Source organism: Pleurodeles waltl, chromosome 5 (assembly GCF_031143425.1).
Source record: "Pleurodeles waltl isolate 20211129_DDA chromosome 5, aPleWal1.hap1.20221129, whole genome shotgun sequence".
NCBI classification, from domain to species: domain Eukaryota; kingdom Metazoa; phylum Chordata; class Amphibia; order Caudata; family Salamandridae; genus Pleurodeles; species Pleurodeles waltl.
Genome location: NC_090444.1, coordinates 112,975,696 through 113,047,784, shown reverse-complemented (window position 1 = coordinate 113,047,784; position 72,089 = coordinate 112,975,696). Strand labels below are relative to the sequence as shown.

The 72,089-nt window shown below is 44.8% G+C and overlaps 1 long non-coding RNA gene across 1 annotated transcript; it reads right to left on the bottom strand.

The window, feature by feature from the left end:
• Window positions 1-34,012: 34,012 nt before the first annotated feature.
• LOC138295440 (uncharacterized) lies at window positions 34,013-49,958 on the bottom strand. The gene is made up of 2 exons (XR_011203599.1): window positions 49,860-49,958; window positions 34,013-35,530 (listed from the first exon to the last, which is right to left on the bottom strand). It is a non-coding gene; the product is annotated as an uncharacterized lncRNA (long non-coding RNA).
• Window positions 49,959-72,089: the final 22,131 nt, after the last annotated feature.

Here is a 72,089-nt window from a genome sequence, read left to right as displayed (position 1 = left end):
CCATTTTGATGACTGTTTGATGCTTTTTCTCTATCCCAGAGAGAGGGAGATTTTAGGAATTCTCACCCTAGAGACTTTAACTTTAACTTTACCTCGTCTTGCCCATTCGATAACCTTTGCTCCAGTTTTCCTTGTTGCTGCAAGGAAAACTTGCCTTTAACTTTGCCCCTTTGAAGTCTGCCCCATGCTGATCGAACTGGTACCTGAAGGACGAAGACTTACCTTGAATGCTGATTGTATTTGGTAATTATGAAAGGATAAATGTATGATGCATTGTATTTTCCTTCTTAGGTACCAACTGCTTATTTTGACAGAGCCCAATTTAGAAGTTTTCTAAATTTGTGTTGACTAAATTCATTTTGCATGAAGCCCCACACGCCAATGCTAATCAGAGGTTAGTTGAGGTATTCATTGATGCACCGAGCTGAATTTAAATCTTGTTATGCTGACTGATGTATGCAATTAGTCAAATTCAGTTACTCATATTAGTGATTTGCATTGCTATAACTGAGCGCATTATAATCCAAAACTTGCGTAGATTGCGTTTCTTCCGTCGCTATGGACAGCTAGTAATGTTCGTATATGTGTATCATTTGATTATGAGATTTAATTATATTGTGTTAGCTTTGTTAATATAGGGAAATAAAACTCATTAACTTTTAATAAACAGGTGTGGTTATTCATGACTGAAAGGTCATGGTGTGTGAAATTACTGATTACTACTGATTCTGAATTTGTTGATTGATCACTAATTGAGTATTGGTTATTGATTATAAAGGATTATTAATTATTGATTCGAGGGATCTGACTATTCTTGGATGAGCAGAACTCAACTCGGTCAAAAGGTTCACCAACCTCCAGCGTGTCCAAGTATAAGTAATTTATAAGGACTGGATACGCTATCAGTAGATGGTAGCAGAGATTGATAGTTTCGCCCTTTGCGACCCCATCCGAACAATAGACGGATTCAAGTTAGAATTTTCTTTGATAAAACAAGTTGGAGAGATGATGATGCCCTAAATCCCCAATGACTTTCCCGGAATCTCAGAGCTTGCGAATGGAGGAAATGGAGGTGTGAGAATGTTTTCGGCGTTTCTAGTGACAGTATGAGTGAAGTTAGGGTTTTGCGCTTGCACAGCTTATGCCGCAGATGAATTGTGAAGTTTGCAAGGATTTTAGGGAGTTACGAACTCCAATCAAAATTTTAGAGGAGTGATACTCCAAAGTATGAGAGTAGGGAAGTCGTCGAACTTCATATGTGTGTTGCGCTTTGTGCAGGAAAAATTGTCCACGTGTTTGTTGATGTTGAGACGGGCCCTGCGAGGTCAAGAGACTCCGGAGTATGTTGAAAAGTGTATGAGACACTTGATTGATGTTGTAATTTGTTCGGTTTAATAGGTTGATCGGGCGTGGTCAACGAGTCAGTACGAATGTTGAGGAATAAAAGAAAATTTTCGACTTTGAGATTTGACGAATTCTAAGGTGCACTAGTATAGTTCATTGATCAGTTGAGAGTAAAGTTTGCAGGTCAAATTTTGCTTGCGAAAGTGGGAAACCGAGAAAGATGCAATAACTGCTGAGTCTAGTGAAAAATCCCTAAGGTTTCTGAAGTGATTGTATTACCTTTCCTGTAGTAAACCGACAGATTTGTTTTCTTCTTTTTGATTAGTGCTCGCGATATATTGCAGAAATTAGTTTTGAGTGAAGCTGAATGAAGGAGGACAAGCCGCAAGACTTTGTCAGCCGCAGTGTGTGAGTGTGATGTCACTAGGAGCCGCGCTGGGATAGGTTGGTTGGTAAGAAGGGTCGCGCACGGATTGGACGCAGTCCGTGAAGCGCAATTGGTGGTGAAAGGCAAGCGAAGAGTATTCTAGGAATTAAAGTCACTTATTGATTACATTTTGAGAAAATAAAAGACGGAAAGATGAAATTTTTCAAAGCATTTAAGAGTGCCTTAAGAGGAGATGTATATATTAAAGCAAATGTAGGAGAAGAAACACCGCCTGAGGGTACACCAGCTTACATCGTAATTGAAGAAAAGGGTGTAGCACCAGGTCTTTGGTTAAAACAATGGTGTAAATTAACAGAAAAGCATGGAAGTGTAGCGTTTCCCATCCATGGGACGTTTAACCTAAGAATCTTGGAGAATTTAAGATTTGCGCTCTACGACATGAAAATACCTCCAAGACCAGCACAGTTTGAAGCATTTGAAGCAGTTTGAAGCATTAGCGATTTGGGAACAAGTGGCTAGAAGGCAACTACAAAAGAAATTTGAGACAAGAGTGAGAAAAGTGGAAAAGACACTAGCGGATACTAGATGGGATAGTACTCAAAAGGTTTGGAGATCAGATGTATTGCAGGGAATTAAATTGTTTCCAGCAATTACTGAAGAAGCAGAGATGGAAGGAAAGAAAGCTACCCATAAAACAAACAGGAGTCAGTCCAGAGATAGAGAAAACAATAGCAACTCGAAAAGGTCAGACGAATCAGACGATGAGGAGTTAATTCTGCAATTGCTAAATGACCGTCCACCACCATATGTGGAAAACGAAAATGGCCCAAGCACTAGTACTGCCCCTCCAGAACCAATACAGGGTACTATAGCTCCGAATTTGAGAATATTGCAGAGGCAAAGTAGTCCCGATATGCCTTTTACACCAGAAATCCCACAAGTTCAGAGAATATATCCTGACGTGGCTAAACTGAATTCTGTTAATGATTATCCGCCACAGGTCCTATTATGATGAGCCTAATTTGGAAATGATTTCTAATTTAATGGAGCAGGGAGGACAGAATTACCAAAGACCGACATTGATTCAAACTGAATCAACACAAATTGTGATGCCTCAAAAGCAGATGCAAGAAGTGCCGAAGTACATTCAAACAGCAGAAAAACAGTTAGACATGCCAGCAGTGATGAACCATAATGTGGGAATTAACATGCCACAGAATTTGGGGTACAGACAGAATCCGGACGCAATATCTTTGCCCATCACTGTAGGTCCGCCAGTACCATTATATATACAGGCAAAGCCAAGTGTATGCGATCAAGGTGTAATGACGCAGAATGAGACAGGAAGAAGATACATAGAAAATACCCAAGAAATTACTCCTGTGGGAACACTGTCAAACAGATCTGGGTCTTTATTGGAATTTAGTCCAATTCCAATTTGTGTCCCGTCAACTGTAGTAAGGTCAAGTCCACCACTAATAGTACCGCTAACTTCAAAAACAGAAATGTTACAGAAACCATCAGTAGCAGTAGACGTAGACGCTACATTGATGGGACTGAACGCACAACAGTTAACACAATGGTTGAACAGCCTGAACTCCCCACAGAGTACACCCAGCGGGAAAGGAGAAGAATATTTGAATAAAATAGGATTGGGCATGGAAGCAGATGAACTAGTGGAGGGAACAATGGGTCTGAACAGGTTGGAATCATACACAGAAGAAGAGCTGAGATACATTTGCCCTAGAATTACAAGAGAAGTAAGCAGCATACATAGGAGGTTACAAGAAATTGCAGACAGACACAAAATGGACATAAATAAAACCAAGCATTTGAGCAGAAGTAACAGGTGAAAAACATTTTGAACACATGAGGTCTGCAGAATTAAAACACACCTTAAAGAGATACTGCAAAGCGCGCAGGTTTGGAGATGCTTAGACAAGTGGGAGAGCAGGTGGGTTAAGAAAAAGGATAAGAAGAAAGAAAGTACCCCAGATCGGAATGAGAAAGTACAACAGAATGATGATCTTATAACCATGTTACCAATGAGAGAAACAGCAGGGGGAAAACTTGTTCATGTACCATGGCACAGGTGTGATATTCAATCCTTTATGGATGATTACGCTAAGTTGCGAGAGAAACCGATCGAATGGTATCAACAAACAGATAGATTTGTGAAACTCGCAAAATGTCTTTGGGAAGACCTGAATACTTTATTCGAAATTGTTGTTCCGGCAGATTTGTGGGAAGATTGTAAAAGGGCTGTAGATTGGCCAACAAGTGAACCAGAAAGAGATAGGGACACAGGTGCCCCATCGCCTAGGGTAATGAGCATGCACCATAAAGTGATTGAGTACCTGAAAACAAAGGTTGCGTCGAAAAATGTAGATTGGCAGAAGATTGACAGAACAGCACAGGAAGTTAAGGAGTCGATACATGCATATTATGAAAGATTGTTGAAAGCATTTAAAAATTACAGTGGCACGGAAATGATTGATGCAAAGGACATGCTCCATTTTGTGTTCAGATTTGTGGAAGGACTGAGACCCGAAATTAGCCAGATGATTAAAATGCATTTGATTTGTTGGCAGTCAAAGTCGATCGATAAAGTGTTGAACTATGCAAAATACTACAGTGATGAGATTGAGACAAAGCAGAAAAGGTTGAAAGAAAAAGTGATGGTGATGCAGATCAGAGCAGCTCAGACAGGTTTGCAAGGTTTCCAACAACAGTTGCCGCAGCAGCAACAGCAGGGAAATGCTATGTTTCAGCCACAGATGAGAGGCAGAGGCCGAGGAGGTTTTGTGAATAATGGTCCTGATTTAAATACTGTCGCGATTCCTAATGGTATACAGGCAATGAAGAAAGTGATGCCATGTCACATGTGCAGAATCGTCGGACATTGGAAACGGGAGTGCCCAATGCTGGTGCAGGAAGGTGTAGGTCAGCAAAACAATGATGTCAATACATTACAAAATATGAGAGGACCGAAATTGAGAGGTCCAAATCCAAATTTCCAAAATAATGTAAATCAGATGCAGGGTCTACAACCTATACAACAACAGCAGGTGCAGATGCCCCGTGTACAAATGCCACAAACACAGCCAATGCAACAGCAGTTTCCTATGGTACCTAATCAGCAAATGCAAATACCCTTAGCACCAATGAATCAGCAACAAGTAATGCTTCCTCAACAGGTTACAGGTCAAGGAATGAATCAAAGTAACACAGTACACCAATTCCCGTTACACAGTGAGAATGGAATAAACAATGTATGGGAGAGTGAAAGTTCAGATGAGGAGGGAAATTGTATGCTTGCAGCATCTTTGGAAGTTGATCAAAAGGGACCATATGTGTAAGGAAGAGTTATGGGTCACAGCGTTTCATTCTTGGTTGACACAGGAGCTACACGCTCTACAGTCAGAAGTATCGAAGTACCAAATTTGCCACTTTCAGGGAGAACAGTTCAAGCAGTGGGAATAGCAAATAGGTATTTGACAAACCCAATTACAGATCCCGTGCAAGTCAAGCTTGGTAACTTCCAAGGGTTACATAAATTTGTGGTGTGTGACTCAAGTCCAAAATCCCTATTAGGAAGAGATCTATTATGCAAATTAGGATGTTCGATTATGTGCTCACATAATGGAATTAAAATTCAGATAAACAGTGATGAGGAAGAAGAGGACAGTTTAGAAGAAGACGAAATGGAAACTGTCGATGAAGAGTATCCCCTGATTACTCTTTATCCTATGTTCACTGAAGCAGATATTCCAGCTGATTTACAAGAAACTGTTGAGAAGGAAGTGTGGGATATGACAGGGAAAGATGTAGGATTGATCAAAGGAGTAGAACCAGTGAAAGTGACTGTGAAACCTAATGCAAATTTTCCACAGACTCCCAATACCATATGCCACAAGACACTCTCATGAAAGTCGCCCAACTCATTGACGAATTTGTGAAACAGGGAGTACTAAGTAGTCCATGTAATTCGCCAATTATGGGATTAATAAAACCAAGTGGAAAGGTCCGAATTGTTCAAGATTTGAGAAAAATAAATGACATAATAGTCAAATGTTGTCCCGTAGTACCAAATCCAGCTGTAATAATGTTTCAAATTCCTTGTGATGCAGAGTGGTTCTCAGTCATCGACTTGTCACAAGCATTCTTTTCTGTGCCTCTTCATGAGGACAGCAAATTTCTCTTTTGCTTCAAATTCCTGGACAGAGTCTACAGTTGGTGTCGAATTCCTCAAGGGTTTTCGGAGTCACCATCAATATTCAATCAGATTCTAAAGAAAAATCTGGAATCATTAGAATTACTATTTGAATCAACCTTAGTACAGTATATTGACAATTTACTGATTGCATCCAAAACAGAAAATGACTGTACAGTTGACACTATTGCCCTATTGAACCATTTGGGAAGGAATGGACACAAAGGGCCAGATGTACGAAGCCTTTTGCATGTCACAAACTGCAAAAAACGCAGTTTGCGGCATGCAAAAGGCCGAACCCGATGATCATCCCCAAATTGCGAGTCGGTACTGACTCGCAATTTGGGAATGCGACTCGCAAATAGGAAGGGGTGTTCCCTTCCTATTTGCGACCGCATCGCCATTCAGAGTTGCTTTGTGACCGCGAATGCGGTCGCAAACCAACTCGCAGTTACCACCAGTGTCACACTGGTGGTAACTCATTCGCAAAAGGGAAGGGGTCCCATGGGACCCCTTCCCCTTTGTGAATGCCGAAAAAAATATTTTTTCAGAGCAGGTAGTGGTCCTATGGACCACTGCCTACTCTGAAAAAAACGAAACTAAATGGTTTCTGTTTAGTTTTAATTTTGCAGCTCGTTTTCCTTTAAGGAAAACGGGCTGCAAAATGACAAAAATAACTGCTTTATTGACAAAGCAGTCACAGACATGGAGGTCTGCTGACTACAGCAGGCCACCATCCCTGTGAGTGCAGGGACTCGCTATGGGGTCGCAAACTGCGACCCACCTCATGAATATTGATGAGGTGGGTCTATGCGACCCCATAGCGAGTCGCAGAAGGTGTCTGAGACACCTTTCTGCATCCAATTTTGCGAGTTGCAAATTGCGAGTCGGTCAGACTCGCAATTTGCAAGTCGCAAAATTGGAGTTTACTACATCTGGCCCAAAGTGTCTCCTTCAAAATTGCAATTCTGCCAGAAGAAAGTGAAATATTTGGGTCACCAAATAGAAAGAGGGTCGGCAAGAATCATGAAAGAAAGAATAACGAGTGTACTTCAAATGAGTCCACCCAAAACTAGAAAAGAGGTGAGAACGTTTTTGGGAATGGTGAGCTACTGTCCCCAATGGATTCCCAATTTCTCAACTCTAGCCAAACCTTTACTGAAACTGACCCAGAAAGATGCGCAGGATGAAATAGTGATGAAAAGAGATGAAATGGATGCCTTTATTGAATTGAAGGAATGCATGTGCAGAGCTCCAGCTTTAGGTATGCCTGATTACACAAAGCCATTAACATTGTTTTATCATGAACGTGATGCATGTTCTTTGTCTGTCTTGACTCAAGCCCATGGTGGCGTAAACAGACCATTAGCATATTTTTCAGCTACTTTGGATCCAGTCGCAGCAGCCTTACCAGAATGCTTGCGTGCTGTAGCAGCAGTTGGTATAAGCCTAAATCAGAGTGAAGGAATAGTGATGGGACATCCTTTAACAGTTATGGTCCCTCACTCAGTCTAAATACTTTTGACACGTTCCCGAACACAGCACATGACCAGTGCTAGGCTTCCAAGGTACGAGACAATAATTTTGGGATCACCAAATGTGCAATTGAAAAGGTGCACCACATTGAATCCAGCAACTTTGTTTCCCAGTAAAAATGTTGAAATTGAAAGTGTTGATGATATTGAACACAACTGACTTCAAGTGACTGAATTTTGTACTAAACCAAGACCTGATATCAAAGATACTCGTTTGGAAGAAAATGATCAGATTATTTTTGTTGATGGTTCATGTTTAAGAGATGCACTAGGAATATTGAAAGCAGGATATGCTGTATGTACAATAACTGGTGTTCTGGAAGCATCTTGGCTTCAAGGAGTTTACTGTGCACAGGTGGCGGAACTAGTAACCCTTACTAGAGCTTGTCAACTTTCCGCATTGATGAAAGTCACCATTTACACTGACAGTCAGTACGGATTTGGAATAGTGCATGATTTTGGACAATTGTGGTCACAACAAGGCTTTATGACCTCTTCAGGATCACCAGTGAAAAATGGTGAAAGAATAAGAGAATTGTTACATTCTATCCAGTTACCAGGAGAAGTAGCAGTGGTAAAATGCAGTGCACACTCGAAATCACAAGGCTTCGTTTCTTTGGGAAACGGATATGCAGATCAAGTCGCAAGGTTTTGCGCATTGAACTGTATATTGCTCAGAGACGAATGGAATTTGATAAATGACCCAGACCTTGAACCAAGTGAAGCCTTTGCTCTAAAAGTCGTAGACACAATCGAAGAATTGAAATTCCTACAGAATAATGTTAGTAAGGATGAAAAACTCTCATGGAGCAAATTACAATGCGTAAAAAAAACAGTTGATTTGTGGGTTTCAAGTGAAGGGAAATTAGTTTTGCCAGACAGTCTCTTGTCCCAAATAGCTAGGCTATACCATGGACAAGCACATATTGGAAGAGACGCCATGATTAGATTATTCAAAATTCATTGGTTTCATCCCAAATTCCGCCAAGTTGCTGAAGCAGTTTGCCTTCGTTGCGTCATTTGCCAACAAATTAACGCAGGGAAGGGAACTGGGTAAATTTGAGCCACATTGGAAGAGCAGGTAGGCCATTCAGCAGGATGCAAATGGATTTCATTGCGATGCCTATGCATGCAGGCTTGAAATATGTGTTGGTGATTGTGTGTATTTTTAGTCATTGGATTGAAGCATACCCTACACGCAGAAATGACAGTCTCACAGTCGCAAAACTACTCTTGAGAGAACTAATACCACGTTTCGGATTCCCGATCTCTTTAGAATCAGATAGGGGAAGTCACTTCAATAACAAAGTAATCAAATTACTGTGTGCAGTATTGAACATTGAACAAAAATTGCATTGTAGCTACCGCCCTGAAGGATCCGGACTAGTGAAGCAAATGAATGGCACGCTGAAATCAAGGATGGCGAAAATATGCGCATCCACAAACTTGAAATGGCCTGACACGTTGCCTTTGGTGTTAATGTCAATGAGAAACACACCTGATAGAAAAACTGGACTATCACCACACGAAATTCTCATGGACAGAGCCATGAGACTTCCAGCAGTTCCTGCAAATGCTCTTGTAAATATTACAGATGATATGGTATTGGACTACTGCAAAGGTCTGGCTGATGTGGTCCGCTCTTTTTCTCACCAGGTGGAGGCAACCACCTTGCAACCGATCCAAGGTCCAGGATACACCCTGAAAGCAGGTGACTGGGTTGTGGTTAAGAAGCACGTGAGGAAGTCGTGTCTGGAACCCCGTTGGAAAGGACCTTTCCAAGTGATTCTGACAACTACCACCTCTGTGAAGTGTGCGGGAGTTCCCAACTGGATTCACGCCAGTCCACGAAAAGGGTGACGTGTCCCACAGAAGAGGAAATTGAGGCACTGAAATTACCAACAGCTAACAGGAAAGTACCAGGCACTGAAACAGAACGAAGAGAGCCTGAAAGCAAACAAGAAGAATTAGAGACAGAAGAAATATTCTCTGAGGAAGATGCAATCGATCCTTTTGAGGACAACAGAGAAGAAGCCTGAGGAAGTGACAAAGATCCTGGAGGTGATAAAGATACTATCACAGGTGAAGAAGCAGGAGAGCCTAATAAGAGGAGGGCTTTCCCATAAGCAGACAATACAGGAAAAGAAGGAGAAAACCTGATTGACCTCCTAGGGGAAGGAGACAAGACAGAGCAGAGTGAAATTGTTCAAGTTCTTCCAGAACCGGTTGCAGGTCCATCAGGTGAAAGCAGCGCGAAACAAAGACAAGGCATATCAAAGACTAAAGAGACATTGAACGAAAACAAATGGCCAAAATTGAAGGAGAAAAGAAAAGAAGTGTCTATCTTAATAACAACATCGAATGAAGAAAAAGACACATCCAAAGAACAAGACATAAGCGAAAAGGAATCGAAAGGAGATGCAAAATTGAAAAGGAAAAGAATACTGAGCAGAAGATATTCTGGTCCAGAATGGGCATACACAGCCACTAACGATTGGTCAGACTAATTTCTATCTCTTAGTCTTGAAAACGAAGAAGCAGAACGACACTTTGGTACTTGAAAAGTGAAATTTCATGAACATTACTGAATAAGACATTGATAACCTGATTGACTTTTGAAACCGATTTTGAGACAAAGCTGCTAAACCGATAAGAGACTAAGCTGCTAAAGAAAACCGTGTGTACTTAGACCTCATTCATCCTTCTTTATATATATATCTGCAAATCTGATTTGATAAAGTGTCTTCAACTTTCTGATTCTATATAGATCATGACAGACTACATTACACAAGGGCACAAAATGAAATATTGTAAATACATGTGTATAGGTCTAATAACTGCATGTGTACTAATAATTATGGCAATATTTCTTGGAATGCATGGAGGGAATAAAAGAGGCGCGAATTATGCTTCTACTTTTAAAACTACTACTGAACTAACTCCTTTGAAGAAACTCGAACAAGACGAAAAATATTTGCATGACAAGAAAGAACTCTCCTCTAATGTCTTCTATCGCTTGCTGAATGAGTATGTTGAGACAATGGATGCGAAAGATTGTTATGTATGCACACAAATACCTACCTCAGTAATAGAAGGGGTGACATATCATAGCATGCCTCTTACGTATGGAATAACATGTAGTTTGTTACTAACCAGATTTTATGGCCAAGAGTATATTCAATACTTCTATTCCAATCATGATGTCGTATTTTCATATGTCCCCATAATTGAGTACCTGAATAAAGTAGCAAGAGATTACTATATAAAATTAGTTAGAGGTTTCTTTGAACCATTATCACCTTTTTCCACAGTTCACGCACATAAAGAAAACCTTACATGCTTGCTTTCACCCGTAGAGAAAAGCTTTTTAGATCACACTGAAGATAGAAGAAAAATGGTAAAGGAAAATTTAGAAAAAGAATTACACAAAAGGGCATCTGTAGATAACTATGCTTTTGCCGCAATAAAGACACAAAGGAAACTGGCTTTAGACGCAATACATATAGGGAAGCTTTGTATATATAGACCTAAATCATACTATGACACAATCTTTGTAGGAACGAGTGAATGTAAGCACGTGTTTTTATTCCAGAGTAAATGGACGTTCAATGTTAAATGGCCTAGATCCAGCTACTCCAGGAGTATACTATATTTGTGGACTCAATGCCTATTATCGTCTTCCAAAAGGATGGTATGGGAGATGTTATTTGGGAATAGTATTTCCAAAGATTTATCAACTGGACGACTTAAAGAAATTTCCAAAGCTGCCTGCATTACATCGTATACAGAAAAGGGAGACAGCTTCTGGTGTGGTAGGAGATATATTTGGAGCAATGATTCCTTCTGTAAGAGTTATACTGAATTCAATCAAAATATGAAAGTTGTCTGCTATTGTGGATAACATGCTGACAAAATTCTTAGGAGCCATGATCCTGATTGATGCTGAACTTTGTGCAGAAAGAGCTGTGACTCTTCAAAACAGGCTTGCTTTAGACATTCTTTTAGCAAAGAATGGCGGCATTTGCAAAATGCTTAGTGCACGTCACTGTTGTTCATATATACCAGACAACAGTGGACAAATTAGAAATATGCTTGCAAATTTGACTAACAATAGTACAGATTCGAAAGAATTGAAAGAACCAGGAGTATGGGAAAAAGTTGGAAAAGGATTTGCTTTCGTGGGAAATTGGCTCAGCAACATTTGGAACGGAATATTACTGAAAATAGTAAAAGGGATATTAATGATATTAATTTGCTTAATAGGTATTTGGGGAATATGGAAAGCTATTGAAATATTGAAATCAAGAAACAAGAGGAGAAGAGGAAAGAAAGAACAAAATAAAATTGTAGAAATATACAGGGAAAAATCGAAGGGAACAAAAAGGAAGAGGGAGATGACTGAACTGCAAGATTATTAAACAGAATTTTAATGAAATAAAATTTGTGGTGGAAGATTTGATGTGATGACATAATTAGTCATCAGAGGAGGGATTGATGAAGCAGAAAAAGAAAGACTAATAAACATTCGTATATCATGTAACAAAATCGTATAAGACAATGTGATTTTAGCAAAGAAAAATAATGTATGTAGAAAATGTGCCCACGAAGTAGGTCACCATTATTATAAACAAGCTTAATTAATCATGAAGAATCGACAATGTAGTAATCCATCATAATTGCAAATGTATTCTATGATTTTCTTGTTGAAACTGTTATATGCTTAGCTTAAATATAGCAGAGGCTTTGGCCTAGTTGCCTGGTTTTAAATTTAACTGTGTGGTTTTCACTTGTATAACAAAGACGTGTTTAAACTTTAAAACTGTATTTTTCCAGTAGAGTGACTAATACACTTATCTCAAGGTTTCGTGCTAGGCAAGTTTCATCCCCTTTGAAGCAAGGTCAGTTTCTGCAGGTGCAGACAATAAAGACACTGACACAGAATTAATTTGCAACTTTGTTGCTACTTGTGTTTCAAAACTCCAAGAACACCTTATGCGTAGGTGAACATTAAGAGAAGCACACTATTCATTGGTTAAAGAGAAACCACCCCATGGACCCTCCAATGGAAGACCCTGAAGAATTTGGAACGTTCCTTACTTAAACTCACTGGACAAAGAGAAGTCAGCCATTTTCTTTGATGCCATTTTGAAGCAAGATTCATGAAGCCATTTTGATGACCCTTTGATGCTTTTTCTCTATCCCAGAGAGGGAGAGATTTTAAGAATTCTCAACCTAGAGACTTTAACTTTAACTTTACCTCGTCTTGCCCATTCGATAACTTTTGCTCCAGTTTTTCTTGTTGCTGCAAGGAAAACTTGCCTTTAACTTTGCCCCTTTGAAGTCTGCCCCATGCAGATCGAACTGGTACCTGAAGGACGAAGACTTACCTTGAATGCTGATTGTATTTGGTAATTATGAAAGGATAAATGTATGATGCATTGTATTTTCCTTCTTAGGTACCAACTGCTTATTTTGACAGAGCCCAATTTAGAAGTTTTCTAAATTTGTGTTGACTAAATTCATTTTGCATGAAGCCCCACATGCCAATGCTAATCAGAGGTTAGTTGAGCTATTCATTGATGCACCGAGCTGAATTGAAATCTTGTTATGTTGAACGATGTATGCAATTAGCCAAATTCAATTACTCATATTAGTGATTTGCATTGCTATAACTAATTGCATTATAATCCAAATCTTGCGTAGATTGCGTTTCTTCCGACAGCTAGTAATGTTCGTATATGTGTATCATTTGATTTTGAGACTTACTTATATTGTGTTAGCTTTGTTAATATAGGGAAATAAAACTCATTAACTTTTAATAAACAGGTGTGGTTATTCATGACTGAAAGGTCATGGTGTGTCAAATTACTGATTACTACTGATTCTGAATTTGTTGATTGATCACTAATCGAGTATTGGTTATTGATTATAAAGGATTATTAATTATTGATTTGAGGGATCCGACTATTCTTGGATGAGGAGAACTCAACTCGGTCAAAAGGTTCACCGACCTCCGGCGTGTCCAAGTATAAGTAATTTATAAGGGCTGGACGCGCTATCAGGGCACCTATGTTTTTGGTTTTGGGTGCGGCCTTCATTTAGGGAAACCTACCAAACCCAGACATTTTTTTTTAACTAGACACCCCAAGGAGTCCAGGGAGGTGTGGCTTGCATGGATCCCCCAACATTTTCTTACCCAGACTCCTCTGCAAACCTCAAAATTTGCTTAAAAAAGCATATTTTCCTGACTTTTCTTTGTACGATCACCGCTCCAGCACAAAATTCCTACTCCCCAGGGTTCCCCTCAGTCTCCCAAGTAATATGACACCTCACTTGTGTGGGTCCCCAAAGCAGTCAGCCTAAAGATGTATAAAAGAAGAATATGTGCTTATCAACTCGCTGTGCAATCCCCATAATCTCTACAAGTTTGTGGCCTTTTTCTGTTGCAGGCACCTGGCCCACCCACACAAGTGAGGTATCATTTTTATCGGGAGACTTGGGGGAACACTGGGTAGAAGGAAATTTGTGGCTCCTCTCAGATTCCAGAGTTTTCTGTCACCGAAATGTGGTTTTTTAACCAAATTTTGAGGTTTGTAAAGGATTCTGGGTACCAGAACCTGGTGAGAGCCCCACAGGTCACCCCATCTTGGATTTCCCTAGGTCTCTAGTTTTCAGAAATGCACAGGTTTGGTAGGTTTCCATAGGTGCCGGCTGAGCTGGAGGCCAAAATCTACAGGTAGGCACTTTGCAAAAAACACCTGATTTCTGTAGAAAAATGTGATGTGTCCCCACGTTGTGTTTTGGGGCATTTCTTGTCGCTGGCGCAAGGCCTACCCACACAAGTGAGGTATCATTGTTATCAGGAGACTTGGGGGAACGCTGGGTGGAAGGAAATTTGTGGCTCCTCTCAGATTCCAGAACTTTCTGTCACCGAAATGTGAGGAAAACGTGTTTTTTTTAGCCACATTTTGAAGTTTGCAAAGGATTCTGGGTAACAGAACCTGGTGAGAGCCCCACAAGTCACCCCATCTTGGATTTCCCTAGGTCTCTAGTTTTCAGAAATGCACAGGTTTGGTAGGTTTCCCTATGTGCCGGCTGACCTAGAGGCCAAAATCTACAGGTAGGCACTTTGCAAAAAACACCTCTGATTTCTGTAGAAAAATGTGATGTGTCCACGTTGTGTTTTGGGGCATTTCCTGTCGTGGACGCTAGGCCTACCCACACAAGTGAGATATCATTTTTATCAGGAAACTTGGGGGAACACTGGGTGGAAGGAAATGTGTGGCTCCTCTCAGATTCCAGAACCTTCTCTCACCGAAATGTTAGGAAAACATGTTTTTTTAAGCCAAATTTTGAGGTTTGCAAAGGATTCTGGGTAGCAGAACCTGGTGAGAGCCCCACAAGTCACCCCATCTTGGATTCCCCTAGGTCTCTAGTTTTCAAAAATGCACAGGTTTGGTAGGTTTCCCTAGGTACCGGCTGAGCTAGAGGCCAAAACCTACAGGTAGGCACTTTGCAAAAAACACCTCTGTTTTCTGTAGAAAAATGTGATGTGTCCACGTTGTGTTTTGGGGCATTTCCAGTCACAGGCGCGAAGCCTACCCACACAAGTGAGGTACCATTTTTATCGGGAGACTTGGGGGAACATAGAATATCAAAACAAGTGTTATTGCCCCTTGTCTTTCTCTACATTTTTTTCCTTCCAAATATAAGAGAGTGTCTAAAAAAGACGTCTATTTGAGAAATGCCCTGTAATTCACATGCTAGTATTCGCACCCCAGAATTCAGAGATGTGCAAATAACCACTGCTTCTCAACACCTTATCTTGTGCCCATTTTGGAAATACAAAGGTTATCTTGATAGCTATTTTTCACTCTTTATATTTTAGCAAATGAATTGCTGTATACCCTATATAGATTGAAAACCCACTGCAGGGTGCAGCTCATTTATTGGCTCTGGGTACCTAAGGTTCTTGATGAACCTACAAGCCCTATATATCCCCGCAACCAGAAGAGTCCAGCAGATGTAACGGTATATTGCTTTAAAAAATCTGACATTGCAGGAAAAAGTTACAGAGTAAAACGTAGAGAAAAATTGCAGTTTTTTTCACCTCAATCTCAATATTTTGTTATTTCAGTTGTTATTTTCTGTAGAAAACCCTTGTAGGAGCTACACAAATTACCCCTTGCTGAATTCAGAATTTTGTCTACTTTTCAGAAATGTTTAGGTTTCTGGGATCCAGCATTGGTTTCACGCCCATTTCTGTCACTGACTGGAAGGAGGCTGAAAGCACAAAAAAATCGTAAAAATGGGGTATGTCCCAGTAAAATGCCAAAATTGTGTTGAAAAATTGGGTTGTCTGATTCAAGTCTGCCTGTTCATGAAAGCTGGGAAGATGGTGATTTTAGCACCGTAAACCCTTTGTTGATGCCATTTTTAGGGAAAAAAACACAAGCCTTCTTCTGCAGCCCCTTTTTCCCATTTCTTTGAAAAAAACGAAATTTTCACTGTATTTTGGCAAATTTCTTGGTCTCCTTCAGGGGAACCCACAAAGTCTGGGTACCTCTAGAATGTTGGAAAGAAGGACGCAAATTTTGCGTGGGTAGCTTATGTGAACAAAAAGTTATGAGGGCCTAAGCGAGAACTGTTCCAAATAGGCAAAAAAAAAGGCCTGGCACAGGAGGGGGAAAAGGCCTGGCAGTGAAGGGGTTAAATCCCACCATCATGCAAGGCTATCAGACGTTGGATCGAGTGACGTACCTGTAGAACCTGGAAGTACATTGGATGTGGTAACCCATAACAAAGACTATTGTTTCCAGAGACAGAATTCTCACTTCACAGGACACAAACAGTGGCCTCCCTCACTCGACCTTCCCTCATTGTCTCCACTGCCACACTTCTGTGACGATTACCACCCCATCTCTGCAGACCAGCCAACTCACAGAGTGCCACTGTGAGCTGGAAACCCCTGCATTCGGTAGGTTCCAGCTCATGTGTAAAGATGCTCTAAAGCAGAAATTGACAGGATCTTCAAATCCCCCAAGCATGGAAAGCAGCCCTTCATGCAAGCTCCTGCTGGTAAGGGTAGCTGTGGCTAGCATCTAGGCAGAGTGCTAAGGTGCTAGTTTAAACTAGCTACGATCACAAGCAACCTTGGGAACTGCAAGATCAGCCTCCAGTAAACCCCTACTTCTACCTATTCCCATCTCCAGTGTGCTGGAAAGAGGCAATTGGTTTGTTTTTTGGCTGGTGGGGCGTATGTCAGTACTTTAAGGGCACCTCCTTTCGCAGGTCCCATTCGAGATCCTAAGACTTCTTTGTGCTGTCCCTAATAAGTGCCACTGTTTCTCCCTATCCAGGGCACAGATGCCCATTTTAGGGGGCTCTGTTCCTCCTGCCCTTACTAAATGACCTCGTCTGCTGCAGTTTTACGGGTTGCTGCTGAGGACAGACTTAGCATTATTTTCTTTTCAGCTCTAGAGACTGTGAAAGTCAGCATCCAAGAAGTCCAGATAAGAGTTGTCGTGAGGGGTTGTTCCTTTGTTTCTGGGCACCTGCCATTTTATTTTGGCCTTTGGCTGTGAGTTGTTTTATCTCTCTCCTTATAGCTCATTATCTACTCCTTAGGTCACTTGTGGCATATCCTAAAATCTGTTCCTGATGGCACCAGGAGGATTCCTTTGCAGTCTTTTTGCTCTGGTGTCCTCTCTCTGTGCTCCAGTTTCCTTGCCTCTACTCTACTTTAGTGTTCCCTGGAACACTGTTGGACTGCATATGGAACAATCTGTAGCTGTGCTCACAAGCACCTCCGAGTGGCGTTGGGCAGCTCTATGTTGTCTCCATACCACCCCGGGACGGAAAGAGCAGAGCCACATATAAGCGCCACTCCTGCATGCTGATGTCAGTTTCTTATCATTTCCCCTTCGCCTCTTTCAGGGGCGGAGCACGAACAACTGTTGGTTACAGTGTGCAGAGAACTATTTTGGGGTATTTTTAGATGTTAAATAGACCACTACACATATTAGGGAGGTGGGAGGTCAGTGAGGAATCTGTGGTTAAAGTTTGGAGTATCCACCAGAAAGAGTATTACCGAAGGTAAGTAACTTGTTCTGATGAATACTTCTCACCACAGATTCCTCACCTGAGAACAGGTCCCAAAGCAGTACCTCGAAGGTGGAGGGTCTGTGGAGTAGGCTCAGATCATAAAGTCTTAAGAATGAAGCTAGCAAGGTGTCCTTGGCAGACTTTGTATGCAGAGATTCCCAAGGTCCAGCTTGACAGATATGAAGGACAGTCACTCCTCCTGCCAATGTGGCGGTGGCAACCTCAGCTCTGTTGGAATAGACTCTCAGATTTTCCAGGGGCTGCTTCTTGGCCTGCACATCGCAGATCAAAATGCAGGGTACTATCCAACTCAACAAGGTCCTGTTCTGCGAAACATTCCCTTTCTTTCCTCGCGAACCCCACAAAATATTGATCGTCCACTGTATCCTTGGTATAAGCTATGTAAAAACGTAACGCTCATTACGATGCAACCAATGGAGCTTCTCCTCTTTTGAGGGGCAAAGGGGAGCAAAACATGCTGGGAGAGTGATTGATTGCCCAATACAGAAGAGTCATGACTTGTTAGGGTGGCAGCACCAATTTGTCTGGAAAAATAAGGTGTAGGACCATTGCACCATCAGTACCTGCAGCTTACTTACATGTCAGGCGGATGGAATCACAATGAGAAAGGCAGTTTTCTATGTAAGGAGACAAAACGAGCAGCTATGCGTATGCTTCAGGAATGTCAGGACCAAGGTAAGGGTGCACTGTGCCATCACAAACTGCTTGTGAGAGAAGAGATGTGTCAAACCTTTAAGAAATCTCATCAACGGTTGATTTGAACCAGGACAGTTGGTCTGGCAGACACAGGATTACTAAAAGGGCTGACAAGGCCCTGCTAGACATCTGACAGGTTTTCCTGCAAGGGGTTAGTGCTCCAGGCTCCACTGCAGGTTACAAATTTGTCCCAGTGTCCAGCATAAGTGGATTCGGTGGAATGGCATCTGGCAGCAAGGATGACATCCACCACTTCAGGCAACAAACTGAATGCAGTGACTTGCTGCCACTAAATCTACAATGCGTGAAGTAGTGATTTGTGCAGCTATAGGTGGAGGGCTCAAGCCCAGGAGTTCCAGTACCACATTCTCCTGGCCCAATTCAGGGCCACTAGGATCACTTGAGCACAGTTGTTCTTGATAATCTTCAGAACTCTGGTTAGGAAAGGTAGTGGCAGAAAAACATACAGAAGTCTCTTGTTCTATTCCAGCTGGAAAGTGTCTCCTAATGACTCTTGTTGTGAAAACTGCAAGATGCAAAATTGTAACACTGTTAGAGCTAGTCAGCATCTCCCCCCCACTTGTGGAAGATGCCCTGCGCCACCTGGGATGTAGACACCACTTGTGATGTGCCGGATGACATCTACTCAGTTAGTTTTCTCTGGCATTCAAGAACCCTTAACACCACCCCCCTCAAGTAGTTGGTGGCCAAAAAGATGCCCTGGCGCTCCAACCACCCCCAGAGATACAATGCCACCTGGCACAGGACCCATGGCACTACTCTGCCCTGCTTCATGCAGTATCACATGGTAGTGGTAATGTCTGTGAGAAATTGTGGCATCCTCCCCTTGATAGACACTAGGAGGCATTTAGTCCAGATTAATGTCCTGTGCGCCAGTAGATTGATGTGTAGCTGCCCTTGCTAGAGACCAGTGTCCTGTGTTCATCACCTCCCACATGTGACTCTCCACCCCTGTGACTCTCTTTTCGTACCCCCCACAGTTGACCTCCTTCCCCTCCACCTCCTCCCATCACCACTGTCAGCTCTTGGTTGGGGAGGCCGAGTGGCCTGCTGGCCGAAAAATTGCAGTCAGCCACCACTGCAGATCTTGAGCTGAGACCTGGATGGTGTCAGAAAGGCGATCTTAATGCTGAGCCCACTGGGACTTTAGTTTCAATGCAGGGATTGCATCTGCCATCTGGCATAGCTGACATAAAGGATGTATGAGGTTAAGAGCCCAAGAAGCCTCAGAGCCCCTTCACCTTACTTTAAAATTGATCCTGAAACATCAAGATCATAGCCCAAATGTCCCGGAATCATTGTTGAAGAGGAAAAACCCTGAACTCCATGCTGAGGATTACCCCAATAAGTGGAAGAGTCTGTGAAGGAAATAGGTGGGACTTCAGCTTGTTTATGGTGAAACCCAACGATGTCAAACGTTCTGCTGTTGTCTGGAGGTGGCGTGACCTTGTCGTGAGGACCCTTTTAGCACTCTGGTTCGGCACCCACGTCTTGGCTTAGTTTCACACCTTGTGCCTTACTTACATTTATACAATTTTGTATTAATGTTTTAGCAAAACCGCTTTAAGCAATAGCTTTTACATATTTTATCAGCTGTTCATTCTAGGAAGGCAAGGATCACACTGTACATTTAATCAGCCTTTACACCACGTATAATCTGTACTTTGTCCAAACCTGCTACATTCAATACATGATATTCTAACTTGTATTGCCAGTTGAGGAGCCAGCTTTTATCTCTGAGACACAGCATTACATCAAAACTGTGTTCCCTATTAGGCATAGGTTATTATATAAACTACACACTGACCCAAGGAGGGTAGAGGGCATTCCGGTCATGATCATCCTGGGATGCGTACCACACAAGAAAGAACCTTGCTGGTGCTGACTTCTCAGCCTCCCAAGAGGATTGCCACCTACATAACTGGCAGAAGCCTGCCATTCTATTCACTTATGAGGCCAGGGCTAATCTCTTAGATCAGGCCAGACAGAGGGTTACAACCACTATGCTCTCAGATGTAGACATCAGGTTAAGTAAGAACTTCTAAAACATCTAGAACCGCACACCATGCTGGGGTTATTTATCCTCTTCACTTTGATCATGAGGTTGGTTACCTTGCTTTGTTTCATGTGCCTAATTATCGCAGCACATGTTTTTTATACCAGAACGTGATTGCTTCAATAAATGCTTTTAAAATCTATTTTGCATTTGTGTCTCGCTTTGTCATGCATAACTGAATGAAAGGGGTATGATCTGAATCCACAACTTCTCTGAGGAATCAGAGTGTCAGGTTCATTTTGCCACAAATCACCTTTCTCTCAAAAAGGTTTGGGTGGAGCACTGCGACGTAGCCAGGAGTTTGGCTGATAGCCACTAACAGTGTGGGTTGCATTCATTCTCCCTCACTCGGCAGTGCTGACATCCTAAACATAAAGTCCTATTACCAAAGTAGGAACTGCACAACATGGTGCCACCAACGTATCACGGGGGTCGGTACTTATTTAATGAATCTCCTGAGTAGTTCTTTTTTGTGTGCCTAAGGTGCCCTATTTACCTTTATATGCAGACATCTGTGGTGTTAGGGAAATATCCTCCTCAGCAATATTGGGAATCTATATATTTGTCTGAAGGTTGTTCAAACTTGAACTCTTAAAAGGATACCCCACCACTTGGTGGTTTCTTCTCTGGATTCAAATATAAAATGGCACAACCAGCTGTGATTCCAGTAAACTGTAGACATGCGGTCACAAAACATTTACTTGCTAATGGGCTACCCATTGAGGGTGGAGATGTTTCAATTGTGGTAGAGGCACACAACACGTATAAAACCAACATTCTATTCATGAGTCAGTTTTCCTGCAGTCTATTCTAATATAAATACAATTCAAACATACATGGTGGCTAATGCACCAGCACAATACAGAGCATACATTTATTTAGAAATTCCATTATCATACCAAGAACACCAAAACTGGTTTCAAGGCGCCCTGCCACGCAAAGCACACACATTCGATTAGGTCTCCTCAGCAACAAAGGACCAACATGGTCAGTATTAGCTACATATATACCATATCCAAATGTACAAAATCTGCCTCTTATATAATAACTTAGTAAGCCTATACAGACATTTTATTCAACTTGTAATGTGAACACTGAATAAGGCCCCAGCAAGAGCTGCTCCAGCCAGTTAACAATTGGCTACACATGGGATAAACCCAGTAACTTTTAATGCAATCATGGGTACAATTTCCACCAAACAAGACAAAAATCCGTTCTGGATTGCACACAAAAATAAATTAGCTGGAAGCAATGTTTCGCCATACAGGGACACATGATTAACACAAAATTCTCACAATATGCTTGCCATTTGGAATGGTTCCCTCAATAGATGACTGTGCCACTTTGGGTACAGTATTTGCTGCAATATATACCATAATGCGTGATACACCATCTCTTCTGATTCCCTTGGAGGTGTTGAAATAAATGAACAAGAGGCTGCCCTTCCCTGGACTTGGGGATGAAATTAATGGGCAACATCGCCATTGGGTCCTCAATTATTTTAGGCAATATTGAAGGGGAAGCACCACTGTTGGTGGTACCCCAAGGGCTCGCACAAATTCCTTTAGAAGATCAGTAAAGCAAGCCACCAAAAATAATCACTGAGGATTTTACTAGTACAGGTCGGGATAATTTGGGGGCCAGACCAAATAAGCCACAGCTTAAGGATAATTCCCAAAAGGATAGTACCAAGCAAGTGCAGGAGTCTTCTAAAACGCGCCGGGACAAACCACAATTTAAGAAACTAAAAATAAAACCCAGAGGAGAATCTCTACAGTCGGAGACCTTAGAGAAATGCTACAATTTACATAATCGTGATAATTTGAAGCCCCCTGACAGGTGTCAGTATACTAATACGTGCCCTTCTCATTCCTTTCAGGACTCATCCGAACCGCATAACAACCTCTAAAGAGAGGCAGCGACAACAGCAATTACTTTTGTGAACACAGTGGGGCCACTAGTGGGGATCAAAGGCAACATAGCAAACTGAAAAGGCTCCTGACCATACCTTGAACCGCATCCTGCAAGTTCAAGGACCCCACGCAGTCTCCTGGTTCCAGAGCAGATTGCAGCATTCCTACTTTTTCCTTCTGCAGGAAGGCGTTCAGGGGTTGGAGATCTAAGATAGGCCAGAGTTCCTAGTCTTTTTTTTCAGGACGAGGAAATATTGGAAATAAGAACCTCCTTCTTTCTCCGAATCTGGTACCCTCTCAATGGCACCCTTTGAGAGCAACAGGTGTAGTTCTTGTAGCAGGATAGACAGATGCTCTGCTAAAATCCACCCTAGTGTGGAAGGAACATTGGGTGGGAAGGAAAGGAAAAATAGTGCCTAGCCTGTTTTGAACATGCAGCGAGACCCATTTGTCAGCTGCGATTATCACCAACCATTGTGGAAGTGCTAGATTCCACCTCCCACTCATTGGGCATGCACCGCTGAGAGCTGTTGTAGTAGTGGAAGGCGTTACCTTGCCGGCTGACCTGTTGCCTGCTATGCAGTAGTCTTTTTCTCGCATCACAGATGCTCTAAAGGCTTAAATTGTGGTCTCAAATGTGTGTACAAACCGCTCACCTTTACTTGTGCTGCTCCTGATCTTAAGATGTCAAAGGCTAGGCTCGTCCAGGATATCACTGACATTTTCATTAGATAAGTACAATTCACGGGTTGCTGCAATTCTTAAACAAGTTCCCGAATGCAAAACAAAGCAATTTACCAATGGTTGAGGTGTGGATGGAAACAGCAATCAAAATGGTTGATTGGAGGATTTAGCATTCCGGCAGGACTAAGAAAATTCAGAATCTGGCGGGACCACCAAGCACACAGTTGGCTGGGAAACACAGTGTGTGATTGTTGCTGCTTCTTGAACTATTAATGCCAGCCCTGTAATCCTCCCCCACCAAAACCGCATTGCAGGCAGCCAACATACAGAGCTTTTAAAGAACTTTCTCCGCTCTCCCTATGGAGTTTGGAGCCCCAATTTGTGGATAACTGGGAGGCAGGACAAAACACCAAGTGATACAAAAATATATGTGCCAATTTTTAAAGACGTTCAGCTTAACAACCTAATAAAACGTGTTTGTGCGGTCATAGAACTTTGGACAGTGAGCTACTAAATTTCCAAACCCTTGTGGCAAACTACCATCTTCACCCCGGTCAACTCCTTACTTATAACCACCTTAAATAATCATTAAATGCCCTATTTCATGTCTGCCACCTAGCACTAACCCTACAAGAGGTGTGCCAGAAGCTCTACACCATAGGAACTGGTGACAAACTGATAGAATGGGTGTACAGACCTTTCCTGCAAAATGGAAACCACTCCAATCTCAAACATATATGGCTGTCAAATTTACAAAAACTGGTAAGAATTAACACAATTTATTTCACAGTCTGTCAGCAGAAGAAAAGTTTTCTTCTACAATGTAGACTGAAAATGTATTTTATGTCACATCAAATTAGACAACATGTAAATACAATCAAGATTTGTCTAAACATTGAGCTGGTTTCTGTCCCATCAGATCTGAATCAGCAAACACCCAGTTCAAACCCCTGTGCTGCTGCAGCCCAAAATATGTGGACATGCAGAGTGGGTCACACATTAGAACAGTCTCCACTGTCCTGGGGAAGACTGCTGGTTAGAGGATGACAGTACTTTTGTTTGTAGGCAACTATGCCTATCCTACAACAAGTCGCAACTGTTGTCCCAACCTTACCGGCTCACTACCAGCACCTCACCGGAAACACAATAGTAAAAGGTGATTTGTGGCAGCCTTTAAGCTTGACTCGAGATAAGACATCTCAGGGAGTGTCGTGGTTAAACAGAGATTACCCCTTTCTCACAGATATATCATGTCTCATACAAACACAGGCAATGACAAAGATGCAGTAAAGTTTCAATAGTTTTTATTCAACACAACTGCAATTTGTGATATGTTGCATGGGCTGCAATTATTAGGATAATGAATAATGCAAGAAACAGAATTGTGAAGACGAGAGTTAATATTACAAAGACCCCCACCATCTTGCAATGCATGTAAAAGACATACGAGATGTAATATGCCCTAATACCCTAATGTGATAGGCCTAACCTCCTACCTAAAGGAGAGCTGGGTTTGCTAAACCTAATCTGCCAATGCCATGTCCATGCGAGGAGCCCCCAACCCTCGTTACCTTGGAATGAGGTCTCTATCTCAGACTCCGCAGGGACACGAAGACTGGATCAGCGGCAAGACGACGTGCAGCATCGATATCAGCGATGGTGGCGATGCCCTCTGGTCGGAATCCCTCTGAATATCTGTCCAAAGTGCGATGTATTTATACAGATCTACCAGGTCCCCTGACGTAGGTGTGTTCCCAAACAATAGATAACAGACTTGCTTTGGACGGCAATTATTATAAACAATCCCTCGAAAGTATAGAGAGGGAAAATCCCTAAGTGTGAACACCTACTGTTTCTTTGTCTTTGTTGCTTGATCTTAACGCCTTAGCGCGGTGGCACTGATAATGCAAAGCATAACAAGCGGCCTAACTATCCACAAGGCAGCCATCTTAGATAAATTAAATAATTAAAGGAGCTAAGACAGAGTAAGCTAAGTAGGTTAAAAGTCACTAGGTGACGGGACCACGGGTCTGCAAGCCAAAAGGCTAAGCTAACTCCTGTATTCCCATTAAAACAAACTAGGATTCACTACACCACTGGCGCTGGTACATGGAGTATACAATCAAACTATATGGCAGGAGCTGGTAGTGCTTGGCAAATTGTGAGCTTTTCTACTCTTAAAAAAATATAAAGTAGCGTTTAGAGAACAATTTAGCACAATGGAATCTCTTTTGCATATGACAGATAGGAAAACGCAACTCAATGTTACCATCACCACCTAAAGTTACCACTAGAGTATGACAATCATATTGGAGTTCGAAAAGTCGTCAGGTAGTGCAGATCATGAGGTGAGCAGGTGTCTATGAAGAAGTTTTAGTTGTAGACGAGGTCAGTATGGTATCCACTCCTATGTGTGGATTTGAGATACAAACAACTAGAGACAAACGTGTTAAGATACCAAATTGAATCGGTGAGCAGAGAAATGGCATAACACTTCCAACAGCGCCTTCCTTTTAGCACCAATTTCCCCTTGTTGTAGTAATATATATATGTGTCCAAAGTTCAACAGTGCAACTAATTCATAAGTATTATCATTTGTAGTCATGTGACTCCATTAATCAGCAAAAGCACATTTACACTTAAAGCTTCGTGATCACTTGATCGAATCATAGTCAGCCATAATAATTTTTGACACCTTCTGTGATGATGCTGAGACTTACAAAAAAGCAAAATCGTTTTTTATTATTATGAATACAATGGAGATGCTACTGGAAAACATCCGTTCTGAATCAATGGGTACCACTAATGAAATAACGTTAAAGATACCGGTGGAGGTTTGCATCCCAGCCTGAGCATACTTTTGCAGGTTTTTTCTATATTCAGACACATTCCCAGAAGTGTGCCTGGAAAGCTGAGCCAGGTGCCAGTTTCTAGGTTTCTTCTGGGAATGTCATATCATGAAGGCTTCTGTTCCTCTTGTCTTAGGTTCTCCTTACTGAATAACCCCCAGTGGCAATGGGCCTTCTGTGCAAATGCACATTTTTTTCTGTGCAACATATTTCCTTGTGGAGAAAGCCTTTCAGCCAAACCACAAGCAGGGCAGGGGTGATCTGTTCCTCTTCTCATCCTTGAAGAGGAGTTACTCCAGGCCTTGGCTGGAATAAATCTCCATCCATTCTTGGGGTGGAAAGAGGTTGGTCTTGAGACTGTGAATTCTCACAAATGTACATATATATGTACATATATGAGGGTGTCCCCAAACGTTCATGGCAAACCATGCCTTGAAATGCCCACTTCCGAGCCCTCGAGAGGAATTTAGTACTGTGGATCGCCAGCACTTGTGGCAAATAAATGCTCACTAGTAAAAGCATTTGCATCTGGTAGGGATGCCCGTGTGCATCCATGACAGGCTTTCAAATGTCGTTTCGGCTTGAAACTTACATTGGCAACTGTCTTATCCAGGTGGCTGGTTCACCTGTGCGGTATAAGTCAATAAGGACGCTCAATGAAGGACCACACGCAAATTATAAATACAATTTAGCTTTACTAGAATTGCAGGTAAAATGTAAGCATTTAGCACATTAATAATAGTAGAATAAGAATAGCAATGAAAAAGCATCTATTTATATATATATATATATATATATATACATATATATATATATATATATATAGGCAACAAATTAATTGACAGATATGTCTTGATTAACTGTACACTAAAATGCATTGCACTACAATATTCAGGAATACGTCAGGTAAGCTTTGATGTACTGCACACCAAAATGCATGTTTCAATTACTGCAGCAGGCTCTCACTATGATGTTCAGGAGACATTATATAAACAAACTAAATACTTCTGATAAGCTTTGATTTACTGCACACCCAAATGCATGTTTCAGTTATTGTAGCAGTTCACACTAATAGGTTTAGAAAGCAGAATAAAAAAACGAGTTCAATACTTCAGGTTATAAACACAGTGCAGGCATAAATAATCAGTCATAATAATAGAGCAGAGAAACAAAGGTGTTTTATCCCTGTGTGGAAACTTAACTTAATCCACGACATGCTGGGGAGCCCTCTACCGCCTGCTTGGACCTCTCTCCCCCTCAAGCACCACGAGCAAACAGGGAGGCAGCGCTGGGCCATGGCAGCTTCCACAATTCCATCTGCAAGCTTCCTAATCCCTCACACACAGTTCAGTGCTTAAGTAACTCGAAGCTTGGATTCTATCTCATTCTGGCATTTTCTAGCTAATGTTATCAGTACTTGTCTGCTCTGCTCTGCTACAGCCTTTGTTTACATTCCATCTTCTCCCTGTACTCGTTCTCAAGGTTGAGACGGAGTCTTCTACACAAACAAGTGTGAAAATAATATCATGAACTTTTCCACGATGTCTGGGAGGGGGTTTCAACAGGCATCACGCTCATCTACACTGCTCAAGCTAATTAACCCTTCGCGTTACAATGTCTTCCGCAACTTTCCCTACTGCTACACTGAACACTCCACCCCTTAGATGAGCGTGATGCATGTTGAAACGGATATCATTTGCTTTGACATTCCGCTAGCTAGGTTGCTACTAATACTGGTCAACGTTATTCTAAGCGCTTGCATCTTTAGTATGAAAACTGCTTTGTGCATGCATATAGTCTACATAGTATAGTCATTAGCGTAACACAAACAATCAATAACCAAATTAGCTGTTGTAACACTATAGTTATCGTCTTTATACCTCCTAGTACCCAGCCTAAGAAGATGTCATACCAATGATGCTCAGTTATTTGCTGGATGCATGAAGCAGTGTGCATAAGCTGTTTAGTGTTTATGGTCATCAGTATGGCTGTATCCTTTGTGTATTTAGCTGACAAATCAAGTTTAGCAAAGGTAACTTGTGCGTAGTGCCTGATTGCTTCTTATCTGGATAGCTTAACAACAAGCAAGATGTTCCACTCTAACTGCGCACGCATTTGCGTCTGTAATGTGGTTATGGTGAACTTGGTCAGTACAAGATGTGAGTGCTTATGTCAATAATGCTGGTAAACTCTCTGTTCCTACCTGATATAAGTCTGTGCCATTAATAGTATAACCATTCACATTCTCCTGGTATTGGGTGAAGGCATGGGTCTAGCGCCCGTCCAGTGTGGGTACATACCCACCCCTTAGACCAATCTGCACATCTAGTGGGATCTACTGTGTGATTTGTTTGATCAATCCATTTTTGTTAGTGTGAGGTATCCACCATCCTTCACCTAATACTACAGGGAGCAATATAAAGGGGCACCATATTTCAGGGGGAAGATTACTTCTAGCTATATCAAAATGAGCATAATACATCTCTCCCTCACAATGGAATTGTATAGGCTTTATCCCATATCTCCTCAGGCAAATGCAATTGTTGTCTCCAATATTCACCTTGAAGCTGTCCCCATTCCGCTTTGAAGTCTACATACTGTTGATTAACAATACTTTGCCATAGCATGCACTGAATTCCTTTGGACATTGTTTGGGTGCTTTGAAAGCTTTTTCCAAATTGTTCATAAGTGAAATTATGCCATTGCCAATCACAATACAACCCACGCAGGACTTTCCATACTTCTTGTGAGTGTGTAGGCCCCCATTGAGAAATTACTTTTATGGCTTCTTTTGTACTATATCCTGTAGAAGATAGCTTATTCCCAATAGCTTCAACATCAAAAGAATTCAGGGCCCCTACCCCGATTCTGGTGGCCCCAGCTATCAAGGACCCTAGATCTCTTCTATTGCGTAACTTTAGCAAGGGCCATAACTGTGATGTCCATGGTGCACATAATAGATCATACTTTGAGACATTCCCCTAAACAAAATGTATCTGTAACACAATACGATTAATTATGCTTGCATGCAGAACTTGCTTACATCCTATTCTATATCGCATTATAGAAACGTTGCTTAAGTTGTTAACCATGCGTCTTTCGGTTATGTAAAACATGAAGGCTGGTATTCTATTGTTCAATGTAGCAACCACCATGTGTCCTGGTATCACAATATTTACATATCCTGTTTAGCATATAATTCAAGGCCTGTATTGTTGCTGGTGTCCTCTGCAACTCATTTAGTCCGTTGGCATGTCGGATTTGCTGTCCAGTTACCTTCCAGGTCACAGCTTTGGCAGCCATCCACTTGCCTCCAGGTACCCCCACGTTGCAAAGTAAAATATTTCCCTGGTCATCAATTATGTTAGCTGCTTGAGGTGCACAAATGACAGGACGGACTTTATTCGGTCGGATTCATACACTTTTCCCGGTTATAATCATGAATCACGTCATCGATGCAGATGTCATCATTTACGACCGTGGGGTAAGTCTCACTGCAAGTACAAATACAGGTACATTTGAGTTCTTTAAAAGTATAATATACGTACTCCCCACCCCTTGACTCAATAGCTCTCCTGCCTCTAGCTTTTTATTCCTGCATGGTTCACCCATACTTTTCTTCCTGTGCTTCCAAATCCTCCCTCACCTCTCTGTGTGTTATCGGGGGGCAGATCTTTCTTCAATGTGGGGGTATATACGCTTGTTCACAAATCAATTGGGCAAGTCTGTCATGTGCTTGATACGATACAGTAGCATCTCCTTGGTTCAATATTACTACTTTAACCTCTCCTCTAAAATCTGGGTCTATGACTCCCCCTAGCACCGACACTCCATTGATGGCTAGACTGGATCGAGGGGCAATTCTACCATATGTTCCAGATGGTACTCTCACTCCTATTCCTAGGGGAATAGTCCTCACCTGTCCTACGGGTATTTCTCCATCCTCTGGCGCAAACAGGTCTAGTCCTATACTGCCAGAAGTAGCCTGTAAAGGTAATCGAGCTCGAGGGTCTGTTTTCCAATCATTGTGTGGGTGATTTCTTTAGCATGCCCTGTCATCCGAATGAAAGGAGTCTGCTGCCTGACTGGTCTATTGTTAAATTCAAACAAGGCTTTGTCTAAATTACTACTCCATCCTTTTAGAGTTTGATGTGCTGATAACTTTTTTAGCTGCTCTTTCAACAGTCCGTTATATCTCTCAATCATGCCTGCAGCCTGTGGATAATAACTAAGGTGCACAATCCACTGAATTCCTTGTTCCTGCGCCCAGCCCTGCACTGTTTTCCCTAAAAAGTGTGTGCCCCTATCTGTTTGGATCTCATCATGTGCCCCATAATGTTTTATCAGGTAGTTTAGCCTTCGCAAAGTGGACTTTTGGTCTGCACACTTACAGGGCATACCGAACATAAGGCCAGAGTAGGTGTCCACCATGGTCAATACGTAGCTTTTTCCTCCTTCCTTTGGTAGTGGCCTGATATAGTCCAATTGCCACACTGTAGTAGCTGCAGTTCTTCTTCTGATATGGCCGCTAGGCTTATTTTGCAAGGGCATTTGTCTAATCCGGTTGCATGTGGAGCACTCCTTTACTGCTTTTTGCACTTGTTCTTTAGTGGCTGGAATTTGTCGTAGCTGTGCCCATGCATAAATGCCATTCTCTCCTGGATGTCCGGATGTTGCATGGGCCCCGTTTGCTAAAGCGGCTTCAGCTTCCTCCTTGATGACCACCGTTCGCGTTTTGACCATCTGATCTACGGTGTTGTCGAATAGAGATGCAAGTGAGGTGTCCAATGGGAAATGGCCATCCACCTGTCCCACATAGATTTTACATTTGTGCCCTTTCTCCCACATCTTTTTCCATAGCTGTTCACCTCCCGGAATGGGGGTGCCTTTAATTTTCCATCCATCCTTGCGCCAAGTCGGGCCCAGCTTGCTAGTCCTTGGTAAGTGGCCCGACTGTCAGTGTACACAAATGTTTTCTCTCTGATGGGGGCTTTGTTCGATCACTGCTGCTACCCCCTGCAGTTCTGCAAGCTGACTTGATCCATTATTTCCTCCTCGCAGCAACAGCGCTTCTGTAGCAGGCTGGAATGTGACTGTTTGCCATTGTCTCTTTCCTTGATGGTACCGGGCGGTGCCATCTGTAAACCATGCATTTTGCTGTTCTTCTTCTGTGAGCTGTTCAAAAGGTGGGGCTGTTTTAAATGGTGAGGACTCCATCTCAGATGGCTCTGGTGAGGGGACCATTGCTTGTAAGTCCACTGCCCCCAGCATATCTTCTTGTAACTTCGATACTCCTGCTGGCCCCGGTTTTGCCCTCTGCTGCAGATACCATTTCCACTTCACGATGGCAAACTCCTGCACTCTGCCTACTTTATTGCCAACCCCTCCTTCTCTTGTCCAACCTAGTAAGGGGACCCATGTTTTTAAAGTGACCGGCCGATCATCAGTTATGCGTTCTATTTTTACTAAGGCCCAATCTTGTGGCACCCTCATTTTTTCTGCCTCTGCCATAGGCTCCATATTACTACATCATCTACATCATCCTGTACTATCATTTCCAGCTCAAACGGGTCTCCTTCTGTGATGGGACCTAACGTAAAAGAATTCTGTAATGCATCTTCTGCTCCAGTGTCCCACAACCTCACCAACCATTTAAACAAAGGCTCTGCAGGCATCTGCCTTAACATACGGGTTCTCTGTAACAACTCACTCTGCGTATAATCTCCTACCAAACAAGAATTCTGTATTTGCCCGCCATTCGCTCCCTTTTCACCTTCAATTTCACCTACACGTCCTTCTCCACTTTCAACTCCACCTAGTTCTGTTACACGTACTTCCACCTCATCCTCCCAAGTATGTGGATTCCAATTTTTCTTTGTGTACCAATGCCCTCACTTGCACAGTTAAGGGTATTTTAGGCTTCTACCTACTCTTCTGTTTGCATATCAGTGCCCTCACTTGCACAGTTGAGGGCATTTTAGGCTTCTGCCTACTCTTCTGTCTGCGTATCAGTGCCCTCACTTGCACAGTTAAGGGCATTTTAGGCTTCTGCCTACTCTTCTGTCTTGCTACTCATACTGCTAATGTGGTGCACCTTGCCTCATAAGTAACTGCCTTTCCTGCAAGGCTGCAACCTCATCCCGCAGTTTTATTATCTCTGCATTGTGTGTTAAAGTTTTCCTGTATTCCGTACGGAGCGCAGACAGGTAAAGCCATCTCACTTGCCCTGCTGCTTTCAGCTCCAGCTTTGCCCCTCTTAGCTTTACACTCTCAACCGCATCTTCCACTAATAGAGGAGTCACTTTCTCATCTAACCACCGGCGCTGCCCACCGGTTCAGGAGTCCTGCCACACCAGAGAACGGGTCAGTTGCTAACCACCACGAATTGATCTGGCTTCTGCCCCATGCTGCCTTCCGCTCTCTGCCTCACTTTTCTTACGTCCCCAAAGAGGCATTATTGACTTATGCCCCACTCCTGGTACCAAATGTCTTATCCAGGTGGCTGGTTCACCTGTGCGGTATAAGTCAATAAGGACGCTCAATGAAGGACCACACGCAAATTATAAATACAATTTAGCTTTACTAGAATTGCAGGTAAAATGTAAGCATTTAGCACATTAATAATAGTAGAATAAGAATAGCAATGAAAAAGCATCTATTTATATATATATATATATATATATATATATATATATATATATATAGGCAACAAATTAATTGACAGATATGTCTTGATTAACTGTACACTAAAATGCATTGCACTACAATATTCAGGAATACGTCAGGTAAGCTTTGATGTACTGCACACCAAAATGCATGTTTCAATTACTGCAGCAGGCTCTCACTATGATGTTCAGGAGACATTATATAAACAAACTAAATACTTCTGATAAGCTTTGATTTACTGCACACCCAAATGCATGTTTCAGTTATTGCAGCAGTTCACACTAATAGGTTTAGAAAGCAGAATAAAAAAACGAGTTCAATACTTCAGGTTATAAACACAGTGCAGGCATAAATAATCAGTCATAATAATAGAGCAGAGAAACAAAGGTGTTTTATCCCTGTGTGGAAACTTAACTTAATCCACGACATGCTGGGGAGCCCTCTACCGCCTGCTTGGACCTCTCTCCCCCTCAAGCACCACGAGCAAACAGGGAGGCAGCGCTGGGCCATGGCAGCTTCCACAATTCCATCTGCGAGCTTCCTAATCCCTCACACACAGTTCAGTGCTTAAGTAACTCGAAGCTTGGATTCTATCTCATTCTGGCATTTTCTAGCTAATGTTATCAGTACTTGTCTGCTCTGCTCTGCTCTGCTACAGCCTTTGTTTACATTCCATCTTCTCCCTGTACTCTCGTTCTTAAGGTTGAGTCGGAGTCTTCTACACAAACAAGTGTGAAAATAATATCATGAACTTTTCCACGATGTCTGGGAGGGGGTTTCAACAGGCATCACGCTCATCTACACTGCTCAAGCTAATTAACCCTTCGCGTTACAATGTCTTCCGCAACTTTCCCTACTGCTACACTGAACAGCAACTGGAATGACCTTTGTGACTAGAGTACAATGAGCTTCACTTAGACGTGCGCACCACTGGTAAACTGATTCCTCTGTCAAGGGCTGAGGAAGCAACTCAGGTTTTGAAACTCGAGCTGACAGTGTTTTTGCTGATTTACAACAGGCTAGTCAAAAGCCAACAGGAATCACACACTTTGAAATATGAAGAAGTACGAAATACTCGTGGATTATTGGAAATGTAAATCTTTGGTTAAACACAGGTAACATACACAAAATGAGACAACTTTAAAGCATGCCCTTTTATGTAATGATTAAACAAGTGAGAAGAGGTAAGCTAATGGAAAACTGCAACTGAAAATTGAATTGCATGTTATGAGCATGTCTGTATATGGAAAAAGTCATACATGTTTATATGATCCACAAAAGTCAGTACACTTTAGCCTCTGGTCTGGAAAGGGAATTGGCTCCCAGTTTCCAAAAAGTCAAGTCCTTCTGAGATGGCATGTGATGGTACAATCCTTGGCCAAAGGAACCATAATTTATATGGTTGGTTTTGTACAATCCAAACTGAAACGACGCTGGTCATTTTGGTAAATATGACAAAATCCCTGTAGTGCTTTCCTCTTATCTAGTTTCTAAGCACTAACATAACACACCAGAAATGCACTTCTGAGTTCAAAGAAGACTTTTATTGTTGTTAATTCTTCCCCAACCACAATTTTTATGTTGACGAATTAGTAGCTTTCAAGCCCGCGTTAATCAAACAAAATACATCAGTTTGCAATATACACAGCAGGTTATATTTATAAGATATTGAATGCAAAGCAAAACAAATACTTCACCGTGTGGGAAACTATTTACAGCTTCATCTTTCTAAGGTCTGCAAGCTGATGACCCCCTGTCAGCCGCGAGAAAGAGATTCATCTACCCACACGGGATTGCTGGCAGAAGGCGCCAAGCTCCAGCACGAGGTCCGGCAGATTCGAATCTGAATCTCTGCAGCCTGTGTCATTCGTTACAAAGGTGTGCCCCCTCCTATCAGACCTGGGAAAACTGAGCAAGCCTTTTGGAGACTGGCCAGGTCTCCGAGACTACTCCTGTTCCCAAGCTCAAGCGGAGAGAAAAACACCCATGTACCCTCTCTTATCAGGTCTAGTCTACTGTGAGAAAAACATCTTGGTTCATCTTGTGCAAAAACACAGCTTGGAAAAATACAGCTTGGATTCTCAACTGCCATGTCTAACTCCACGTTAAAGGCAATAGGCAGCTAACCTAAATATCAAATACAATGTCTAGTGTCATGTCAAAGCCAATAGGCAGTTAAGCTGAATACAAAATGCAATGTATAATATCATGTCAAAGCCAATAGGCAGCTGAGCTGAATATAAAATGCAATGTATAATATCATGTCAAAGCCAATAGGCAGCTGAGCTGAATATAAATGCAATGTCTAATATATGATATCATGTCAAAGCCAATAGGCAGAATATCTAATAGCATGTCAAAGTCAATAGGCAGCTAAACTGAATACATCATGTCAAAGCCAATAGGCAGAATACAGAATGGAATGGCTAATGCAATGTCAAAGCCCATAGGCGGCTCAACGGAACAAAACATACAATGTGCTACTGGTGAACATTGAGCAACTAATATGCGCAGTGGTGAAACACAAAGTCATTGGTCAAACAAACTCCATCAAATGGCAGTACATTCCGCCCTTTGACCAATGAATTTTTGTTTCACATATCTCCTGTTTCAAACAAAAACAAAAAACAAAAAACATCGGCACAAAAAAAAAAAACATTATCAGAACTTTTCACATCAGATACATCTACATAGAAAAGACTGAGCAATTTGTACTCTGAATGAGTCTCTAATTCAACAGTGTTAGCAATTTGATGTGGCATGAGTACTACTCATGTAGAGGTGCACGGTCCACCTGAAAGGTTTGCTGGAAGATAAGAAGGAAAAAAAAAAAAACACAGCTTAGTTCCCGTGGAAGAATGCAATCAAACAAGTTGAACTTGAACTGAAGGCGCAGTTTGCGCAAAATGGATCCATGGTGCTGGCACTTTACTCAGCCAGGTTCAGGTTGGGGGTTCGGTCCCTTCCCCGACCCCACACGCACACACCGGAAGGGGGACCACACAGCACACTCAGGGACAGTGGCGAAACGTGGTAGGATCTGCAAAAGAAACAAGTATGACTTTTCTTGCAAATAAAATTTTTCATTTAAACTGCACCCTTCCTCTTTCTTTCCCTGTTTTATAATCAGCAGGACGTTTTTGGGGCCCTTTGTTATATTCTCTGCAGGTTCTGGAGGATCACTTGGGGCTTCATCCCACACATCAGCACTGAGGTTTTTATCTGCTGCGCCACAGCTTCCCTTTTCTTGCACTGACAGAAGGGCTGGGGCAGACTCCTTCTTTACCAAACCTCCATTCACTGCACTTTTGCCAATTTGGGCTATTCTGTCTCCAATTTGTATGAATGAATCAGATTCTTTTCTAGGTATCAGCATAATTTCGATTTTTCCTTGGTAATTTGCAGCAATCACTCTCCCTAAAACCTGATCAATTTGCCATTTCTGTCCTGGTAACTTTCCTCTCCCCAACTGCTCTGTGACTGCTTGCATGACAGATTGCTTTTGTGCGTGCTGCACAGTTTTTATCAAATCTAGGGGAATGTGCATCTCTCTTATCTCTGCCCACCTGTAAGTGGCTTTTTCTCTCAGCTGTTCACATTTCTGGGGCACCCACTTAGCCATCCCCACTAAGGCAGAATTCTGGGTGTACACTTCTCTCTCTGAATTTTTCTCATTAACATCTGCAAGGTAATTGAACCAGTTAGGTACAAGCCATATGGAAAAACAAACAGCTAAAACATTAGCAATGAACCAAAAATCAGCGTAAAAATGACACATCTCACGTAGCTCTTGCTTTAAAATCTGACACACATTATACAACGCTGTTCCTTCTACTGTGCCAGAAAACAACATTTCAGTCAATGAATCATTAGTAAAACAAACATGCTTTTTATCTTCAGTGGACACGAGTTCAAATGGTGCACACAATTTCACTGGTAACTCTTTTATCTGTGGTACTCTAGCCCTGTCTTGCAAGTACCAGATCCATTGTATGATTCTAGCTAGGGGCACTATTTTCTTCCCCTGTTCTTGATTTAAATGTACATCAGTTTTTCCTTCTTGCACTGCGCAGAAACCTAAAGTCTGCATTATTTAATTTGCCAAATCACAAGCGTGCAACTGCATATTATTTTTCACAGTGACCATATACAAAAGTGTTAGGATTTCACTCAAATGAGGGCTATTCTTTTTCCAAAAATCAAACAAGCTAATGAAACTCTTTCGTTTTACTTGTGCATTTTGCAACGGTAACTCGTAAATCACATTCTGGTCTCTCTGTCCCTGTTATCAGTTAAGGAATGCATTTTGTCTGCCAAAAACCCTGTCTCACAGGAAGGCTCAGTGCAGCTCGGAGCTGTCTTAACCCCCTCATTACTGGAATGGGAAAAGAAAGATTCTTCAAAAACAGCATTTTTATAACTTTCAGCATTATTTTGAATTAATGTATCCTGGCTAATTTGCTCACGTAAATTCCTATTTTCATGTTCCAACTGCCTACATTTCTCCTGCATTTCTCTATAAGCAGATAAAGGTATCCAGACCTTTCTGTCATCATTACTTCCAAAAGACCCTTTTTCTACATATGTACAACAGAAATTATTTCTCAAAACACTATCAGGCAGTTTAGCTACACATGCATTTTCAAACATGGTCTGCCGTGCTTCTGTAATTCTCCAAACAGAAAACAATTCACAGTTTTTCCTAGCACCATCGGGCAGTTTAACAACACATGCATTCTCAAACATGGTCTGCCGTGCTACTGTGATTCTCCAAACAACAAAAAACAATTCCTGTAATTCTCAAAACAACAAAAAACAATTACACTTTTAAAGTGTGCACATAGAAATCGACCAACTCGTCAAACCCCTTAATCAACTCTTAATGATCGACCCCACTCCTGGTACCAATTGTAGTGCTTTCCTCTTATCTAGTTTCTAAGCACTAACATAACACACCAGAAATGCACTTCTGAGTTCAAAGAAGACTTTTATTGTTGTTAATTCTTCCCCAACCACAATTTTTATGTTGACAAATTAGTAGCTTTCAAGCCCGCGTTAATCAAACAAAATACATCAGTTTGCAATATACACAGCAGGTTATATTTATAAGATATTGAATGCAAAGCAAAACAAATACTTCACCGTGTGGGAAACTATTTACAGCTTCATCTTTCTAAGGTCTGCAAGCTGATGACCCCCTGTCAGCCGCGAGAAAGAGATTCATCAACCCACACAGGATTGCTGGCAGCTGGCGCCAAGCTCCAGCACGAGGTCCGGCAGATTCGAATCTGAATCTCTGCAGCCTGTGTCATTCGTTACAAAGGTGTGCCCCCTCCTCTCAGACCTGGGAAAACTGAGCAAGCCTTTTAGAGACTGGCCAGGTCTCCGAGACTACTCCTGTTCCCAAGCTCAAGCGGAGAGAAAAACACCCATGTACCCTCTCTTATCAGGTCTAGTCTACTGTGAGAAAAACATCTTGGTTCATCTTGTGCAAAAACACAGCTTGGAAAAATACAGCTTGGATTCTCAACTGCCATGTCTAACTCCACGTTAAAGGCAATAGGCAGCTAACCTAAATATCAAATGCAATGTCTAGTGTCATGTCAAAGCCAATAGGCAGTTAAGCTGAATACAAAATGCAATGTATAATATCATGTCAAAGCCAATAGGCAGCTGAGCTGAATTTAAAATGCAATGTATAATATCATGTCAAAGCCAATAGGCAGCTGAGCTGAATATAAATGCAATGTCTAATATATGATATCATGTCAAAGCCAATAGGCAGAATATCTAATAGCATGTCAAAGTCAATAGGCAGCTAAACTGAATACATCATGTCAAAGCCAATAGGCAGAATACAGAATGGAATGGCTAATGCAATGTCAAAGCCCATAGGCGGCTCAACGGAACAAAACATACAATGTGCTACTGGTGAACATTGAGCAACTAATATGCGCAGTGGTGAAACACAAAGTCATTGGTCAAACAAACTCCATCAAATGGCAGTACAATCCCAGACCCACAAAGACTTCCTGGTGCATATTATATTGTTTAACTTTCAAACAATGCCCATTGCGTCCTGCTTGCGTTGGCGTTATTCCCAAATCGCAGGGATTGTGCCTTGACATCGCACTTGTGGATGTGGGCCAAAAAACTATTCAAATAAAGTAAAATTAAAGTGACATTGTTACAGTTGCAGACAATGCCTGGGTTGTACCACCTAGATTTAGAGGAGTCACAAGAAAATGAAGATTGTTTTGCTGCATCCAAGAACCCTATAAACTACAAAGACGATATGTTTCTCACTTAGAACCTCCTCTGCCGGAGAAGAAAGTTGCTTGGAAAAAAAAAAATCACATGGAAAAAAATAAGTTTGGAGATGCAGAAGCCTCACCAAAAACATGTAGTCAATCTAATTACTTATAACATATTGAAATATATATATATATACAAATATATATATATATAAAATATATATATATATATATATATATATATATAATTTTTTTTTATATATATATATATATATATATTTTGTACTTTTTTTTTTAAGTGGGGTGGATTGCTACTGCAGTGTCACGAGGAGCATGCTCTTTGTCGTGCTGGAGGGTATTCAATTGGTGAATCACAAGTCCAGTAACTGACCGGGTTGCATCAGCATGCTAAGCAGACACACTTGCAATCAAAACGTATTCCTCTAAATAGAGTAACTGCTCACGTCAGTAGGGGCAACATAAAGTTGACACTAAACATTCCACTGGATCCTTAGGAGTTCTTTGTGTTTGCTGCCATTTCCTCTAAACAGGCAGTTCCAGGACATGTGCTTATCTATGCAGATTACTTCCACACACCTGGAGAGTGATGGACATCCAGGCCAGAGTTCCTGTGCTTTACAAGCAAGAACAACAAGTCAACCAATCTCCACTCCACATGTGTGGGATGAGTCAACAATCCCAGTGGAGACTGGGGTATGGGATGCCCGCCCGGGGTGAAGGACTGGCTTAACAGGGTGGTATATTGCGATACCAGCAGTGAGCTACAACACGTCATTGAGTATTGTAATGCTCTTTTTTGTTGTTCCTCAACTATATTAGGGGATATATCCTCTTTTAATGGTTATAAAGCTAGTCACCCACTGACATTGGCATGTATCACGCTATTTACTCAATATGCCCTTGTATATGACATTGTAATGATGCTGTGATTCACTATGGGTATGTTCTCTTAATGATCAATAAATATATAATAAAAAACAATCCCAGTAGAGACACCTCCAAGGTTGAACAGCCCAATAAAACTAAATGCCTGTCCAAGATCTGCAACAATAGATAAACAAATCTGGTTCTTCAGCTCGGCATCTAGGGTACCAGCCAGGGTGGCATTGACATAGTTTACAGAGTCGGACGAGGACAGATACATTTGGTGCATCTAAAGAAGTTGTACTAAGTTGAACCTGACACTGAGAGATAAGGCCCCCTGGATGAAAACCTCTAGCCCATTATACATCCTCCATATCCCTGACTATCTGTTAAGGTAATTACATAAACTAATCTTGTGCATCCTTCAGACTCTCGTAGGAAGATACACTGCAAAGCTAGTGTACACAGGATAAAGGGAGAGGGTCAACAGCCCAAAGCCATGGACATTTAATATTACTGGGAAGAGGTAACCAATATTCTGTTTCAACAGCAAGGACCAACCACAAATGGAGTGTTTCCACAAAATGCACGGAGTTGCACAACCTGGTCCAGTTGTGTTTGGAATCTATAGATATCACCGGGTCTGTCTCAAGTGCTTTACCCGTCGATGATGGGATTAAGCTCAGTGGACAAGTAATATTGATAAAGCCCTGCTTTACATCCATCACCGTTTGGGTGTGTATTTACTGTTAATTAAATAGGAGCATGATGTAAGTTAGAAGTTACTAAAGTTGACATGGCTTGGGCAATGTTTAAAGTCAAGAAGAGTGTATAATGGTTGGAGCAAAAAAAGCATAAGGTCTGGCATGAAACCACATGCCGAGTGCACAATACTTTGGGAACCTGGAATGTTCTACCAAGTGTGTCCTAGTGGCAGCATAGAGAGATTAGAATAATAACTGTGGCATAAGAGATGCCTATTCAGCATCGTCAGATCAGTGCAAGATGTTGTTGAAAACCTCATCTTTGCATTCACTTTGAAAGGTGGGTGTTGGTGAGTGTGGGCCATGAATGTACCTCACTGTGCCTGTAAATGACCTACACTGCACATACTCGATTAGTGGGTGGTGTGGGATTAGTTGAGAACTCTCCGGGGCTAGCTTCAAAAAATCATTTTGTTGATTTCCTATCCGTCCGCATCAATCTTGGCATTTGTGGTGTCATGAGTTATCACATCAGTGCTGTCGACTGAGACGGCTTCAGTGATGTCACGCGTGAGGCTACACACACCACAGGGCAGAGTACAACACACAAAATGCAACAGTATTCCTCTTAAGCAGCCTCCATGGCCCACGGTGTTTGGTTTAATATGCCTAGGTCAGCAGAAGAGCCATGATTAAAAGAAATTGCAAAAACTAGGCAAGGAATCCCATGGTGTAAGACGATGAAATTAGCCACCATAGGCTTTTATTTATAAAACAATACCTTTTTTTGTCATACAACAGTAACACCTATTTTTCTCATCATATCAGACACAAATTGTGCTCACTATATTATAAGAAACTAATAATCATGTCACAACCATACTTATGTTTCTTAACAAGATTCGAAAAACTGGGGACAATCGGTTGATGGGGGAGGAGGCGGTGAGGTGACGCCAGAGAGGATGGGAGACCTGTCCCTGATAATATTCAAGTGGGACTAAAGAACAGGCACAGCTACAGGGCAGATACTCAGGGACTCAGGATGGGTGTCCTGGGGGGAGCCATACACAGAGGTACGGGATGAGATTTTCAGATTTTTTTTGTGGAAGGTGTAGATGTGAGAATTTTGTTCAGCATCATTAAACGACAACTCTCCCTCATTGGAGTCCAGTTCCACGTGGATCCGCTTCAAGTTTTCGCTCAGGTTCAACTGCGCGCTGGAGGTGGGGGGTCTGCTGCCCCTCCGGCATGAAATATACCGGTAGCCACATCTGGACGTGTGAGCGAGGCTAGTCTTACTCTGGTTGCTCTGCTTGGTTACACCCACACGCCAGTTGGTGGTGCTGACCACATCCACCTCCCAGGAGTGCCTGCCTGTGGAGAAACTCATGGAGCCCAGGATGCAGGGGTAGGAAGTGAAACTTTTTGGGTTGTCCACAAGCAGACAGTAGCTTTGCTATGTGACGCTGCTTAAGTCATCAGAGACTGTGAGCCAGCTTGCGGCAGTGTTGGGGTCAAAGTTGAAGGGGACTGAGGAAAGAAAACAAGTCAAGACAAACCTTAGAAAAATACCCCTAATTACCTTGAGTTCTCCTGCTTCCCAGGAATTTTATGAACCTGGCCTTTGCCAGCCAGTGTCAGTGTGTTGTGTCTAGAAGGCCTGCACAGTGAAACCGACCATCATCTAAGACTCATGCAGCCTGGCTCGGATAGGTGGCCTGCAGTATCTGAGAATACATGGGCCTGGGTGGGCCTAGAGGGTCTGCAGAATTGACTGGGAGGAAATTCCCATTGCATGGAACACAAGAGGTAGTCTTACTCTCTCGGACCTTCCCAACCTCTGGTCACCACCAGCCTTTGGCAACAGTGTGAGGCGCAGCAGCCTGCCCTTCATGGCAACAGATCCCACCCTGCCCCAGTGGTGGAGGGTTTTGGACAATGGCGTCTGCAAGACCCCTGAGCACAAATGGACACCTGAGCACAGATGGACACTTCAAAAGTGAACAGCAGCACAGCACGCACAAACAAATCTGCGTTTCTGATGAAAAAAGGGTTTGTGGAGCCCAAAATCTTCTACACAGCCTAAGGGTAAACTGGTTTACCTCCCATACTCGGTCCAGTGCATGGCCTAATCATGGAGTAAATGGGATTTGAGTTTTTTTCAAGCATGTGAATGTCATTGGCTCCACACACTTAGTTCAATATGCACTCCTATAATTTATCACAGCAGCTCCTCGTGGGGTATGCAGCGCTCCAGGGGCATTTGTTCTCTGTCCTTCTCTTGGTATACTCAGAAAGCAGAACTCCCTCACACCCACATGCGGCAAGCTCTCCCACCCCTCCAAGAAAGAACTGAACATTAACCTGATTAAGTTGCACCTCACCACCTGGAACCCTCTGGATGCCTTTCCACAGCTAGTCACCCGTCTATCCCCACCTCCCTACAGTGCCGCAAGCCTTCATGGGTAGGATCGAACAGCAAACATCGCCAGATGTGCACAACTTTCAAAGCCCTCGAGGCAGTCTGGTCTTCTTCCAGAAAGCATCCAGAGAGCGTTCCAATGTACATTCCATTCATGCGACCGCGGCCTGCCGTTCACCAGAAGCACCATGAAAATGCTTAATTTCTACTCATCAACAACAGGAATCAATTTTTTCCAAATTATGTTCAAGATGTTGTACTAGCAGTGGTTAATTTGTAAATAAAAACGTGCCGGTACCTCCTCTTAAACACGCGGCTGCTGCAATTACATGTACGAGCACAGAATACAGAGGGAACTCTATTCCTGAAGCCATCTCGGGCCTCTTCAATCCATTTACAGCCGCTCCCTGTCCCTTCAGCGCACTCTTGAAGCATTCGGTTTTCTTCCTCAGTGACGCGTTTTCGTTTTCCTCTTCCTTCGTCTTCCTCATAATGGAGGGGCCCGCGGAGATGAGACACGCTCTAGTCTCCGCGGGCATATTCGGGACAGAAGGGAAGTGACATGGGGGAGTAGGGCAGGATATTAGGTAAGCGGGGTGGGTCTTAGGTAGGGAATAAAAGGTGGCACGGGGGAGGGCTCTGCCTCTTCCGTGCCAAAACTAGTTAGGGAAAGTTTGGTGTAGGGAGTTTCCTTTTTGGCGGTAAAGGCCCGTTGTTACAGCAGGCCACCTCGGGAGACGCGGTCGCGCTCCCAGCAACTAACTCGTACACGGTGAGTGTAGCGGGGGGGGCCCGAGTCGAGGCCTCGGTGTCAGGCGTTTTTGAATTTTAGGTAAGCGGCACGCCGCTTCCGCGTCAGCGCCATGGCAACAAGCCATGACGCTGAGGCTGTTCGGGCCGAGCCTCGCCTGCTCGGCGAGGCCGGCCGTGCCGACCTCCTCAGGCCTGGCGTGCTGTCGGCATGGTGCGGCCGACGCGTAAAGCGTCGAGCCGGGTAGCGGCTGCAGTTGCCGCGTCTTCTTAGACAGAAACGTCCCCCGAGGGGGGGTGGGGGGGGGCAAAAAGAGTGAAAAAGGTGGCGGTGGGTAGGGCGCGCAGCGCGCCCAGTACTACGGCAACCCAGGGAAAGGTTAGCGCCGAGAGGACGACGGAGGAGGCGGAGCAAGGGGCAGTGAGAGAGGGTGGGGGGGAACAGGCCCAAGAGGGCCTCACAAACGTGGCAGAGGGCGCAGGGCAGGGCCCAATGATGGTGACTGGGGAGGGGACATCCGATGACAAGGATCAGGACTGGGCCTCTCTGGACCTGTCATTCCAAGGGGAGGGGTCAGAGCACAGCCAGGGCCCTGGGGCCCCATTGAAAAAAAAGGAGAAGACAAAAGCCAGGTTGAAAAGCTGGCAGAGCAGGCTAAAAGGGGCGAACAGGCAGGTCAAGAAAGGGAAATTCGGGGCCAAGATGGGCATACTGGGGCAAAAGAAAAAGGGAGAGGCACAGCAGGCCAGATGGGACCAGAGTAGGATGACCGAGTTAGAAGCCAGGATAAAAGAGCAGCGCCGAGTAGTGGCGGAAACAGAGGAGCGGTGGGCCCAGTTGTGTAGGGACAGGGAGGAGGCAGGGAGGCGAGAGAGGCAGTGGGGGGAGACGGCAGTGGGGATGGAAGGCAAGGGCCCACAGTATATAGACAGGGGCCCGGCAGTTGGGTTTGGGTGCCACAGGCAGGTGCAGGAAGGGGGCAGGAGGCTAAGGCGGCCGAAGGGAGTTATGGCACGGGAGGCCCCAGTGGCGCACACGGTCACACCGGGCAAGGACATACAATGCCAGTGGCAGAGGCTGGCGGAAAAATTCCGAAGCCAGCGGGGCGCAGCACGGCCCCAGAACGCTGGTCAGAAGCACTAGAGGGGTCACCGGCGGCCTTCTCTACACCGCAGGAACGTAGAGAACCCAAAGGTGGTATGCGCCACAAGGAACGGGAAGATTTTTCCACGAATATGATGCGTTTGAATGAAAATATGGGCCACACTGGGGAAATGACTGAAAGGGAAGTGCTGGAACTTGATTATGAGGAGGATGTAGAGGAATGGGAAGAGGGAGAAATCCGCGAGTTAGAGGCGAACAGAACACAGGGGAGAGTACAAGGGCACAAGTGCGGCGCAACCCCTGTTTCTGCTTCTGTTTTACAGGATCCAATGGAAGGTGGCAGCCAACGGCAAGCGCAGCGCGGCTCGGCCCGAGGTCGGGGGGCAAGAAAGGTGGCCAGGCCCCTGGTGGGGCAAGGCGGAGGTAAGGGGCAATGGTGGTCGGTGTGGGGGAATAATCCAGGACAGGGTGAGACACACACGAGCAAGTCCATAGGAGTGGGGGATTTTTCAGTGCATGACAAGGTGGAAGGGACAGAGAAAAAGGGAGGTGAAGAAGGTTCAGCAAAAGCATCCTTGATGTCAGCGGCTAAGGAGACTGGCAAGGAGACAGCGGAAGGGGCCACTGGGGCGGAAGACAAAGAGGGGGGGGGAAGCCACAAGAAGAGGCGTCCGTACATGGGCCTTGCCATGCCTTTGGGATCACACATAGTAGAAAAAACAAAAGCCAAAATTTGGAGACACGAATACGTAGACTTATTCAAGCTGCTACATAGGGATATTCAGGCGAAGGAGGGCTCAAAAGAGGAGGAATGGGAGCTAGCGCGCAGACCCAGGGTGCCAATAACGATGGACAATTGGACATCAGCCTTTTTGATTTTCGCTAGCATATACTGCGAGAAGTTCCCGGACAGGGCCATTGCACTTTTCAAATATATGGATATCATAAGGAAGGCTCAGATGCACTTTGGGGGCTTTGCGTAGCTCAGCTACGACGAAGAATTCAGGGCCAGGGTGAGCATTAATCCAGACAAGCACTGGGGGGACGTGGACCCAGAATTGTGGATGCAGTGGATGGCATCCGCACAGTCCACGGCATCTACGCACACCGCGAGTGGCTTGCCGGTAATATACAAGCCTTTTCAGGCACGTCCCGCCCAGGGAGGGGCGGGAGGGGGGCAGCGACCCCCGGTATCCACAACAGGTGCGTGTTGGAACTACAATAAAAGTTTCTGTTCCAGACAGCCCTGTAAATTCAAACATGACTGCTCCAAGTGCGGGGGTCGTCATCCGGTCACACAATGTTTTACGCTCTCCAGCCCAGCCGAGCAATGGAGAGGGTCCAAAGGCAGAGGCATGCAGGGCAATCCTACGACAAAGGGCTCCTACGCCAATTAGGCTGAGGGCTCTCTTGCCATGGTTAAAAAGATATCCGGATACCGACGCAGCTTGCAAGGTAGAGTGGGGTTTTAAGGAGGGCTTTCGGGTAGGTTACCAAGGCTCGCGTTTAAGGAGATGGGCAGATAACCTGCGGTCTGCCAAGGAGATGCCACGAATGGTGCGCATGAAAGTGGATAAGGAAGTGGCATTGGGCAGAATTGCTGGGCCTTACTATGAGTGGCCAAGTGCACGGCTGATGATATCACCTTTGGCAGTGGTGCCCAAAAAGGCCCCAGGTGAGTTTCGATTGATACACCATTTATCCTGGCCAGAGGGTACCTCCGTTGATGATTTCATTGCGCCCGAGGACACGAGAGTGGTGTATGCCTCGGTGGATGATGCCATCAAATTGGTCAGAGGGTGCGGCAGGCACGCCGAACTGGCGAAGTGCGATATTCAATCAGCTTTTAGGTTGCTGCCAATACATCCGGATGATTTTGATTTACTAGGAATGCAATTTGAGGGCGCCATATATGTAGATAGGGTCCTTCCCATGGGGTGTGCAGTGTCCTGTGCACTTTTTGAAACCTTTAGTACCTTCATTCAGTGGGTCTTTGTTAAGCTGAGTGGTCACCGGACGGTGACGCACTATTTGGATGATTTCCTTTTTGTAGGAAATGCCGCTTCAGGTGACTGCGCAAGGGCACTCACACTGTTTCAAAACCTGGCAGAGGATTTTGGGGTGCCCATGGCTCCGGAAAAAACGGAAGGGCCACAGTCAGTTTTAACCTTTTTAGGCATAGAACTGGACACGGACACCATGGTGGCGAGATTGGCGAGACCCGAGGTGCAAGAGATGCTGGAATTTTTGGGCGCAATAAAAGTACTCCACAGGATCGACCTACGGTCAGCACAGAAGCTGTTAGGCTATCTTAATTTTGCGTGCAGGGTCATGAGGGGAGGCAGGACTTTTTGCAGGCGTTTAGGGCTAGCCATGTCAGGGGCGGTGCTGCCGCACCACAGGATACGCGTCTCAGTAGGTGTGAGGGAGGATATTAAAGTCTGGGAAACATTTTTGGCGGATTTCAACGGCGTGTCCATGTTTTTCTGCAACACCAACACGGTTTGGCAAGTGCAAATTTTCTCAGATGCGGCAGGGGCCTCTGGTTTTGGGCTTTTCTGGGACGGGAGGTGGTGTGCGGAAACATGGCCGACACAGTGGATGCAGCAGGGGAGGAGCATTGCGTTTCTGGAGTTTTTCCCCCTCTTGGTGGCCTTGGCGGTGTGGGGACACGAGCTAGCAAATAGAACAGTGCTGTTCCAGGTAGACAACATGACTGTAGTAGAGTTAGTGAACAGGCAGAAGGCGAGAGATCTCAGGGTTTTGCGTTTGTTGCGTCAGTTCATGCTCCGTTGCCTATCGCTGAATGTAATGTTTAAAGCGGCACACATACCTGGGGTGTACAATGAGATTGCGGATTCCCTGTCTCGTTCACAGTGGCAGTGGTTTCGCACTTTGGCGCCAGGAGCAGAGCGGAGCAAGACCAAGGTCCCAGCAGACATTTGGGAGTGGGGGGCGTGACTGGTTGAGATGTCCCTAGCGGAATCCACCCAGCGGAGTTACAGGCTAGCATGGTTGGATTTTAAATCCTTTGAATCCTGTTACGGTCATTTTTGGTCTCAGAGAGCGGAAGCGTTAGAGTTACGCGCGTTGCGTTTTGTATTAGCACTAATCGAGAGAGGTTTATCACCGGCAACCATAGGTGGCAAACTGGCGGGGGTGTCCTTTTATGGGAATCTCTTTTTTGGGTGTGACCCAGCTCGTAACGATTTGTGGGGGAAAATGTTAAAGGGATGGGGAAGGGTTAGGTTGAGTACAACTATACCAGCTAGAGAACCTATCACTTTTGACTTGTTACTAGAGCTTCTACATGTGTTACCGGTCTGTTGTACTGACGAATGGGAGCTGGATTTATTTAGGCTATGCACGGTGTGGATGTTTTTTGGGGCGTTTAGAGTCTCTGAGCTGTTGGGGGTAGGTAAGGACGTTGGAGTGAAAGTTAATGAGGTATATCTGCACGGGCACCGTTTGGGGATCTGGCTCAGGCGCTCAAAGACAGATCAGTTAGGTAGGGGAAAATGGGTATGGTTGGACAGAGGCGGCAATCAGGCCGCATGTCCCGTAACAGAGTGGAGGCAATTTCAAGGGGTACGGCGTTTGAAGGAAGAGAATGGGGTTTTCAGGCACGAGTCAGGGGCGAAGCTTACCAGTTTTCAACTGCTTCAGGTGTTGCGTATGGCGCTTAGGCGAACAGGGCGGCAGGCTATGGATTTTGGCACTCACTGGTTCAGGATTGGGGCGGGGACGGCTGCGGCGCACCTGGGTTGGGACTGGGCTAAAATCAAGGCCATAGGGAGATGGAAGTCTAGGTGCTGCGAACATTACGTGAGGCCTTAGTTATTGTTAGGAGTTGGTTACATTCAGGAGGGCAATTTAAAAGGAGGGGGTTGGGGGGGGGGTTTGGCAGAGAAGAAACGTGTTTTTGTTACAGCTCTTTTTCTTTTTAGGGTGCGTGTATGGACCACAGAGGGACAAGGCGACCACATGGCTGGTTGGACACTCATTTATACATTGGGCAGCAAAGTTTGCGGAAAGACAGATTTACGGTTGGGCTTTAGGGCTGCCAAGTGATAAACACGAAGTTATCTGGTGGGGGAAAAGCGGCATGAGATGGGGGAATCTGCTGCCGTTCATCACGTCAACCATGCCGAACTGGGGCTGTCCAGACTTACTGTTGATTCATCTCGGGGAGAATGACCTCGTGAAATTTTCAGGAATTGTTTTGTTGCAGCACATGCAGAGAGATCTGGAACTCCTTAAGCAAAAGTTGCACGGTACTTGCCTGGTTTGGACTGAATTTGTGCCCAGAAGGGCTTGGAGAGGGGCGGTTAGGCATGGAGCCATAGAGCGGGCTCGCAAGAAGCTCAATAGGGCCATGAGGGTTTTTTGCTGGTCACAGGGTATAAAGGTGTTGAAGCATGGGGACATCTAAGAACAGGAGGTGGGTCTTTTCCGTGATGACGGAGTGCATCTATCACAGTTGGGGAGTGCTTATTATCTAACGGAATTGAGACTGCTGGTTGGAGATGGGAGATGTGGTCAGAGGGGCAGAGGAAAGTTTAAAAAAAAAAAAAAGAAGAGGGAGAAAGGGGACACGAAGAAAACATTATGAGGGTGGGGCAGCACAACGCCAAATGGGTTGTGCTGGATGGCAGTAGATAGGGGAGGGTGGAGAGTCAGGTGCGGGCTTGGCCACCCTTCCAGGAGAAAAAGGAAAAGGATCACAGCGTGGGGGATGCACGAAACAACTAGGGCATGAAAAGAAAAGGGGAGTGCTTAGCGGAAAAAGGGGGGGGGTTTGAAGTAGAAAGATGAGCGGGAAAGGTTTAAAGGGGGGGATCTGTTAAAGTTGGGGTATGCGTTTAAAGTTTAAAGATGTTATTGTTACAATCCTGTCCTAATAATGACCTTTTACACTTACGACTGGTGTCACTTGTATATGTCCCGAGTGTCTTTTGCTCGCAGAAAAGGCCTGAGGCAGAAAAAGAAGTACCGGACCTTAAAAGTAAGTGCCGGTGCTCCGCACCGGAAACAACAAGCACAAATTAGGCACTGCTACTACCAAAGGTTGTGTGAAACCAAGCAAACGTATCGGAGTAGGGTGAATGTAAAACCCTGCCTGATGGTGAGTTACATGGCATCCAGTACTCTGTGGGATGTGGTGGGGGGGAGAGATGGTAGTTGTGATGCCGGGAACCAGTGGTGGGTTCCGACAAGAGGCAAAACGGCGCAGCACAAATAATACGCACACTCGGTATTTCTGGTTCAACGGCCGCGTGGTCAGGTGCGGCCCAGGCAGGTCTGAGTACGGCTTATTTGTTCCTTAATCCGATACCCGCGCAGCTCCCTCTGCCGGCCCTGACCACGCCTTCTTTATTTATACTCCCGAGCCCTTGACCTCGGGGCAGACCACCGTACATGCAGGCAGAGGTGGGCTCTGCCTTTTACATCTGGGGAAGTCCAAGATGAACACTCTTGGACTCACCCCTATCTGACTGACGGTGTCGGGTGGCCGGTTACGTCACCGACCAGCGACACCACAGTTGTGGTGGGTGGGAGAAGGCTGCTTTCGCTGCTCTCTCCACACCAGTCTCCACTGCAAGCTCAAGAAGTGAGTGTGAGCCTTCAGCTCTGTGAATCTTTCATCTCTGGGAAGCAGAAGTGCCTGTGCACCTCAAGGTGATTCAACCCCGTGCTCATTTTACGACTTGTGTACTCTGCACCTTGCTCGGTCTGTATCAGTTCACACCACAATCACCAGCAACGCTGCTAAAATGAAATGAAAATGATATCTACTAGCGTCCTATTGTCACCTTATGTTTACTACTCCATCTTGCCACCTCCAACTTTGTAAACCACCTACTGTGCCCAGAAACTGCATTAGTGCCATGCTGACACGTTACAAACTCAACCCAACTAATGCAGTGGGAGGTTCAGCTTTATTTCGCTGCACGTATTCTGCATCCCAGGCACCAGTTTAGACTGGGCTGCGCATAGTTTGAAACACTTTAGAAATTAGCATTTTGAGTTTTATGATTAAATGTCTATTTTTCTAAACATGCCAGGCTGGTGTTTCTGTCATAGCAACTGTGCTTTACTAAATCTATTTAACGTTGGGACAGGCAGTTTATTTATGTTGAGTTCTGGAGGCGTTGGTTCTTTGGTACCAGATGGCACTTGCTGCTACATTTTTTTCTTTCATGGAGGCAATCCACCTATATGGATGGAGCTTTTGTTTTTAATTATTACTGATGTATGAGTCCTGAGCACGCCCAATTGTTGTAAAACATCTGTTTTCTGATCCAGTGCATTCTATGCAATTGAGCGTTCACATTGCTTTCAAAGACTGCAACGTTTGCCTTATCTGCTGTGTGTTAGTTCACCTTGCCCCTTACATACAGAATCGTAGTCATAAAAGACAACTGGGATTATACTTCATTACCGCTGAAGTGAAAAGGAGGTGAAGCAAGATAATAAAACATCCTGAAAAACAGATTTCTTACACCCTAGTAAAAGGAAGGGCTTGGCGGGCACAATAAAAAAATATTTAGTTGGCTCACCTTCAAACCCTCTGGTTTACATCTAAACTGGGATCTTGGCCTTTATTAATGTTCTGTTTAGGGCCCAGAAGGGAGGTCAGCAGTGCTTAATCTGAGCCGGTGGTTTCCGGTGCGGGGCACCACACTTATTTTTGGGGGTCGGCACATATTTTCTGCCTCAACCATTTCCTGCGAGTAAGAGGCACACATGGGAAAGATGGAGGAAGAGTAAAACTTAAAAGCGTCACATTAGGAGAAAGCAGAAAGCTGCAAGAGTGAGCTGAAGGGGCAGGGAGTGTTTGTAAATGGATTGAAGAGGCCCGAGATGGCTTCAGGGTTACACTGCCTCCGTATTCTGTGCTCACTCCTTTAATTTTATGTCAAGACTGGAGGCTCCAATTATGCGTTTCTTTTCTTGCTTTATTTAAATAGTAGCAGTGAAAACAAACAAACTACAAATCCCAAGAGGCGAAGAAAAAAAGCCAATGAGAAGAAAAACATAGTGCAAACATGGTAACCAATCAGGATATTTGAATAGTCTTATTACGTCACTTGACTGCGAACAGCCCTCTTTTCTTGCTGCTCACAATCAAGTTAAGTACTTTTATCATTTCGTTATCCAATATTTATTTATATCATGGCAGTATTTGAATATGTTGTATTTACCATATGGTTGTTGGTAATATCGCGCCTTTAAGCAATTTTCTTTCCTAGTCGGCAGGTTGCCGGACACACCAGGAATGCTTTTCCTCACGCTCGTTTCCGAATGGTTTCAACCGTTTCCTTAAACTGAGGGCTCCATTTTCCCAGCATCTGAAGAGTTCTGACACCGTTTTTCTCCACTTTTCCTTCCTCGCCTGGTTTTCCTTCATAAATAAGTTTAATTCAACTTTTCCCTGCGCTTCTTTGTCACTACTCGACTCTTTGCAGCGACATCGTAGGACCTGGCTTTTTCCGGTCCTTTTCTCTTCTCAGCTCTGTTAGTACCACCCATAGGCGGAGTTTCAGCCTCAGCTTTCCCTTCTGCTTTTTAACCCCTTTTTTGCTGATTTTTACTGAACTATGTTGTTTGCCTTCTTATATCCTCACACAGCATGGAGATTGACAGCTCTCCCTTACAACAGGTTGACCCTGATGAGGTCAATGCAATTAAACAAGACATTAATGTCTTTATTCAAATCTCTGTTCAGCAGACATTTAGAAACTTAAGTTTTTAAAATGATTACCAAGACGATTTCGCCCAGTCTGCGGGGGAAAGCAGACAGTGCCTTTCACCCATTAAACAATCAAATAATTTACATAAAGTGGTGCTAAAGGTGAGTGAGGTGCCCTCACACATTGCAGAGGACGCAGTTCCTCAGAAGGCTCCTTCGAAGGAGAATAAAAATCAGAACAATTTAAAATTGTCTCTAAAAAGCAAATCTAAATCAAAACATATTATGACTCCTATAGTCATTACTTCCATTCCTGATATGGATGATGACTTGCCTGGCATGGATTCGGATATGAATCTATCTGACAAGGATGATGCAAGTTCTTTATCTTCCCCTCCTTAAAAAAAAAAAAAAAGATTATCTTCGTTGGAGGCTTCTAAACCCAAGCCACTCATGGATTGCGAAAGGTTATGAATGTTTGATCCATCTCACATTCTCTACCCCAACTCTGAGTGGGTTCCTGCGGATCATGTATGGGAGTATGTATCTGCTAAACTTAATTGCCCTCTAGATAAACAAACTAGGGCCAAGTTAAAATCTGGATGCCCTCGCCCTTCCCTTTCTCAGAAAGCCACAATTACTCCTTCTATTGATCAACCTCGTCTCACATTTTTTACTAAATTTGGTAAAGATCCTCGTAAAGGGGTGGACAAAGCATGGTCCTCTTGTAAGGATACACTTTTGGATGTTGTTGGTCCCCTTACATGCATTTTTGATCTGTCGGAGGTGGCCAGGATAGATTGCACTTTTACTGATCCTGAAGAACTTTCGTTATGTGTTCAGCGGACAGTCTGCCTCTTCAGAAATGCTAACTCCGCTTTGACTCACGAAAGAAGAAAAGCCTATTGCTTAAACTTGATCCAAAATTGGTTACTTTGGCGACGGTGCATCCTGATGTTAAAACGGAAGGTTTACGTTTTGGAGAAACATTCCTTAAGGAACTGAGAAAATACATTTACCTCTTTGGATAAGGCTCAACAATCTTTAAAGAAAATGTTTACGCAACGTGTTTTTGCCAGGGCTGGCAGAGGCAGGAACTGCTTTGCCAGCCGCGGTTATTCCAACCAAGGCTCCTGAGGCTACTACAATTCATCCTACCAAGAATATAGGCCGCAGTTTTACCCACAAAGATGAAGAGGTTTCCACTCCAGAGATTACAGGAATTCCAGATCTTCCTATCAATCAGGTAAGCCTACCTTTTGGTCCTATTCCTATAGAGGGTCATCTTCATCATTTTCTACCAAAATATTTGTCAATCACCTCATACCCTTGGGTTCTAAGCACGGTAAAAGGGTATATTATCGAACTTTATTCAAATCCTGCCCAAACTGTTTTTCGTCCGCCTCCACGTTTTTCGATAGAAATGTCCGATCTCATTACTTCAGAAATACAATCTCTTCTACAAAAACAAGCCTTTGCTTTTACCCAGCCCGATCCATCAGGCTTTACCAGCTCCATCTTCTTGGTTCAAAGAAGAACAAAAAGATGCAGCCAGTAATCAATCTCAAATATTTCAATCATTTTGTGGTCTATTGACATTTCAAATGGAAACGATTCTTCATTTCAGAGATACTCTCCTTCAACATGATTGGATGGTTTGGTTAGATTTACAGGATGCATACCTTGTTGATCCAATTCATCCAGATTTAAGGAAAGTTCTCCAATTTCAGTGGTTAGACCAACACTTTCACTTTACATCTCTACCCTTCGGTCTCTTATCAGCTCCATGGTGATTCACCAAGCTCATGAAACCGGTGGTAGCTTTCCTCAGAGCTCAAGTTGTGAGACGTATTATTTATTAAGACGACATTCTTATAATGAGCCAATCCCCTCAGTCTCTCATGTCTCACTTGACACTAACATGTTCTCTCCTATCCGATCTAGGTTTTATCCTCAACAAAGAAAAATCCTTTTTGCTTCCAAATCAACTTATAGAATTCTTAGGTTTCCAAATAAGTTTAGTGTCTGCCACTCTTCTCCCTTCGGCAAAAAATAAAATCCATAAAATTAGAGATTCTTCAGATCCTACACAGCTCCTTGATTTCTCTAAGATCGCTTGCTTGAATAGTCAGACTTCTTTCTTCCTCTATTCAAGCGATATTCCCAGGTCCCCTGCACTATCAGGCTCTACAGAGATTAAAGATTCAAAATTTAAGAAAAGGTCTATCCTATGTAGATACTATCCTGCTAGATCTCTAATCATGAATAGAACTTCAATGGTGGATAGACCATTTAGATGCCTGGAACGGAAGAACTATCTTTGCATCAGCCCCAGATCTCGTGTTAGAGTTAGATGCAAGCCGTACAGGTTGGGGGGCCCGATGTGGTCCAATATCGACTGGAGGTACATGGTCTTTAGAGGAGTCCAAATTGCACATCAATTGTTTAGAGATACTTGCCGGCTCCTTTGCAATCAGAAGCCTTGCAAAGAACAAAGTTCGTTGTGCTATCCTTCTCAGGATGGACAATATCTCGGCGGTCCGTTACATAAATCATCTCAGAGGTACAAAATCCAAACCCTAGCAGAACTGGCAAAGGGCTTTTGGGAATTTTGCCTTTTGAACCAAATTTCGGTTCATGCAGAGTATCTTCCATGAGCTCTCAACTCGATAGCATATTGGCATTCGCGCCATCTTCGAGATTCAAGAGATTGGAAACTTCACCCCTCAATTTTTCAATCCGTTCAGAACAAATGGGGCCCTTTAATAATCGACTTGTTTGCATCTCGTCTCAATTCTCAACTTCCTCAGTTCTACAGCTGGCGGCCAGATCCGTTGGCCTTGGCATGCATCGGATGCCTTTTTACAGGATTGGTCAAAGTCCCTGAATTATGCTTTCCCCCCTTTCCTCATGATCAGCAGGGTGCTTGCACAAGCAAGACGACAGCAAGCCACTTCCATTTTGGCAATCCCAGATTTGGTTCCCAACCCACTTGGAACTTCCAAAAGATTTTCCTTTCCCACTTCCTTCTTTTCCAGACCTCTTGTTGGATCCGCTGCACTGTCCACACAACCTCATTTTAGACAATCTACCGTCTCTTTCGGCGTGGAAAATTGCAGGAATTCCCAGCCTCTCCCTTTCATTTAGTCTGAAGCTTCTGAGTATATCAAACAATCCTGGGCTCCAAGGACTAGAAAAGCTTACAATCAGCTTGGTCTTTATGGCACAGCTGGTGTCTGGGAAGAGACATCAATTCCCTTTCAGCAGATGTGAATTTCGTTAATTTCCTAGCTGCGGAAGCCAGCAAAGGCAAGGCCTTTCGTGCCGTTAACCTGTATAGATCGGCTATTTTATCCAACCATGTTTATGTGAACGGAAAACCAGTAGGAAAACATCCTCTCATTTGCCGACTTTTGAAGGGAATAAAGTTTTCTAATCCTCCGTTACCCAAATATAGGTAATTATGGGACATCTTTGTTGTTTCAAATTTCCTGTTGTCATGGCCTGATAATACTATGCTTACCTTAATAATGTTATCCGTCAAATTGACAATGCTGTTATGTCTTATTTCCATTAAGCGTCTTTCTGATGTTAAAGCTTTAGACATTTCATCTCAACAGTTTACTCCATCTGGAGTGTTGTTCACAGTGGTTCGTCGAACTAAAACTAATTTAACTTAATTATTTTACCCTTATTTTCAAGATCATTCTAAGTTATGTGCTGGACAATGTTTAAAAGTTTATGATCAAAAGACTGCAGATTTAAGAGCGTCCTCTGTATCCCAACTTCTTATCTCTTTTAGAAAACCCTATAATCCTGTATCTGCCACTACTCTAGCTCATTTGGTTAAATGGATTATGTCCTTAGCGGGTATTGATACCTCCATAATTGGGGCGCACTGTTCCAGAGGAGCAATGGCATCCAAAACTTTTTGAGCGAGTTTCTGCTTAGAGGACATTTTTAGATCTGCAGATTGGTCTAAGGAAAAATGTATTTAAAGTATTTTATTGCAAACCTATTGACAATTTTTCTATGAATGTGATTAATTTGCTTTGAACAAGCATAATAGGAGCCTCCATTCTTGACATAAAATGTAGACTTTCCTAGTTTTAATGACAGAAAGTCTTAATTTTATTAAAGACATGGAGGTATTATCCCACCACATTGTTTAACTATTGTCTTTTCCCACCGTTTCAGCGTCAACGTCTACTACTCAACCTTCCACTTAATTCAGTATCTATTGGTTTGAAATCCAGACTATCATCTTCTTTTTCCTCTTCAGCAAGAGTTAGGATGGCTGCCGATCCAGTTCTGGATCATTCTCAGTTTCCTGGATTTATGAACTTTTGTTCTGATTTATTGTCCTTTATTATGGAGGTTCTCTATTTTATTCTCTATTTTTTCTTTATTTCGTTCTGCTTGACTTACCAAGAGGGCTGTTCACAGTTAAGTGATGTAATAATACTATTCATATATCCTGATGGGTTACCATATTTGGACTATGTTTTTCTTCTCGTTGGCTCTTTATCTTCGCCTCTTGGGATTTGTAGTTTGTTTGTTTTCACTGCTGCTATTGAAATAAAGCAAGAAAACAAACGCATAATACTCGCCTCTGTGTCTTTAATAAAATTAAGTCTTCCCGTCATTAAAACTAGGAAAATCTACATTGCAGCAGCCGCGTGTTTCAATAGAGCTTTGGGCACTGGCACGGTTTTATTTACAAATTAAGCACTGGCAGTCAGGCTTGCTTGCCCCAGTTTAAGGAAAGTGTTTGCACCCTCTCACTTTAAATTGTCATCAGATGCCACTGATTGGAGCTGTGCTCGCTCATCCGGAAGTAGGTGTGCCACAGCATGTCAAGAACTGTCACAAGCAAACAAGGGCTGTCACATTAGTGCTTGACATGTTTCTGACATATTGTGGTGTCCTGAGCATTTCCGACTGCAAGAACATCTCCAAATAGTTATCTTATATCCTCTATCTTGGGCAGTTCTCGTCGTTTTTTTTTTTTAAACAGCTATTTGGATAATAAATATGCAGTGCTTCCTTTGAGTGCATTTGAAAGAGTGAAGCTTCAAAATCTTCATTTTTCAAGATTCTGGATTTTTTTTTTAATGTTGAGATGGTGCAGTTTCATAATGTAATACATTCACCTTAAAAGCATCAGGCAATTTGTACTCGTTTTGCATCAAGCATCACCATTTTTGTTATTGCTGTTTTACATGGTGTTTCGGTAACCAGCGGACTTAAAAGCCAAAACGTGGTAGAATAATAGAAACCTCTGGTAATCAGCATGCTTAATCCTAGCCACAGCACTAGCAGAGAAGAATCCCCCACAGATAATTCGTTAGTGCCCACAGAAGTGACCCATGCTTGTCTGGCAATCCGTTTGTTAACACCATTTTATTTTTACTGTGGTGCAGTTAGATTTTTTTTGTCCTAATTACTAATCATTTAATCAAAGAAACTTCTGATTTTACACGTATAAAATAAAGCTCCCAGAGCTGCCTCAGCTCTGTATTCGTTTCCTAGGTAATTGCCGTCTGTAGTACCACAGTAGGAGGGTACCACATCAGTATCTGTGAGGACGGGGCAGTAATGTTGAGGGCCACTGGAATTATGTGGCAAGGGAGGACAAATTATGCGGCGGAGTTCTGTAAATTATGCGACATAATACAACTTCATTATTTTGTCATTTTCAAACTTGTTACCATTGTTTGGTCATTGCTGGATCTCATTAGTACCAGTTTAACACCCAAACATAACAATATAGCAACAGAAATATAACTTTGCAAAGGGCCTTACATTGCACAGCAATGCATGTGTTGCAATTTTTGTAACTTCTAAACCGTTTGAGCTAGAAACTATTTTTTTGTTAAAATCTGCAGATTATGCGGGAGATGTTAGATTATGTGGCAAATGCGGCAAATCTGTAATTATGCAAAAATCACCGCAGCAGCACAATCACATAATTCCAGTGGCCCTGGTAATGTTAGCGTATTGTTAAGATGTGAGCTATTGGACTATAAGGCACTCAGATCCATGCACTACGCGGATTGACATTTCTGCTAAAAACATTACAGTCTAGAGTCTACAGTTCTCTGTCAAGTACAGGCTGAGGTGCATCACAGTGCAGTTTTAATAACCATTTGCTATTGGTTTGGGCCTAGGGCCCCATACCACACTGGTGAAGTGGAGGATTACTGAGACACAGTTTAGAGATTCAACAGTGAGTCCTTACTCAAGCTGTTATTTTTTAAATGCCTGAGGCCCAACACGTGCTCCTATGTCGAGTGCTGATCTCGTGAATGTACCTCAGAGTGTGGATTAGCTGGCACAAGAGTCCCTTCCACTGGAACTGCAAACAAACAGATTCCTGCCGCTGTGAAGGTGGCTGTAGCTATCCCTTAGAGTTTTGTTCACTGTAGAGGTGAGTTAGAGGAAGGAACTGTCAAACCTTCATTGTTTATCAAGGTAAGTAAAGCAGGACTCTAAACCCATGTGTTTTGTGGATTTGTATCGGGAAGAATGACTATGTAAACATTAGGGTGCGTGCAATGAACGCTTTGTGGAAACATTACACGAGTGAAGCATTAGGTTTTCATTCACTTTGCCTGGCACTGTAAGATTCCAACTTAACGCATGTCCACAGCAGTGGCGGCTCCTCCGCGGGGCAGGGGAGCGTTTCTCCCCCCCACCGCCAGCAGCAAGCGCTGCAAATCCTTTAGCGATGAAAGGATAATAAGCGAAGGGCATGATTAAAACTTCGGCAGAGGGGATTACTCAGTCCCAAATGTGACGGATATCCCACCAGCTGAATTACGAGTCCATTCTATCCTATGGAACTCGTAATATGGCGGGCGGGATATCCGTCACATTTGGGACGGAGTTAACCCCCTCCACCAGGGTCTATTATCCTTTCATTGTTAAAGGGGCGGGGCTGGGGATGAGCTCCATGTGTGTTTGGCCGGCCGTCTCGAGACAGCCAAACACACATGCGCAGTGTTTTCTATCCAGCCAGGCACTATGTTGCTGGGCTGGATAGAGCAGGCACAGACTCACAGTCTGCCTAGGAGCACCCTGACTGGGTGCTCCCAGCCAATCCTGACGAGCCTGTGCCTGCAGCCTGTGGAGCAGTGGCCAGTGAGCGGAGGTACGTAAAACAAAAAAAAAAAATGTATTCATTTTATTAAGCTCCCGCGTGGCCCGCCCTCTGTAGCCCGGCCACTGGTTCACACTGTATTCTATGAGGGTTACAGGCGACGTGATGGGCCTAACTTGAGATGTATGCTGTGTGGTCTTTGCATATATTGGTAGAATAATTGATTTAGTGCAGCCATATGGGAAATATTTTCTGATATTAGAAATGTATTTTAGGACTAACTCAATGTTATGATCAGATTAAATTCAAACAATTCTGAAAACATGATTTGCTTATGAGGATACTTTTACGAAAAAAACGTGGATTTATTTATTTTAGTATCAATAGAGAAAGGTTACTATGTCTTCTGCATATTGTTGTATACATGGTTGGAGAGTGCTGTTAACGTTTCTTAACTTTGGTAACAATCTTTCTGGTGGATACCTTTTCTACCTGCAGATCCCTCACATGTTGAATATTCCCCAGGCACCAGGCTGGATATGGAAACTATTCATAGCTGTCTTATGCCGTTAGGGGCACTGACTATCCTGTCCAATTAGAGGAAGAGACATGGAAGCAACAAATCAAAAGTGACAATGCAGTGTCACCACAAGATTGGAAACTTTTTAAAATGGTGGTTTATGACCATTCTTGAGAACAGGGAGGGAGGTGGGTGAGATCAGTGAAGCATCTGCAGGTAGATACATATTGCAGGCCTCAAAAAATCATAAAAATGTAACTAGACCTGCATGTCGAGTAGCTTGAATAATCTACTCAACCTAACTGTAATGTACTTAACCCAGAAACGGGTCTCAAATTGTGTGATCCTAGGCAAATATTGTATTTTACAGTCGTCTTGTCTTCATTCTCACATATGAGTGCACCTTCAAATATGTGAATTTAGCAGTACTGCTGTGAAAAAATCCTCTTTTGTTTGATTAAATACACTAAATGTTTGCTCCATGTATAATACATCTATCCCACACATGATCCATGCATGACTTGCCTCTTTTTTTACTAATAGCTTTGCCATCAGGGCAGGAGTGTTTCTCAGTTTATATTTAAACACTCACTTCTAATAAATATATTACTAAAGCATGGTGTGGTAGTGCACTGTTATTTACAGACTGTAAATTTCCAGGAAATGTCCAAAAACTTTCCCACTAACTTGCAGCTTTACTGGTAAAACTATATAGTGTATTAAAAATAATCTGTGAAAATTGGGTTTCAGGAAACATTTATCATTTGCACATCACCAAGTAAAGTGTTCTGACATTTTTTCCATCACACAGAAGTACAAAAATGGTCTTTCACAGCTACTGAAATGCATTTTGAAATGTTTGTAAAGTTGACTTATTTATATAAATGTTGTGTGTTAGGAAAAACCTGATGCCTAAAGCTTTTCATTTCACATAGGTCAGACAGTTCACCTTACAAAATCCTGGAACTATGCAGTCCCAAGGAAAAGTATTTGCATTGCAAGAAGACAAATTTACTTTTTACCTCTGTTCCTGAAAATATGACAGGAATAAGATGTAAAGGCATCTTAATTGCTAATTCAGTTTCTGAGTGAATAGAACACCTGTCTGTCCACTGCCAGAAGGGTCGAGTGGAATCTAAAAATAGCTCGACCTCATAAAATAAAACTGTCCGTGAGTAGATTTTTTGAGAACTGTATGGTTACTTTTCTTCTGATGGATACTTGAACCTGCAGATTCCTCACCAGTTTAATCAATTCCAAAGCAGTAGGTCTTCCCACTTAGTGTGTTTTAATGAATGATAAGACTCGGAAATCCTGAAGCACAGCACCAAAATGGCCATCGCTTCTCACAGCAGAGTGCAATCAATAAGGCTTAGCAAAAGTATGAAGAGGTACCCATTGCACCAGCAGACAAATTTCAGCCTCAAGAACCCCTCTGCCAACTACAGCTGTTGAAGACTTTGCTCTAGTGGAGTGAGTCTGGATTATCTTTAATGGGTCTTTTTTGGCAAGCACACAATTCAGTTTGAGTCACAAAATGAACCAGGATGATAATACCCTTGTCTGGACCACCTTGCACTGTTTGTGCACCCGACAAAGAGCTGGTTGTCAGACTGCCTGATTTGTGTAGCCAATATAGTAACTAACCACCCTCAAGGAGTCCAGACGCTTTGACCTCTCCTCCTTGGTGACATCTGAAGGAAGTTAGAAGGAAGGGTGATGGGTTGGCCCAGATGGAAAGGAATAACCAACTTTAGCTGGAAAGCCACTTTAACCCTCAGGGCCAGTTTGTCCTGCTAGGCCACATGAAAGGAGGGTGGACACAGCCTGCAGTCAACTTATGCACTTTGCCGAGGTAATGGCCACAAGAAAAACAGTCATAAAAGTAACTGACATCTGTGTAGGAGCTCAAAGTGAGTCCCCATCAAAAATGCCAGGACCTAATTCAAATCCCTTTGGGGTATAAAAGGAGGAGTTAACATGTCAGTCCTTTCAGAAACCTGATGACAAGCAAAACTTGCATAAGGAAGACTAGTCAGGGAGGGAAACAGATACCGAAAGGGCAGCAAAGTAACCCCGGATTGCCCTCTCACTAGCTTAGCAGGGCAATGCAGCGTGCACAAAGTGCAGTACATCAGAAAGATGTGCCTTCGACAGGTCCATCTTTCATTGTTTCACGCACAAGACGACTGCGTTGAAAGATGCGCCTGCGACAGGTCCACCTTTTATTGTTTCACGCACAAGGCGACTATGCGGTTCCTCCTTCCCAAGCAGACGGATTTCATGGAAAGGTACACTTAATACCACATTAAAAACACCCATCACTATCCTTCAGAAAGCAGAGTGAGAACACAAAGTGGGATAAGACCAACTGGGCGCCTCTTCGATGAGCTGGGTCATCACCATGGGCTATGCTACACGGAGGAGTTAAAGCATACCAGAAACACTTCTGAATGTGACTCCAATACACAACACTTGTGCTGCAACACTTCCTGATCAGCAGAACTCTAGTCTTGCTCAGCACTACACATGCATGACTAGCAGAAACATGTTGCACCCTTTGCTGTTCCATACAACACTGTGACCAGGCCATGGTCACGGTCACGGTCACTCTGACTATACATAATCCTAAGGTGCTCTCCATACAGGTGTACAGACTTTTTCAGGATAACAATGCAAAGTACAGCAACAAGGTCCCTTTGCGTATGTCTTTTGGTACATATCTCTTTTTACAAATAATCAAAACATTTCCCTACCCTACAATCTATCACTTAAACACCCTGACAGATCCTTAGGCATGGTGATGTTGGCACCAGCTATTAACCAACACACTCACTGACCTGGCCCTAGAGCTTGCTGTGATCGCACAATTGCTGTGACACCTATCATATTTGCACGAGTATATGTTAACGTGCATCGTGTTAAAAGGTTAAAACTATGATCACTCAATTATTTACAGCCTTGAGAAAGTATCAGCTGATTGGCCATAAATGGCGAAACATGTGTCAGCTTTCCTTAATTATAAAGAATTGCTTGAGCCAACAAAGAAACAGCTAAACTACAAATAAATGAACTACTGCTAGACTTTTCATCCTTGGCGTGGTCTCCCTTAACTTTTTGCCTCTGTTTCCCAGGTTGTTGATATGTGCTGGACTCTGAATTTTCTGTTTTTGTTACTCTGGGCACTTTACCACTGCTAACCAGGGCTAAAGTGCAAGTGCTCCTTTACAAAATATGTATTTCATTGGCTTATCCATGATTGCATATTTGGTTCACTAGTAAGTCCCTAGTAAAGTGCACTCGAGGTGCCAGGGCCTGTAAATCAAGTGCTACTAGTGGGCCTGCAGCACTGCTTGTGCCACCCACATAAGTAGCTCTGTAATCATGTCTCCGACCTGCCACTACAGTGTCGGTGTGTGCAGTTTTAACTGTAAATTCGACTTGGCAAGTGTACCCACTTGCCAGGCCTAAACCTTCCCTTTTCTTACATGTCAGACACCCCTAAGGTAGACCCTAGGTAGCCCCAAGGGCAGGGTGCAGTGTATTGTTAAGGTAGGACATATAATAATGTGTTTTATATGTCCTGACAGTGAAATATTGCTAAATTCGTTTTTCACTGTTGCAAGGCCTGTCCCTCTCATAGGTTAACATGGGGGCTACCTTTAAATCTGATTAAAGTGTAGATTCCCTTTGGAAGCGGATGGACATGTGGAGTTTGGGGTCTCTGAGCTCACAATTTAAAGATACACCTTTTAGTAAAGTTGATTTTGAGATTGTGCGTTTGAAAATGCCACTTTTACAAAGGGAGCATTTTCTTGCTTATACCATTTCTGTGACTCTGCCTGTTTGTGGATTCCCTGTCTGGGTCAGTTTGACAGTTGGGCTGGTTGCTCCTCACACTAGACAGTGACACAAAGGGAGCTGGGGTGTAGCCTGCATATCCTGATGAGCCATCTGTGCTAGGAGGGAGGGGTGGAGTGGTCATTCACACCTGAAAGGGCTGTGCCTGCCCTCACACAATGCAGACTCCAACCCCCTGGTGAGTGTCTGGGGCCTAGCCTAGGCAAGGAAGGATTTCACATTCAAAAGAGACTTTACTTTGAAGTAGGCCTACTTCAAAGGAGAAAATAGGTATAAGAAGGGCACCCAAAACCACAGACTTTAGAACACTTCTGGAAACCAAGAGGAACCTCTGCCTGGAGAAGAGCTGAAGAGCTGAGGAAGAAGAGCTGCCCTGCCTGTGACTGTGCTTTGTGGAGCTATCCTGCAGTTGCTGCTTCTGCCAGAGTAAGAGGGCAAAGACTGGACTTTGTGTGCCTTCCATCTTAAGAAGAAATCTCCAAGGGCTTGATTTAGAGCTTGCCTCCTGTTGTTTGAAGTCTCAGGGACAGCAAAGACTTCTCTCTGCCAGCACCTGGATTGACTCCTACTCTGCCCCGTGGTGCCCATCCAGTTCCTGGGACCCTGAAAGGAGAAGCTGGCAGCCTAAGAGAAAGAAATCCACGCACAGAACGGCGTGCGGGTAAAAGATCGACACAACTCTGATCTGCAGTTGAAGAAACGACGCGCCGCCGGCTCCGTGGCTGAAAATCGACACTCGCCGGAAACGCGACCGAAGAATCGATGCACGGAGCTGGAGAAAGGACTCGCAGCATTGCTGACGGAGGCTGGGAGATCGCAATCCGCACTGCGTGGTTTTCGGATCATCGTGCAGCTTGGTTTCCGACGCAAGCACCGCTGGGTGTGTAAAAACAACGCAAGGCCTGCCTGGACCCAAGAGTGCTGACCAGATCGACGCATTGCTCTCCTGTGGAGAGAAGAAACGACGCGCCCGACCCGACGAAAGGAGAAACAATGCAAGGTCTCGCTCGTGAGTGAAATCGACGCATCACAAGCCTTTTTTGATGCACACTCGCCCGCGCAGGGTCATTTTTGATGCACCCAAGGTACATTTTCATGCTAACAGTGTTAGTGTGTGTTTTAAACTACATAACGACTCTTTTTGCTGTTTAATTGATAACTTGACTTGTGTATTGTGGATTTTTGTCGTTATGGTCTTGATTTGTTTAGATAAATATTTTCTATTTTTCTGAACTGGTGTTGTGTCATTTGGTAGTGTTTTTATTGAGTTACTGTGTATGTTGGTACAAATACTTTACACCTAGCACTCTGAAGTTAAGCCTACTGCTCTGCCAAGCTACCAAGGGTGTAAGCAGAGGTTAGCTGAGGGTGATTCTCTTTTACCCTGACTAGATTGAGGGTCCTTGCTTGAGCAGGGGGTAACCTGACTGTCAACCAAAGACCCAATTTCTAACATTGGTGATCAGCGGTTGGGATTTAGACTTGTATATGTACTTGACAGTGATTAAGTGTACACTACTGTTTGAGTGCAGACCACTACGTGACCACATACTAGTCTTGTGATTCTTGTTTTTGTCTGTGGGACTGTTCTTGTTCTACTTCCATTTTTTCACTGATTCCTTGATTGACTTTCTTTGAAACTTAATTTGGGAACTTGTTTTTCTGCCTTTGGAACTTTGCACTTGTTTTTGAATCTTCATCATGTCCCAAGCTGGAGATGCATCAGTAGGAGCTGACTTTGACCTGAAGAAATTGGAGTTATACCAAGGCTCAGTTGAAGCAGTTCTTTAAAAGTTTTGACTGTCCCATTAAGAGCTCATCCAGGAAGGAGGAGCTGCAAAAGGTGCTGAGGGCCTGGGTGACAGCCAAGAGCACTGAAGAGCGCACAGAGGATGAGGGAGATGAGGAGGAGGAGGAAGAGTGTTCCATACACAATGGTATTGTGGGTGGGCCTGTTATGTCCAGGGAGAAGGTCTCCAGGGCAGGTAGCAGTGTCTCATCTAAGGGTCTGACACCTGAGGAGTTACAGGACAGACAGGCAGAAAGGGAGTACCAATTGGAGCAGAGAAGGCTGGCCATTGAGGAGAGGAATTTAGCGATGGCTCATGAGCTTAGCTTGAGAGAGATGGATCATAGAAGCCAGTCCAGTAGAGATGGTGGCAGCAATCCTACAGTGCAGCCTGAGAGGAGGGTGCACATTCCTAAAGACCTTGTGAAGAGGGAGGATGACATATACTTGTGATTCAAGGGGTATGAGTCTGCTCTCCACATGAATCTGGTCCCTGAAGCTCATTGGGGGGGGGGCGGGTCTGTGAAAGCACTTTGAGGTAGAGTGGAGGTATACACTGACAGCCTTAGGGGATGTTCAGAGTCTCAAATACACTATCAATCAATCAATCAGTCGCATTTATAAAGCGCGCTACTCACCCGTAAGGGTCTCAAGGCGCTGTGGGGGGGGGGGTTCAATGCTCGAAGAGCCAGGTCTTGAGCTGCCGTCTGAAGTGAAGGTGGTCTTGTATGGCGCGAAGGTGGCTGGGAAGGGAGTTCCAGGTCTTCGCTGCTAGGTAAGAGAAGGACCTGCCTCCGGCAGTGGCTTTGCGAATGCGTGGTACGGCTGCCAGGGCTTGTCCGGTCGAGCGTAGGGTGCGAGGAGGAGTGTAGAAGGAGATGCGGTGGTTGATGAGTTCTGGTCCGCGGTTGTGCAGGGCTTTGTGTGCGTGGGTGAGGAGTCTGAAGGTTATCCTCTTGTTGACTGGGAGCCAGTGGAGTTTCCTCAGGTGTCCGGAGATGTGGTTGTGGCGGGGTATGTTCAGGATAAGTCGTGCAGCAGCGTTCTGGATTCGTTGTAGTTTCCTCTGTAGCTTGATGGTGATGCCGGCGTACAGAGCGTTCCCATAGTCCAAGCGACTGGTGACGAGGGCGAGGGTGACGGTCTTCCTGGTGTCGGTGGGGATCCAGCGGAAGATCTTGCGGAGCATGCGGAGGGTGTTGAAGCATGCTGAGGTCACCGAGTTGACCTGTCTGGTCATGGAGAGGGAAGAGTCCAGGATGAAACCGAGGTTGCGTGCGTGGTCGGTGGGTTGGGGAGTGCTGCCTAGGGCAGGAGGCCACCAGGAGTCGTCCCAGGCGGTAGGTGTAGGGCCGAGGATGAGGACCTCCGTTTTCTCTGTATTCAGTTTAAGCCGGCTGTCTGTCATCCAGTTCGCTACTTCCTTCATGCCTTCGTGTAGTCTGGTTCTTGCTGAGGTGGGGTCGTTGGTGAGGGATAGGATGAGCTGGGTGTCGTCTGCGTAGGATATGAGGTTGAGTCCGTGTTTGCGTGCGATGTTCGCCAGGGGGGTCATGTAGATGTTGAAGAGGGTGGGGCTGAGGGAGGATCCCTGGGGGACGCCGCAGATGATCTCCGTAGCCGTGGATCTGAAGGGGGGGAGGCGGACTCTCTGAGTTCTTCCGGAGAGGAAGGAGGTGATCCATTCCAGGGCCTTGCCTCTGATGCCGGCGTTGCGTAGGCGACGTATCAGGGTGCGGTGGCAGACCGTGTCGAATGCTGCAGAGAGGTCCAGGAGTATGAGGGCCACGGTTTCTCCTTTGTCGGTCAGGGATCTGATGTCGTCCGTGGCTGCGATGAGGGCGGTCTCGGTGCTGTGGTTAGCTCTGAAGCCGAACTGTGAGGGTCGAGTGAGTCGTTGGTTTCCAGGGCGGTGGTGAGTTGAGCGTTGACGATTTTCTCGATCACTTTGGCGGGGAACGGTAGGAGCGAGATGGGCCGGAAGTTTTTGAGTTCGGTGGGGTCTGCTGTTGGTTTCTTTAGGAGGGCGTTCAGTTCAGCGTGCTTCCAGTTCTCCGGGAAGGTGGCGGTGGAAAAGGATGTGTTGATGACGTCTCGGAGGTGGGGTGCGATGATGTTGTCGGCTTTGTTGAAGATGTGGTGCGGACAGGGGTCGGATGGTGATCCTGAGTGGATGGAGTTCATGACGCGGGTGGTTTCCTCAGTGGAGGTTGAGTTCCAGGTGTGGATGGTGGTGTTGTCGGTGGCGGGTTCCGGTGGAGGGTTCGAGTTGGTTGTGGTGAAGCTGTTGTAGATGTCGGTGATCTTGTGGTGGAAGAAAGCTGCGAGGGAGTCGCAGAGGTCCTGTGAGGGAGGGATGGAGTTGTTTTCGGCGTCGGGGTTGGAGAGCTCTTTGACGATGCCAAATAGTTCCTTGCTGTTGTGGGCGTTGCTGTCTAGTCTGTTCTGGAAGGCTGATTTTCGTGCTGCGCGGAGGAGTTGGTGGTGTTTGCGGGTGGCGTTTTTGAGAGCAGACATGTTTTCGTCGGTCTGGTTGAGGCGCCAAGTCTTCTCGAGGGTGCGGCATTCTTTTTTGGAGTCCTTGAGGTCGGGGGTAAACCAGGAATTTTTCTTGTGGCTGTTTCTGTTTGCTTGGGTCTTCAGGGGGGCCAGGAGGTTGGCGCAGTCTGAGATCCAGCTCGTGAGGTTGTTGGCGGCTTCGTTGGGGTCTGTAGTGCTGGTGGGTGGGTTCTGAGAGAGGGTCGATATGAGTTGTTCCGAGGAGATTCGGTTCCACTGTCTTCTTGGTGGTTGTTGGGCGTGGTGGTGTACGTTGGTTTTCTTGAAGCTGAAGTGGACACAGCTGTGGTCTGTCCAGGAGAGTACAGTGGTGTGGCTGAAAGAGATGTGTTTGCTGGAGGAGAAGATGGGGTCCAGCGTGTGTCCGGCGTAGTGGGTGGGGGTGTTGACTAGTTGTTTCAGTCCCAGGTTGGCGAGGTTGTCCAATAAGGCGGTGGTGTTGTTGTCGGTGCGATTCTCCAGGTGGAAGTTGAGGTCCCCTAGGAGGATGTAGTTGGTGGACGGGAGTGCGTGTGGGCTGATGAAGTCTGCGATGTCTTCGCTGAACTTTGTGCGTGGTCCTGGTGGTCTGTATATCAGGGTGCCTCTGAGGGTGGTCTTGGGGTCGCTGTTGATTGAGAAGTGGAGGTGCTCGGCGTCGGGCAGTGAGTTGTCGGTGTAGGTTGAGATGCGGATGGAGCTCTTGTGGGCGATGGCGATGCCTCCTCCGGTGCGGTTGGTGCGGTCTTTCCTGATGATTTTGTAGCCGTCGGGGATGGCTATGGCGATGTCGGGTGCCGAGGAGGGGTTCATCCAGGTCTCGGTGAGGAAGGCGATGTCCGGGTTTGTAGAGTCGATGAGGTTCCACAGTTCGATGGCGTGCCTGTGGACTGATCTGGTGTTGACCAGGATGCAGTTGAGGTTGTTTCTGGGCGAGTCGTTCCTGTTGGGTGTGGTGTGAGTTCGTAGGCAGGTGAAATGGCAGTTGCGGTAGGTGAAGGGTCCGTGGGTCCGCTTCGGGGTGGCGCTGCAGCAGGCCGGCGTGCGGCCGGGGTTGAGAGCAGTGAGGAAGGCGGAGTTGTGGGTCAGGCGGGGGAGGTGGGGGTCGCGGGGGTGAGGGGTTGTGGTGCTAGGCGCGGTACAGGCGCGGACGGGCGCAGACGGGCTTGCCTTAGGCGCGCCCGCTGCGCGCGTCCGCTGCGCGCGTCCTCGCAGCGGCCGCCATTTAAGGGTAGCCGGGGAGGAGGGGTCAGCTGGGAGGCGGGAGGCGGGCGGGCGGGGGAATCTGGAGGCGGGAAAAAGAAAAAGCAGCGAAAAAGGCGGCAAAAAGAACGGCGGCAAAAAACGGCGAGAGGCCAGGTAAAACTCTAAAGGGAGGGGCTGAAAATGAGGGAGAACGGCAGGAGGGGGCACACGGCACTCACGGGGACACGCACGGGATACACGGGAAGAAAGGAGGATTCCGGTCAGTCAGTCAGCACAAGCACTCGGGGTACACGGGTAAAGAGGGGGCACACTCGCACACACTCACAGGATGAGAACGGTGAGGAGGGCAGTCAGGGACTGGTGGCGCTGCGTGAGCAGGGGAGCGACCTACCCGAGGGTCAGTGGTCGCTACCTCTGCCTCGCAGCGGCCGCCATTTAAGGGTAGCCGGGGAGGAGGGGTCAGCTGGGAGGCGGGAGGCGGGCGGGCGGGGGAATCTGGAGGCGGGAAAAAGAAAAAGCAGCGAAAAAGGCGGCAAAAAGAACGGCGGCAAAAAACGGCGAGAGGCCAGGTAAAACTCTAAAGGGAGGGGCTGAAAATGAGGGAGAACGGCAGGAGGGGGCACACGGCACTCACGGGGACACGCACGGGATACACGGGAAGAAAGGAGGATTCCGGTCAGTCAGTCAGCACAAGCACTCGGGGTACACGGGTAAAGAGGGGGCACACTCGCACACACTCACAGGATGAGAACGGTGAGGAGGGCAGTCAGGGACTGGTGGCGCTGCGTGAGCAGGGGAGCGACCTACCCGAGGGTCAGTGGTCGCTACCTCTGCCTCGCAGCGGCCGCCATTTAAGGGTAGCCGGGGAGGAGGGGTCAGCTGGGAGGCGGGAGGCGGGCGGGCGGGGGAATCTGGAGGCGGGAAAAAGAAAAAGCAGCGAAAAAGGCGGCAAAAAGAACGGCGGCAAAAAACGGCGAGAGGCCAGGTAAAACTCTAAAGGGAGGGGCTGAAAATGAGGGAGAACGGCAGGAGGGGGCACACGGCACTCACGGGGACACGCACGGGATACACGGGAAGAAAGGAGGATTCCGGTCAGTCAGTCAGCACAAGCACTCGGGGTACACGGGTAAAGAGGGGGCACACTCGCACACACTCACAGGATGAGAACGGTGAGGAGGGCAGTCAGGGACTGGTGGCGCTGCGTGAGCAGGGGAGCGACCTACCCGAGGGTCAGTGGTCGCTACCTCTGCCTCGCAGCGGCCGCCATTTAAGGGTAGCCGGGGAGGAGGGGTCAGCTGGGAGGCGGGCGGGCGGGGGAATCTGGAGGCGGGAAAAAGAAAAGCAGCGAAAAAGGCGGCAAAAAGAACGGCGGCAAAAAACGGCGAGAGGCCAGGTAAAACTCTAAAGGGAGGGGCTGAAAATGAGGGAGAACGGCAGGAGGGGGCACACGGCACTCACGGGGACACGCACGGGATACACGGGAAGAAAGGAGGATTCCGGTCAGTCAGTCAGCACAAGCACTCGGGGTACACGGGTAAAGAGGGGGCACACTCGCACACACTCACAGGATGAGAACGGTGAGGAGGGCAGTCAGGGACTGGTGGCGCTGCGTGAGCAGGGGAGCGACCTACCCGAGGGTCAGTGGTCGCTACCTCTGCCTCGCAGCGGCCGCCATTTAAGGGTAGCCGGGGAGGAGGGGTCAGCTGGGAGGCGGGAGGCGGGCGGGCGGGGGAATCTGGAGGCGGGAAAAAGAAAAAGCAGCGAAAAAGGCGGCAAAAAGAACGGCGGCAAAAAACGGCGAGAGGCCAGGTAAAACTCTAAAGGGAGGGGCTGAAAATGAGGGAGAACGGCAGGAGGGGGCACACGGCACTCACGGGGACACGCACGGGATACACGGGAAGAAAGGAGGATTCCGGTCAGTCAGTCAGCACAAGCACTCGGGGTACATGGGTAAAGAGGGGGCACACTCGCACACACTCACAGGATGAGAACGGTGAGGAGGGCAGTCAGGGACTGGTGGCGCTGCGTGAGCAGGGGAGCGACCTACCCGAGGGTCAGTGGTCGCTACCTCTGCCTCGCAGCGGCCGCCATTTAAGGGTAGCCGGGGAGGAGGGGTCAGCTGGGAGGCGGGAGGCGGGCGGGCGGGGGAATCTGGAGGCGGGAAAAAGAAAAAGCAGCGAAAAAGGCGGCAAAAAGAACGGCGGCAAAAAACGGCGAGAGGCCAGGTAAAACTCTAAAGGGAGGGGCTGAAAATGAGGGAGAACGGCAAGAGGGGGCACACGGCACTCACGGGGACACGCACGGGATACACGGGAAGAAAGGAGGATTCCGGTCAGTCAGTCAGCACAAGCACTCGGGGTACACGGGTAAAGAGGGGGCACACTCGCACACACTCACAGGATGAGAACGGTGAGGAGGGCAGTCAGGGACTGGTGGCGCTGCGTGAGCAGGGGAGCGACCTACCCGAGGGTCAGTGGTCGCTACCTCTGCCTCGCAGCGGCCGCCATTTAAGGGTAGCCGGGGAGGAGGGGTCAGCTGGGAGGCGGGAGGCGGGCGGGCGGGGGAATCTGGAGGCGGGAAAAAGAAAAAGCAGCGAAAAAGGCGGCAAAAAGAACGGCGGCAAAAAACGGCGAGAGGCCAGGTAAAACTCTAAAGGGAGGGGCTGAAAATGAGGGAGAACGGCAGGAGGGGGCACACGGCACTCACGGGGACACGCACGGGATACACGGGAAGAAAGGAGGATTCCGGTCAGTCAGTCAGCACAAGCACT